At 43.8% G+C, this 72089-nt stretch overlaps 2 protein-coding genes across 4 annotated transcripts; both read right to left on the reverse strand.

Annotated features, from left to right (window-relative positions):
- Positions 1-9572: 9572 nt before the first annotated feature.
- LOC146618064 (uncharacterized) lies at positions 9573-12753 on the reverse strand. The gene is made up of 4 exons (XM_085372990.1): positions 12550-12753; positions 11032-11181; positions 10855-10944; positions 9573-9884 (listed from the first exon to the last, which is right to left on the reverse strand). Exons 1-4 carry the CDS (start codon positions 12655-12657, stop codon positions 9573-9575), a joined length of 660 nt encoding a protein of 219 aa, XP_085229116.1. The 5' UTR covers positions 12658-12753.
- A 21800-nt stretch (positions 12754-34553) lies between these two features.
- On the reverse strand, positions 34554-45599 carry mlpha (melanophilin a). 3 transcript variants are annotated; one of them, XM_085373060.1, is made up of 15 exons: positions 45490-45599; positions 43033-43254; positions 42797-42909; positions 42645-42689; positions 39046-39104; positions 38875-38958; positions 38695-38797; positions 37982-38175; positions 37646-37729; positions 37325-37561; positions 36107-36277; positions 35388-35549; positions 35167-35223; positions 34744-34786; positions 34554-34594 (listed from the first exon to the last, which is right to left on the reverse strand). In XM_085373060.1, exons 1-15 carry the CDS (start codon positions 45597-45599, stop codon positions 34554-34556), a joined length of 1725 nt encoding a protein of 574 aa, XP_085229186.1. The 3 variants fall into 3 exon arrangements, with proteins under 3 accessions (XP_085229186.1, XP_085229185.1, XP_085229187.1); XM_085373059.1 differs by having other exon boundaries at positions 38869-38958; XM_085373061.1 differs by lacking the exon at positions 36107-36277 and having other exon boundaries at positions 37325-37558; positions 38869-38958.
- Positions 45600-72089: the final 26490 nt, after the last annotated feature.

Here is a 72089-nt window from a genome sequence, read left to right on the forward strand (position 1 = left end):
TTCATTCATTCATTCATTCTTTCTTTGCTGATAGTGGAAACCATCGCCGCATTTAGATTTCCGCCCTCAGCAAAATGACGTCATTTCAAAAAGAAAAACAAGAACTTTAGATCGGATTACCTCGCTGAATCCTTTTTAGGCAGGAACTCTCATTTTCTAATTGTCCCCATAAGTGGCTTTCCCCAGAGCCCATTTTAATGTGGAGAAACTCACTTGCAACAATTTTCTCGCGGACGTGTAATGCTTGTAATTTCCGATGTGCAGATCTGCTTAAAGAAAAGAAATTCACAAACAAAAATCAGTGCACTGTTCAAAAAATAAAATCAAAAATAAAGCTTTAAAACAAAATTAAATTTAAAAAAAAACAGAAGCCGGGTCTTAGGACTTGTCACCGAATATTATTTCTCTTATAAGTGAAAAAATACCAACTCTAAAACTTGGTGGCATGGTAAAACTTTCCCCATACTTCAGAAACACAAAACAAAACAAAGCAATAATCTGGTAGTTTCACTCATTTAAACTCTGGCTGCAGGATTCTGTTCACCCCGGCTATCATGTTCCCCAAAATAATACTAATTCAGTCGTCTATGTATCAGTTCTCAACCCACTGAATAAACCAGACAGGATGATGGTAACAGTATTACCTACTTAAAATTGTGTTTGATCCTAATGAATTTCATTACTTCATTACATGTGTGTATGTGTATGTGTGTGTGTGTGTTTGTGTGTTAGTAAGTGTCACGGCTGCACAGCAGTCGTGTGGTGAATTGAGAAAAGGATCCAAGATGCAGGCACTGACTGGGATGCGAGTGAATGTTTATTTGCAGCGGTGATAAGGTGACAAAAACAGGAGGAGCAGAGCGGGGAGTAAACAAACCTAAACTGGGGAAAACTAAAGAACTCAACTTAAACCAAACACGCACGGGAGGAGGAACAAAATACACAATGAAAGATGGCGGAGAGACGCCAACTGAACACCGGGTTACACAGAATGATGCAGACGGACATGGAGTTAAACAGACGACGCGACAGAGAGCACAGGAAAACACAGGGCTTAAATACATGGGGAGTAATCAGGGAATGGGCCACAGGAGGGAGACACAGCTGGGAGCAATTAGGCTAACGAGACAGGGGAGAGGTAAAACTGAACACACTGATGTGACATGAACTTTCAGACTAAAACAGGAAACTAACAGACAGAGAACCAGACAGGACACTGAACTTGACAGGCAGACTCATGAGCAGACACAATAACACCATGGACAGACAGAGGGAACACAGAGAAGTGGGAGCAGGCAGGCAAGGAACAGAAACCTAACAAATGGCAAAATCACAACAGAATACACACTCGAAATGAACAAAAGCATAAGGAAACACAAAACACTGAGTCCTCAGACTCAGGACCATGACAGTAACGTTAATACATTTCCTATTTCTATGTATCCTTTTATGTCCTTGTCTTGTCTTGTGTGCATTTACTTTCCCTGGAACAGTCTCTCACTGTCGTTCTCTAAAACCTAAAAGAGAATTATGGATTTGATCAACTGGTCTCTGAGTGCTATTGACACCCTTTTCCCAACGAGAAGTCTGGGCTCGGGAGAGCCTGAGTGCCCTGGAGGGACTTTCCCTGCCGGTTACACGATGGACGGGTGGCAGAACTGGAGGACCGTGTGCCTGGCGGGACTGTCGATCGAGGACGCTGAAGATATCTACCTATTCGGAACCATGATAACAGGGTTCATGCTGATTGGCGTTGGCTTAGCCCTGGTTTATCAGAGAAATAAGAGAGCGGAACCGGCTGTTCAAACCCCCACAAGGCTGCCCGCTGGATTCGAAGCGACGGGACGAGGCGCGACCTCTCACAACGAACGTAATATGGTCAACACCTTGGAGACGCTTACAGCTGCTGTGAAGGCTCAAAACAACACCATTGAGCGTATGAGGGGAAACATCAGAGAAAGGCCTGCTCAAAATGACACCCTTGAGCGACAGTTGGAAAACATCGCGGAACGGATCACTGCAGTTGTGAGGTCTCAGAATCAAAAGACTGATAACACCATGGAACAGAAGTTTGATACCATCATGGGGAGGCTCGCGGCTCTCCAACGGGAGATCGAGGGACCAGTGTCAGAGGGCTAAATTCGAGCTGCTCACAAAGGAGAAATCAACAATATTCAACATTTGGACACCACGGCGCCAGCTGCTAGGCCCAAGGCTGGAGCCCACCAAAACAACTCCCTGATAACGACTGTGTGATGACTATTCTTCCCGTCCCATGAAGGCCACCTGGGTTGGCTGGCAGACTGTTTACTTAGCCTGATAGAGCGAAGGACACTGTCTCTGCTGAACTATGGACACGCACACACATACACTTACACTGATAGGCACTCACTCATCCCCCCTCCCTTTCCAACGCCTTCGATGCTTGTTTCCGGCGAGGGAACACGGCGGGTCTGTGTGCCGCGCTGGAATGATAGCGCTGTGCAGGGTGGCTGCTGTGTTTCTTCGGATTACTCCTCACCCCCCACCCACCCCTGTGGCTTGTCATGTCTTCACAATGTTGTGCTGTGGACATTTATGTGCTTTTTTGTGCAAAGGAGTTTTTTTGTTTCCTGTTCTCATGCTGTCCTACCATGGAAGCACAGCATGAGTAGGGGTCTCTTTTTTCCTCTTGTACTTTCCCCACTGTAGTGTACATTTCAATGTTTTTTCCTGATTCTACCAATCTCCGACCTGTATCCCCATGTAATGTTTGTGCTATATGTGTAAGGTCGGGGGGGGGGGGTCCCATTTCACTGCAGGGCAACCTGCATGTGACGAATAAAGCTTTGATTGATTGATGTACCTCCCCCCTTTTTCCTGAAACAAAACCCCAAATTTTTGTTCCAGAAACATCTAAATGAAAAACTCTGTCATAGTCAGGCACAGCTAAACCCCAAATGCTTGCAGGTTACCATAGGCAACCACGCTGAGTATTGTTAACCCCATCTACAAATGCCCTCTTTTAATGTGTTACACTTTATTTATAATTTTATGTTATCTCTGGTCCATATTATTTTCATGTGTCGTGTTGTTAAAGTCAAATCAAATCAAATCACTTTTATTGTCACATCACATGTGCAGGTACATTGGTACAGTACATGTGAGTGAAATTCTTGTGTGCGAGCTTCACAAGCAACAGAGTTGTGCAAAATACAAGAATGTAAACAAGCAAAATACAAGAATGGCTACATCTGAAACTAATAAATATATGTACAATATATAATAGTATATGCATTTCTGGATGTGTATACTAAATATTTTTCTGTGTGTGTACACATATTTTACAAGTTAAATAGAGTAAACAATAAATAAAATATATAAAAATATACAGAGTTGAGACATGTGCAAAACAGTGGCGTTACTGTACAGTATGGAGTGCATAATGTTAAAGTTCCAGTAGTGAAGCTGAGGTGTCTATGACGTGTTCAGCAGTCTGATGGCCTGATGGAAAAAGCTGTCTCTCAGTCTGCTGGTTCGGAACCGGATGCTGCAGAACCTCCTTCCTGATGGAAGTAGTCTGAACAGTTTATGCTGGGGTGACTGGAGTCCTTGATGATCCTCCCCGCTTTCCTCAGGCAGCGCTTCCTGTAGATGTCTTGGAGGGAGGGAAGCTCACCTCCAATTATCCGTTCAGAGCACCGCACTACTCACTGGAGAGCTTTGCAGTTGTAGGCGGTGCTGTTGCCATACCAGGTGGTGATGCATCCAGTGAGGATGCTCTCAATGACACAGTGATAGAAGGTCCTGAGGATGCGGGGGCTCATGCCGAATCTTTTCAGTCTCCAGAGAAAGAAGAGGCGCTGCTGCGCCTTCTTCACTGTTTTGTTTGTGTGTACTGACCACGTAAGATCCTCAGCCAGATGTACACCAAGGAACCGGAAGCTGCTCACTCTCTCCACAGCAGCGCCGTTGATGGTGATGGGGGGTGTGTGCTTCTCTGCACCTCCGGAAGTCCACTATCAACTCCTTTGTCTTTGCGACGTTGAGGGTGAGATGGTTGTCTTGACACCAGTGGGTCAGGGCCCTGACCTCCTCCCTGTAAGCCGTCTCATCACCATTGGTGATAAGACCCACCACTGTAGTGTCGTCCGCAAACAGTGGTGGGTCTTATCACCAATGGTGATGTCTACTAGAAAGTGGTGAAAATGGTGAAAGTCTACTAGAAGATATGAGTGCAGCATTATGGACAATCACCATCATCAACTAGTCAGCTGATCGACACCACAGCATCAGTGATCACTAAGATGCTTGGCTACAAGATGAACAGCCAAAAGGAGCAGTACCCTCCATGACATTAGGCCAACATCAAGGCAGCACAGAGGGATGTTAGCCAACTATTGGAGCTGCAGAAAGGTGTGAAGAAGGGATGCAAGCTGTCCATCCCAAACCTCCACTGGAGATGGAGGAATACTGGAAGAGCATACAGGAGAAGGACACAACATCAATACTTAGTGGCTAGTGGATCTAATAGCAACCTCCCTCAACAGGATCTAGTAACTATCACCTTTGCAGACATCCAAGAAACAGCTAACGAAGGTAAGATAGCAAAGGACCCTCAAGCTCCCAGTCCTCTGGTAGAGAACCCAAACCTTATCCCAAATGATGAAGACTGCTTCCAGTGTGAGTGGGAAAATAAATATATAATAAATATGCACACACAATGCTTTCTAGTGTAGTGGTTGGATACTAATGTGCAATGATACATGCTGCTATTGATATGTACATACCCCATACGATGCTAAATACTAAAAGTGAAAGGAGAAATGTTGGCAACTGCTAATCTTCTAATTCATTGGGTGCACCTCCATCATCCTTCTAGCCTACTTTGCTAATGTATGACAGACAACTTTTTCACACGCCACCTTCCCTACTTTAAAAATGTTGATTGAGAAGGTTAGCAAGAGGAAACATCTGTTATGATGATAATAACAGAAGGTGTTTCCATACAAAGTGCGCATTCTAACTGATCAGAGCAGTGAAAGAAGAGCCAGTGGCAACTTGCCTTGCATGCTGTTCTCCCATGAGTTTTTGATGAAACACCAGAGGTTTATTTACAATGTGCATATGCAGACCACATGAAAAAAGCTTCTGGCTTCTGAGCTGGCCCAGCTCAAGTCAGTGTCAATGGGAGACAGTCCCCCCCGCAAGACAGAGACAGCTACAGTGTGAGTATGAAATAAACACAGCTTTTAGCCACAGCAGGTAACTGCGGTGACAAAATAGTAATAATGTAAAGGATGAATGCAAACAGGCGAGGAACTTTTATCATAGCGTTGTCTGAGATGAAAGGAGAGAGATCACTTTATTTTGGCAAATTTTCATTTATGTCCGTTTTTAGATTGGACAAGTCATACACCGTTGGCCATACTTTTCCTGATGGAGTGCCACTGCTACCAAGTAGTACACGTTTAAGGAGAAAAGAATACAGCAATGATGTCATTAATAGCACCAAAAAAAGCGGTCTGAGTAGGTTTTTTATTACTATCTAGTGTTAATTACAACTCTGTTTATAGAGTGGAAGGAGCAGTGAATGAATGACAACAACATTTTGTGTCGACTCAGTTTGCTCTGCTCGTGTCTCGTCTGCCATTCCACCTGACAGTTTGGGCTTGACTTCATTGTTCTGCCTCATGCATGGGGAGCCTGTTTTGTAACAATGGCAGGCTGCATTTCTCTTCATGCTGAATAACAGCAGTGCCACTGATGGAATGTGTTGTAAACAACTGAATTTAATGAAATATCTTATCAGTGGAGCTCACTTGCCACTGGGGACACCCAGTGTCTAATGCAGCAATTAATTCTGCAAATGAGTTATGAGTGAGTTATGCAAGGCAATATTGCTCATTACAGCTGGGCTGATTGCATTATAGCTGGGATCTAATTGAGATGCCAGAGCCACAGAGGAGAAGCTGTTGAGGCTTTATAGAAGACCAACACCAAGAGGCACAGTGAATCATTCAGGCACAAGTTTCAGCAATGATATTGCAGATACACAAAAAGTCAGAACAGATGACAAAGCTGAAAACCTACAATAAGCAAAGAATATCAGTTTTTTACAGTATAATCCTTAAAGGCTTGTATCATCCATTTGTGTCATCCAACAATAAGATGTGTTTGTCGTCACGTTTCATTGTTGTCCAAGTCAAAGCTGGCTGAGCTGTGCAGTCATTGTGACACTTATCTCAGGTGAGTGACATATGAGTTATTGCTGTAGAAAAGCTGCTTATACCAGTCCAAACACAGAAACAGTTGCACACATGTGTCACATTTTACATCATTTGTCTCGGTGAACAAAATTGTTATTTTGACATCATGTGAGTTTCTTGGTTTAACTAATGATTCTGCAAGATTAAAAATTATCTTCGCTTACACTTGAAAGACGTTTAGTTATTTTGGACCTCACTCTGTCTGCTATCCCAAAAAGAATAGAGAAAGATATTTAGAGGGAATTTGGGAACTTTACTGACTTGACTGGAAAACTGAGGATGTCAGTAGATGTTGTTAGCCTGGTTTAGACTTTGTAGCATCATAACAAGCACTCACAACACGATTCTCTGTATTGAGCCAATTATTATTATTCTGTCACCGATAAATACAAAACAGCAGAGAAAAACTAGACAAACATGTATAGCTGAATTCGACAGTACTGAGCAAGCCAATAACAACTGGTGTGGGCTGAGTTGATGTAACCAGTAGTTGCATTTCTAGGGAGGTCAGGTTACACCATGGGGTTTGCGGTTGTGATGTAGCTATGGCTTAGATTTCCCACTGACGCACAAAAGGTCAGTTTTTAGCGTTTTCCTTTACAGATGATGCTTGTTCAATAAAGGACAAAAAATAACCTTCCAGTTGCTTCTGACACTACTTTATAAGTAACTGTTGCACCTCACCTAATGTAATGCATCATATTTGCACAAATTAACATCCTAATTGGAACATCTCAGTCAGGACATCCTTCTAAAATTCATCTATTTGTTGAACTCAGGGGGCACATTATGAGATCTTAAATGGTGTTTTATTTCCACGATGAGTTTTATTGTTTTTTTTCTTTTCTCTTGTTTTCTGTTTATAGATGCATTAAACTGCAGTTTCCAATTTAGATTTAAAGTATCCCTTGTGACTGGATGAAAACGTTCCCACCTTGTGATGAGTTTCTCTTTTTTTATTCACATGTAATAAGAGAACATTTTCTTAAACTATAGCTCTGAGTTTTAAAGCAGCCTTTAAAATGTTAAATCCAGAACAATACTTCCACACAGGCGTTTCACCATGAAACACATTGCTTTGGTAAGCTGGCATTGATGATATTAGATACTGTGAGTAAAAGAAAACATAATTAAAATATAATGTGTTAAATTTGCTTGGATGAGAGGGTCCAGCTGTAGATCAGAGGAATCCGGTTGTTCAGTCTGACGTCACGGATGACGTTACTGGTATTTCCGGGCCTAAGTGCTCCTCAAGAAACAACGATGGCGGAGCCAGTGACTTTGTTCACGATTACCTCCTTCTTTAGCGAAGTACCAATTAGGGTTAAAAAGGGTCTTAATTCCTTCAACTCTAGTAAAGTGGTCAGTGTAACCGTTTTTCCAGGCGGAATTATAAAAGGAAGTGTCCAGGCATCCATAAAAAAGAAGATTTACAACGTTGAGGTGAGCTAGGAGTAAGCTAGCTAGCCGACGATTAAACATGAGATATTCTGTATTCTGATGTATTTCATAAAGCACACACACGTACAGCAATGCTATAACAGTGGACATAAAATCTGGAGATCAAAACTCCAGACATCCAGAGGCCCCCAGAACACAAGAGACCAAGGAAGACCAACAGAGGGGCAGCATCGCCACTGTCCCAGAAAGAGCTGAGGAGAGTCCCAGATGAGGGCTCACTCAGCAGCCGCGGAGCAGAAGCCAGGGGGAGTTGCAGTGACGCGCCCGTGAGCTCCGCCGGCAGCCAGCTGTGCCTGAGTGACCGAGCCCCAGGCCGAGAGGCCGAGGGCACCTGTCAATGGAAAATTGTACTTAGTAGTCAGTATAATCTTTCAGTGATATAAGTTTGCATATGGTAGAATACTGCATGTAATCACTTGTGTGTAGAAGTATATAGTTGGTGGCATATTGAAAGAATGTCTCATAGGAGGTCTATAACATTCTAGGGTGTTCACCCCCACATCCTACACTGAAAAAAATAATCAGTGGGATAAACATAAAAAAATCATTGTAATCGGTTGCACGCAATTAAGTTATGTTTTGTCAACCTTATTTTTTCATGTTATAACTGCACACAAATTTTTTGTAACATGAACATGATTTTTTCATGTTGTTTGTATCCTTTTCATTCATGTCAAATATTTATAGAAACTACTTGTTTATCAGACATTAACTGGTTATGTAAAATGTAAAGAGTTCCTTTATGTTAATTGTATTTGACTACCATGTGTTAGATTGACAAGATAATTTTATGCTATATACACATATATGTATACACACACACACACACACACACACACACACACACACACACACACACTGTATGTACTGTATATTTTGCTTTCAATCAAACCAACAAGCAAAACATTTTTTAACAATGACCTGTATTTTTCAAAACAGTATACAATTGGAAGTCGTAACAGCAGTTCAAGATTATACTTGAGTCATCTGAATGCATCTCTTCCAAAATGTACCAAACACAAACAACTTCTGGATCTTAATTCAACATTCTAGGGCCTATGAAAATGTTAACGCTGAATTTTCTAGGAATACTGGCCCAAAGGTAAAAGGTGAGAATTCCTCGGGTAATTTTTTAAATTTTTTTTTTAAATGTAAGAGCCGTAAGGCACTATGGCAACAGGAATGCAAATATTAAAATATGACGAAGAAAAGCTTGAAAATAACATTTTCACCCACAAACACAAAATCAAGAGCCCTAAAATGTGATTCGTTTTGGCTTCCTTCTATAAGTGAAACATCACAATAACTTATACTAACAAACAAAACAAAACAGTGGTTGGACATCACAACATAACCAAAATTACTGTAACCATGTCCAATGAACTTAAAAATTGTATGCCTTCTAAACAGCTGCTTCAATTACTTCAGGCTTTTTACCTGAGAGCAGTTACCAGCTTCAAAATGACTTTGGTGACGGCAATGATGCAACGATCATTTTACAATTGAATGGGACTGAGTTATGTCAGTGGCAATACACCTTGATTGAAAATTTGTGCAGAAGCAGAAAGTGTGGCACACTCAGCCTCAATGTGATGAGAAATACAAACAAACCAAGAAAACAAGAAAAAAAACACTAGAGTACAAACTATTCCTCAAAAGAGTATGGCTTGAAAAATGAACATTGAATGCTATAGTAATGATGGCCCCAAAGTTAAAAGTGAAAGTTGCTCCTACCAGTAAAAACCTATAAAATTGTGAGAAAAATCAGTTTCGCTATATACTGTAATTTTACCAGTGTTGGCAAAAAAGAATCAATGGAACATATTCAGAGAGGTAGACATATTGTTTCCATGTCATAACTGTTCACTCGTACAGTCTGTTCTTGAGAACCTGTACCTTCTTTGAAAGGCTGTTCCCTTCGAGCTCCATAAGCAGTTTCTGGAATACCTCGAAGGTATACTTCAGTTCTGGTGGGTAGGTCAGGTTCAAAGTGTACATTAATCCAAATAGCATAGCAGCTGCTAGGGCACAGTTGTCCAAATCCTGCAAGACTCTCTGGCCTTCCAGGACTATCCCAATGTCCTCAGGGCTGTCACTGGCATCTCTTGACTTGATGATATAGATTCCCATTGTTGTTTCCTCAATAGATTGTTGGATAACTCCTTCATCTGTGGCCTGGAAAATACACATTCCCAAAATTAAATTCAACAGAACACTGGTCATTGCAAAGAAGCAGAATACTGTCAGAGAATGAAGAAGTGTTCAACTATGAACACCTCTTCATTCTCTGAAGAGGTGTTCAGAGAACACGTGGTCCTAATGCATGTAGAAGAAAAAAAAAGGTAAAACACCTAAACATAATATCTTCTCTAACCCATATAGACAATTCTCTGTATCTCTTTCTTGGTTAAGGTGACATTCAACCCATTTATTAGTAGATAACTACATTTTGCCATGGTTTAAAAAGGACGCTGAATAAAGCAGTATTTTTTACAAAGTGAATGACACAAAACAAGCTTGTTGATTTAGTTTGGTTTTTGCAATAACCGTGAGATACTAACATCTGAACTGTGCTAAACTATGATCCAAAACAAAGACGTTAGCTGGATCCAAGTATTTCATAAATATTTTTTTTATAAACACTTCCAGGCCATACAGTATTTTGTCTAATAAATAAGGTGGCCCCAATATTTATTAAATATGTCCATTAAAAAGTGAAATTGTGGCATGTCAGCATGTATATAAAACAAGGTTTCATAGCTAAATATAGTCTAATCCTTTTCAGATATGTCTATTCATTTTAGAATAAAAAAAAGACATACAAACTGGGGGCCGCCAGTGGTATCCCCCAGTCACCAGCAGATACACCTGTGGCACAATTTTGAAAATCTTAGATCATTTTCAAAATCCGAGAGGTCAATGTCACTGAGATTCAAAATCTTTTTAGTAGCTGCACCAATGGGATGAATTTGACAATCCGACATGACTTTGTTGTTCAGTTGTCCACGCGTCATTGTGGCAATAAAAGCCTTTTTCAGCCAAGGGGTAAGAGATTTTAGATTTTTAAGTTTTGGGAGGGGGGGTTTAGTTCATGAAGCAACCACATTTATTTTCAATAAAAATGACCTTCTATAATAACACTTACCACATGTTCTGTCATTAAATTGCTGGGGTCTTCGTTGAGGTACACGCAGAGCCCCTTGATAATACATTCACGCACAAGATCAACATCATCCTGGCAAAGGGTGACAAGCAGCGTTTTGTTAAAATTATTATTTTCTCTAAACTGTAGACACAAATTAAAATTCTTTCTTACCTGGGCCATGGGTTCCAGAATATTCTGCAGTCTTCTTCCTATGTGTCCTCCTCGCTTTTTAAACACCTTTATAAATTTGTCCGATAGCACATCAATTTGCGAGAGAAATCGGGACTGCAGTGGCATGGTGGTAATCCGCCTAAACTCTGCATTTATCTAAAAAGAGAAGTTGACACATAAAAATACAGTCACGAACTCAAATGTAACAAGGTCACATTTACAAAAACTTATATCTTTTCTCATATTACTAATTTTTAGCTATGCATCCCACTCACTTTTGTGGTGAAATGGACTGATTTTTATATAGTGCTTTTCTACTCTCCCGGAGTACTCAAAGCGCTGTATACAACATGCCGCATTCATCCAATCACATCAATTCACACAAACACTGTTTTCTAAGTTTTTTAGTGCTTCCTAACTACCATTCATACTCCGATGAACGCATCAGAGAGCAATTGGGGTTAGTATCTCTTGTAGCCGAAGGATACTTGGCATGCAGACTTGAGGAGCCAGGGATCAAACCACTAAGCTTCTGATCAGTAGATGGCCTGCTCTACCTCCTGAGCTAAAGCCTACAACAAGAACAATGTCACAGGCCACACAGATTGACAACCCTCCATCAGTAGAGCTTAATTTCGATAGGCTTCCAGAGGAAAAAAGTTACACAACTGCTCGCGTTAGAAGTGGCTTATAACAACTGATTGTATATAAAAAGAGAATGATGTCACCACTTGTTAATTTCTAATTTGAAGTCTTAAGCTGTGCGTTTCCACAGTTGCCCTTCCAGCTTTCTTTTAAATAGCACGTCATTAGCACAGTGTAGATCTGCCTATGGAATCAAGAGACACTGTACCCTCATTAGTTAATCAAAAATCGTTAGCCAATGAGCATACACTAGTCCATTGTCCTTTTCCATATTAATGGGTACAATGAACACCATGTCATAATGGTAAATGGCCTGTATTTATATAGCGCTTTACTAGTCCCTAAGGACCCCAAAGCGCTTTACATATCCAGTCATCCATCCATTCACACACACACACACACACACACACACACACACACACACACACACACACACACACACTGGTGATGGCAAGCTACATTGTAGCCACAGCCACCCTGGGGCGCACTGACAGAGGCGAGGCTGCCGGACACTGGCGCCACCGGGCCCTCTGACCACCACCAGTAGGCAACGGGTGAAGTGTCTTGCCCAAGGACACAACGACCGAGACTGTCCAAGCCGGGCAGTGAAACTAGCAACTTAGACCACAAACACTCAGGAACCATAAACCATGTTTACTGAGGTCAAAGATAAAGTCAGCAGACCTAGAAACCATTTCTATCTTTTATATACAGTGTATGCTTCAGGTGCTATAATCAATAACAAAAAATCTTTACAATTCTAAATGACTTCTGACATTTTCCACAAACCTGGCAGACAACGTAAATGTTGTCAATGTTCTATTACAGGATACCATTAAAACACAATGATCTTCACAAAAGAATTCACAAATTACATACCTCGCTCACTTCAAAGAGTGCTGGCCATCTTGCCTGGAAGTCGCTGATCATGGGTGTGTCACAAACTACTTCATGTCTCCTATATGCAAATGTTTTCTCCATTTTCATTCTCACCACCTCCCGGTTGTTTGTCTTCTTCACATCTAAAAGAAGCTCCACTCTCACAGTCTCAAGGCTATCTTCAGATTCTCCAACCGGATAGGGGGGACAATAGTTTACTTCAGACCGCCGTGGTCTTTTAACGGCAAAAGCAGCACTTGATTTGCCCCCTGATTTCTGTGTCACAGAGTTCATAACCACCTCAGGGCATCCTAACTTTCTTAATTGAGTGCGGTAACTTGCCAGTTTATTCTTTAAGCTAGCTTTCCATCCAGCATATCCTGTGAGGGAGCCCCTCTCAGTGAGACAAGGATGTTTTGAGATGAGGGCCTCACCAACTGTGTTAAAGTTTTTATCAGTGACATAAACTTTGTATCTGACAATTTCTTGAATGAGGCCTTCAAGAATTTGCGACTTCAGTTTAGGATCTGGAGTAAGCAATGTGCCCTTTTCTTTGTATGCTGCATTGCCTCGCTCAAGTTTTAGCTCTGCATCAAAGGAAAACTCAGGAACACAGAAAACCCTTGGCCACAATGCCCTAGAGGTTGATGAGCAGGATGCCTCAGATTCTGGTGATGAGAGTATGTCTGTATCAACACATCCACTGGACCGGGAGGTGGAATCATCCAGACCAAAACTGCATGAAGCATCAGCTTCATCAGCCTCAGCAGACTGTGTAGTTAAGCCTTCAGCCAGGGAAGTCATTCTGATTGTTCCCCTATCTTGTATTTCATCCATTGAAGTAAGGTTCATGAACTCATTCCCAAATAGTGGATCCATGAACTGAAGCCGGAAGTTGCTATTATTGAGGCCACACTGTCTTTGCACTTCTTCAATAAGTTCAATAACGGATCCTGGAAGTCCACAGTGAAAAGTCAGCCTCTGACTGCTGTTGTCTCCCAAAATCACTTTGAGAATTGCCGGGGCCATTGTATATCCTTAATCTGCGAAATAGATGTAAAAGAACACTATACTTTAAAAAAAAATGTGAAATGATCAATCACAAAAACACGTCTGAATAATTAAATCTCAAACTTAAAAACTACATAACAGATAATTAAAAGATTGATAAGCTGCCCACAAGAAAATTAACAATTTAAATTGGAAAAAAGAGAAAAATCAAAAGTAGCCCCCCCAAAAAATAAACATTATGTCTGCATATCCAGTGTTTAACAAACTTATTACACCACAAGCCCCCCCCCCCCAAAAAAAGAAAGAAAAACGAAATATTTTAGAATTAAAAGTTTAGAAGTCCTTTTCCTTTTCAGTGCATTACCAACATTTTAACATTAAGAACAGGAGTGAGGAGTTTAAAACTGAAGTCATCTTTTTATACGCAAATGTGAGCTGGCATACTAGACTTCTCTGAGAAATCAGAAATTAATCAAGCACAATCCACCACTAAAATCTATTTTTCTGTTCAGGATTGATACTTAACTGAAATTTCACAGCAAAAGCTCAAAATCTTACCAAGTATATTTGTCTTTTTTCTAGTCAAAATAATCTCATCACACCTAAAATAATACACATTCAGCTACAGAGTTACATTTCAGTGAGATATAGTAACTTGTTTTTAGACAGTGCATCTTAAAACTGAAGAATTTTCACCTAATACAAGTTATTTTTGCTTGAAATAAATTTTAAAAATCTGCCAAGTGAACAAGTGAAAATTCTCCAGTTTCAAGATGCACTGATGATCTTTTTTGACTAGAAATAAGACAAATATACTTTGACCATTACAGAAACATAAACAGAGGAAGCACATAGAGTGCAAACCTCCGCCAAGCCAGCTCACTCTAGAAGAGATCAGAGAGCCAAAGAAATTTGATATTTAGAATCCCTGTATGACTATATTTTGTAAATATAACCAATGGCAGTAAGAAACATAGTTTTAAATAGCTCTATATAACATTACTGTCACTTTGACCTTTAGAAAAATCTGTTGAGCTTGAAGGAGAGGTCAGAGGTCGAAAGTGACATAATATTTTTTTTTAAAAAGTTAAATGATACAATCTATGTTTACAATAAAAACTACACTTGTAATAATCAGTTTCTAAGTTAAAAGACTTTTTGTGAATTTTCCACCAATAAATCCTTAAGTTGACCTTGAAGACATCACTTCCTTGGCTGTGGTAATAATTTTGGTAATTACCAATACTGTTAATATAGGGCAGATCTACATTAAACCTTACACTGGGTGGTCAAACAAATGTGTTAAGCACTGCACATTATCTGTCTTGTAGCCCTATGTCCAAACAAAAACAAAAAGTGCAGTCAAGTAAGAACAAAACTGCAAACTAATCAAAACTCCTAATTAACCAACCTTTTATGATGATATGTCTTTTTAAGGTCACCATTCGGATTGGGCCAATCATGTAATCAGCCAACGGATAAGTGTCACAGAGTTCACTCAGTGCTAGAAGCTTGATTTCTCTTGAAGGGGACATACTTAATTCAAAGGCTCTGTAGTGTTCATTGTACCACCCACACAACACTTTGACAATGAGAAACAGGTTCTCATTAATAACACACATCTGAATAATTTCGGCAAACTCTGGTAATCCGGATGTTGAACCATGAGTAACTATCATCCCTTCACTGTAGGTTATGCCAATAACTGACACGTTTTTGGCCAGATATACTTCACATGTACCAGGGTGTTTTGACCTAATAGCTTGACAAACGTCCTCTTTCAGTAGATCAACTGGAACTGGGGACGCATGATGTGCATCTAGGTTGCATTTACCATATGACGGTGAGCTGATGTGGAAAGAAATCATCAGCTGATGTTTTGAAGCCAAAGTCAAAGGTACATTTTTATAGCAACTGGTGTGTTTGACAATTTGCTTAAAAAAACGATGTTTGGCTTCAAATCGCATTGTCCATACTGCTGAAAGAGGGCCAAAGTACCTTATCATCTGAGGATAGTGCTCAAGAAAGTGATGCTTTGGTAGAAGTCTGACACAGGAAAACAGCTCTTGGTACCTTTGTCTGTGTTCAACTATTTTGCTTTCAAGATATGAGATGGACTCATCAGTATGTACAAGGGCAACAACTAACTCAACAATATCTTTTAAAACCATTAATACAACCCATGCTGGCTCATTTTCTGGCACACGATGTCCTATTAAAAATGGGAGCAACCTCAGCAAATTCCAGTTTTCATGGGCATTGCCTCCAATTGTTTTCAGACGCAAGAGTCTCTGTGGCACAACATGTGGCTTGTTTGTTTTGTCTGACCATTTATAGGGGAATGACAATATAGCTTTATTTAGCTCATCTATTGTAAAAATCTTCTTGGATATCAGTGATGCTAAGCAATGAGCCACCTCTACTGGCACAATACCCTCAAATAAGTCATGAGCAATGTCAGGGGGAAAACCAGAGACTACATGAAAATGTGACAATCGTTTTGCAAAAACACAATCTTGTTTAACCCCCAAGTACTGTGTGCTGTTCTCAGAGGCTTTTTTAACATGTTCTGCATGAACTGCTTTAGTTCGGAGGCCAAAAAAACCTGAAGCAACACTGTGAGAATTACTATCACAACGTTTTGCTGTGCAAAACTGACAGAAGTAATCACCAGAAAAATTTTCAACAAAGCCAGCAATGCTGTGTGCTCCCAAATTATCAGCCACAATGCTATGCAAAGTACCCTAACAAAGCAATATACACACCATGGTCCTCCAAACTTTTAAGATCTTCCACAAGAGGTTCCAAAACTTTGTCATAACCATATGCTCTAACATCATCACTTTTACAAAGCACAGCAAGATAAATAGATGATAAAGCAGAGTGACAGCCTGGGGGCAGGTTTGCTAGTATCCAATAAACACCAAAAAGCTTGTGCTTCTTTCGAGACGTCCCTAGGGGATTGCAGGTCTCAAAATCATCTACATACAAACAAAGTGATATACGCAACTCATCAGCATTCAAGAAACAGTTGTTTTTGAAATGATAACCATCTTTAACAGACCTGTACTCATAAGATGGGTCAACTTCAGTTTCGTCCTTTCCTCTATGACTTTCAAGTACCTTATCAAGAATTGCTTTTCTATTTAAAAGTTGCTGTAATGATTGTAACAGTGGGACATACTGAAAGGTGCGCTTCTTTTTTTGATCAAGTATGTAGGTAACTGGTTCCACAACACCAAACGTTTCCCTGTAAAATTGTTTACGTTGATATGTGGTGCTAAGAGGGCCTCCTTTTCCTATTGCGTTTTGAAGAGGGTCAGATAAACAAACTGCTGCAAGGATTTCTTCAACTACAGAGTCTTCAACTTGAAGATGGTGACGGCTAAAGATGTCAGTTATGAAGTCTCTAGATACTGGGACTGATGCAGCGCTTTTTAAATGATAAAGTTCTTGTAAAAATTCATCAATAGCTGTACCTGGCACATGTACTAAACACTCCAACTTCAGTAAGGCCGCTGCAAGCTGCTGCTCTATTGCATTTGGCAGGGCTTCATCTTGATCACTGCAATCTACCGATATACAATTTGAATCCTCCTCGACAAATTCCTCACACTTTTCATCAGGAAATGATGACAGAGATGCTACTGTAGATTTCTTCACAGTACCTGGTTTAAAATCTGCAAGGTTATGGGGTGTATGTCTGCGACTCTTGTGAGATTTAAAGGTTCCATAAATACAAGTCTGAAAACTGCAACCAACAAACATGCAAGAAACATTTTCATTTTTCTTTAGATGTGAGTTGATATGAATAAAGTACTCCCTTTCATTTGCCAAGTTCTTGCAGGAACATAAGTGACAACTAAATATAGATAACTCTTTCAATGTCTGACTGTCTTGTGAAGAATGCACTCTACTTTGATGTACAATTAAGGCGTTCCATGTCTTAAATGTGCATGGGCATTTTGAATACGTACATGGATAACGGGAAGTACGTCCAAAGTGTGGATGTTTGAGTTTGTAATGATTAAGTAGCTCCAATCTACCTTTAACTGATACTGAGCACCCTTTACACTGCCACATTCACTGGAGAAGGAGGAGAGGGAGAGAGACAGATTCATTAACATTTGCAATGCAATTTAGTAGAACTTAAATGTACTTAAACCCCTTAAGTACTGCCCTATTTATAGTTCAAACACTCACCACCCCTACAGAGCCTTTAGGGACACTCAGGACAGAGGTAAATTTTGTTTCACAGGCAGAATACGATATCTAGAAAAAATCAAATTTTGCATCAATTATAAAAACATTTAGCATCTATTAAAGATGTAGACAAACTGTTCAACATAGTTCTATGTGTGTTTTAAAAATAAACTAATCATGGTTATTAATTATACATTAAAGTAATTTTCCATCTGATTAAAGCATTACAGATATATGGTAAATTACTACGCACCTTTATCTGGAAAAAAAAATATTCCATGTGGCAACCCAAACCTAATCCAAAAACTTAAAACTAAGTACAATGTTGATAACTGGAATATTACACATCTGTATCCTGCCACCAAAATTCTCTTTCAGTAATACTTAGTTACATAATTTAATTTGATCTTTCTGCAAAATAAAATTTACAAAAAGTAAGATAACATATGCAAATCTTCACTAACAAACAAAATATTATTACAACATTAACTTTTAATACCACTACAGAACAGCACTAGAGAATTGCTCTGAAGTGACAACAATCTGCCTCTCAGCAGGGACAAGCACCAAATATCTGTAAAGAAAAAGTCAATACATTTCAAATAATTATATTGTCACAATGACCCAGAAAATACAAAAAACTTACAATTTCTCTGGCACTAATGACTACTGCAGGCCCTTCATACCTTTCTTTTTTTTTTGTAAAACATTTTTACTAACACCAGTTAACTAAATGCACACAAGTTTGTTGGAAAAGATGTTAACACGCATAATACTGCCCTGCAGCTTAAGCTAGCATTATCGTCATTTAATTTGAGGAATAATTCTTATTTTCCATTATGTTGCTCAACAGCAGTATATACGAAAAACTACCTCGGTAAAAATTCACACATCTGATAGATTTTATCTTCATTTCCTCTCGAAAATTTAGTTTTAAGTTTAATTTACCTCGACAAAGTAGAGCTCTGCGCCAAACGTACGCCTCCCACGAAGAGAAGAAATGGCGGACACCACGGTCAATCTTCCCTCGCAGAACACACCCTATAGGGGCGGGGTTTCAACAGAAAACATAACTATTTTCGATTATTTTAATTGACTTATTTTAAAAGACTGAACAGTCTTTTAAAAACAAGTGAAAAGCGTGAGACTGAATTATGTTTAGATCAAAAATATAAATGATTCATGTAGAATATGTGAAGCGCATATTTGCAAATTTAACAACCTCACAATAGCATGAAGCTTACATTAGCTTGAAGCTAGAGGTTGTCATTTTATTTAATTTTATTTTCTGGGCTTACAAACAGGACACGCAACATTTAGATAACTGTTACACTGAATCTTAAATCTGTATTGAGTGTTCTTGCTGCTGGCTGCAGAAGCAACATCATCCTATCAGCATGTTTATAGCGGCTGTGGCTATGTGCTGGTAATGTCACCGCTGACACACTATCAACAGAGCAGCCATATTAATAATAATAAAAACAGATTTTAGAAGAATAAATTGAACTAAAGCTACAGAAAAGCAAACATCCCATAAATATGACCTTACATGAGCACGAATTTACTTTATTTTGTGGCAGAAGACAGTCGTATCCCTGCCCTATTAGCTTGTTTAACCCTTTAAGACCTAACATAGAACCAAGTCCGCCAGAGCTTATATTATATTTTTACATGCTGTGGAGCCATTTTTGGGAGCATTTCAAGTTGCTATACATCAATACAACCATTATAGCCCAGATTTTAATAATATGTATTCATTAAGTGCATAGTAATTACATAAATTGCAAAAAAGTGCAATAAACTACAAAAAAATTGAAAATCGTTTTTGCTTTTTTAACATATATTTGTAGTTAGAGAAATTTAAGAGGCGTATCCCTCAAAACTGTAAATACAAAAAAGTTGCACAAAATAGTTTCCCACCACAGGAAATTTATTTTGAGTGTCTTCATAGTTTTATTTTTGAAATGCACCAATTTTTATACACTGCAGGAAAAACGAAAATAAATATTATACTGCAAATTTGCAAAAAAGCAGCATATGCATCAAAATAAACTATTTCCAGCAGTGCAATATGAGTCCTAAGCATCCCAGAAACGACACAGAAAGTCATAAAGTCAAAGATAACTTTTAAAAAGACGAGTATAGGCCCTGAGGCCCTGATAGTAAAAAAGACTACATTTCCACGAAAATGACGTCACTTCCGGTTTCGGGCAGGTAATGGCAGAAATGCAAAAGTTCGCGCTGACGTCTATTCCAACGTAGGAAGTGTTATGACCAGCTGATTGGATCGGTAAAGCCTGTTTCTGGAATATTATGTTTTTGTTGCTGCAAGCGCTTTTTATGCAGTTTTTGCAAAGCTTTATGTGGAAGGAAACCGTGACCGAGGACAAGCTGATGGCATAAGTTGTAAGTACAACTCCTCCGGTTTCATATGCAAAACAATTTTTTGCGCTAGCTTACGTGGTTGCAGTGCTACTGGGATTTAAAAATAGTTTGTCAGGGTTCCTGGGTCGTTGACCCAGTGATTTCAGTTTGTTCATGTTCAGTTTAGTTCGCCACATTAATATTCTCACTTCCTGTTTTTCCCCGCGTCAGCTTGTCTTCCATGTCATTAGTCAGATTATGTTCAGCTCTGTACTCACCTGTTTCCAATCATTGTCATCATTCAACCTGTGTATTTAAGTTCCTCGGTTTCACCAGTTCTCTGTCGTGTCATTGATGTTATGTCGTCGTCTCCGTCTGTATGTTCAGCTAGTCAGCCAGCCATCCTTCCAGTCTTTCAGCCAGCCAGTCACTCCATCGTTCCTGCTTTGTTCATTCACCCTCCAATAAATCCTCTTCATTTCTGCACCGTGAGTCCAGCGTTTGGGTCATCTCTTCCACGCCTCCACACACAACCTCTGACAGAATGACACGACCCGTGCCAAGAAGACACGCTTTTGACCCAGCGGACTCGGACCTTTACGAGCGGCAGGACGCAGCGCTCTCCATTTGGGCGGAGAAGCTCAGGTGGAAACAGCGGCTCTTCTCAGAGAGGGAGCACGTCTTTGAGGGGACTCGTCTGGCTCTGGGCGGACCTCGGAGACGCCGCGGTCCTCCACCTGCTGCCTCACCTGCATCGGAGCATTCGCCGCGGAGAGTGGGCGTCGCAGGCCAAGCTTCGGCCGCTCGCTCTCCCGCTGCTCCGCTCCTCGCTCGCCCGCCAGCCGTTTTACTCACCGGACCTTCAACTTCGCCATGGCACAGCGGCTCCGCCTACCACCTCGGCTCAATGGAGGCTCCCGTGCCAGAGGCTCGGCTGTGTACCCCGCCTGCTGCCTCTTCCCGGAGAAAGCGGCGCACACGTCGCCATAAAACGGACTACTTTCAGCCACTCCCGATGGTGAGCTCCAGTGACTGTTTTTCGCACTCACCATCTGACTACTCACTTGAAACGCACCATAGACTCACCTCTGATTCATGGGGAGTCTCCCTCCTAGACGAGGACGTGGACTGGGAAGAGTTTTTCTGCTCTTCTCCAAAGACTGTAAATAGTGGTGGCAGGAAAACCAGAACAATCGCCAATAAACCTGCCAGTAACACACACACCATCACTATTTCCACACCCAGTGTTCAGCCACTTCCCACCAGCACGGGGGCCCAGTCTATGCCCACACCAGTGCCAGCTCCCAGGAGGAGGGCAGCTGCGACCCGGTCTACCTCCACACCTGCTTCTGTTTCTCAGGTGGGGGTGACTGGTGTCCAGCCACCTTCCGTGCCCGTCCCAGCGCCCAGGTTGAGGGCAACCCGAACCCAGCTTGACCTTCCTGGAGGCCTGGAAGAGCTAACCGGTCCACCGGCTACCTCACCACTTCATCCACCTCCTGACCCAGCCTTTCACGCCCTCGCACTATCCCTAGTTAGATTAGCTGAACTGTCCCCTGCTCAGGCCCCAGCTTTATTAGCCCAGGCTGCAGTTTTGTCCCCTTCGGTAACCCAGTCATCAGCTCAGCCACCAACCTCAGCTCCGTCGTCAGCCTCGCCTACCTCTGTTCCTCCTTTAGCATCTCCACTCCCGCCAGTTCCCTCACCTGCTGTTCAGCTTTCAATTCAGTCAGTTCCCTCACCTGCTGTTCAGCTTTCACTCCAGTCAGTTCCCTCACCTGCTGCTCAGCTTCCAGCCCCGTCAGTCCAGTCACCTGTAGCTCAGTCTGCTCCTGTCCTCCAGTCACCTGTAGCTCAGTCTGCTCCTGTCCTCCAGTCTCCTGTAGCTCAGTCTGTTCCTGTCCCCCAGTCGCCCGTCCTCCAGCCTGTCCAGTCTGTCGTTCACTCTTCTGTAGTCCAGTCTGCCGCCCAGTGCCCTGTAGTCCAGTCGCCTCCTGTTTCCCAGTCGCCTGTCCACCATCCCGTTCAGTTCCCGGACCTGCAGCCACAGCACCCAGAGCCAGCTGTGAGCCTTCCTGCTTCTCAGCCAGGGGTTTCTGCTCCCGCTGGCCCGGCCGCTCCTCGGCCAGAGGCCTCCGCGCCTACTGGCCCGGCCGCTCTCCAGCCAGAGGCCTCCGCGCCTACTGGCCCTGCCTGTCTCCGGCCAGAGGCCTCCGCGCCTACTGGCCCTGCCTGTCTCCGGCCAGAGGCCTCCGCGCCTACTGGCCCTGCCTGTCTCCGGCCAGAGGCCTCCGCGCCTGCATCGCCTGGTCAGGCCTCTGCATCAGCTGCGCCCACGCCCGGTCAGGCCTCTGCATCAGCTGCACCCACGCCCGGTCAGGCCTCTGCATCAGCTGCACCCACGCCCGGCCCGGTCTCTGCCTCAGCTGCACCCACGCCCGGCCCGGCCTCTGCCTCAGCTGCACCCACGCCCGGCCCGGCCTCTGCCTCAGCTCCGCCTGGTCCGGCTTCAGCCTCAGAGCCTTCGTCGGCTGCAGCCTCCTCAGAGCCTTCGTCTGCTGCAGCCTCAGCCTGTGCTTCGCCTGGTCCCGCCTTGACTGGTCCCGTCTCGACTGGTCCTGTGCCCACCGGGCCTCGGCCAGTACGCCTGACACTGGAGAGCCGCCGCCGCTGCCTTCCGCGCGGCCGGCCCCCTGAACTGCACCGTCATCGCCTGAGTGGCCGCCGTCGCCTTCCGCACGGCCGGCCCCCGGACCGCCATCGCCTGAGTGGCCGCCGTCGCCTTCCGCACGGCCGGCCCCCGGACCGCCTTCGCCTGAGTGGCCGCCGTCGCCTTCCGCACGGCCGGCCCCCGGACCCTCTTCTCCTGGGTGGCCGCCGTCGCCTTCCGCACGGCCGGCCCCCCGAACTGCGTCCACGTCGCCGCCGTCGCCTTCCGCACGGTCGGCCCCCGGACCAGCGCTGTCATCGCCGCCGTCGCCTTCCGCACGGTCGGCCCCCGGACCAGCGCTGTCATCGTCGCCGTCGCCTTCCGCACGGTCGGCCCCCGGACCAGCGCTGTCATCGTCGCCGTCGCCGTCCGCACGGTCGGCCCCCTGAACTGTCTCTGTGTGGACTCCGTCCCTCCGTCCTGGGCCCCCTCCGCCCGCCCTGTCCTGGTTTTTCGTTCTTTTGGCCGTCGGGTGCCGGCCTTTGCGGGGGGGGTACTGTCAGGGTTCCTGGGTCGTTGACCCAGTGATTTCAGTTTGTTCATGTTCAGTTTAGTTCGCCACATTAATATTCTCACTTCCTGTTTTTCCCCGCGTCAGCTTGTCTTCCATGTCATTAGTCAGATTATGTTCAGCTCTGTACTCACCTGTTTCCAATCATTGTCATCATTCAACCTGTGTATTTAAGTTCCTCGGTTTCACCAGTTCTCTGTCGTGTCATTGATGTTATGTCGTCGTCTCCGTCTGTATGTTCAGCTAGTCAGCCAGCCATCCTTCCAGTCTTTCAGCCAGCCAGTCACTCCATCGTTCCTGCTTTGTTCATTCACCCTCCAATAAATCCTCTTCATTTCTGCACCGTGAGTCCAGCGTTTGGGTCATCTCTTCCACGCCTCCACACACAACCTCTGACATAGTTACGCAAAACAGAGCGTGCCCGCTCCGATCGGCTGTAAAGGGTTAATGGTTAAGCCACTGCAGTTACCACCACTTAGTACAGACACTGATGCAACTTTGTAATACTCAGTAAATTTAGACTGAAAAAATATATAAATCTTATTTCCCATTATATTTGATTATTACTAATTTATTAATCACATTTATCACACATTTATCACATAATTTCGGTTACCATTAGCTAACTGGAGCCTTACGTTGGCCTTTCATGGTTTTTGATAAACAACCCACATACCAGAAAAATAACATTACACCAGTAAAAGTCCACATAACTAAAGGGTCTACACTCTTTCTCACTGGTGTTTTAGCTTTAAATTCTTATTTACCTTCAATAAAAGAACTCCAGACGGTTTCCAGTTTCCAAAGCGAGAGACAAAATGGCGGACGGTGCAGGCAATTTTTCCTCCTGAACATTTCCAGGGGGTGGAGCTTCAGGAGAAAATATCACTGCTTTGTTTCTTTCCAACATGATTTAGTCTAATACACTCAACATCCTTAAAGAATATGTGAAAATGAAAAGACTAAATTATGTTGAGATGAGAAATTGAAATTACTCAAGCTGGATATATGAAATCCTTATATGCAAATTCAACAACCAGCCTATTGCATTTTTTTCAGTGTAGGAGCATGAGAGAGGTCGTACCTTGTCTTATTGTTTTACGGTAGGATTAACGTAGTTATGTCAGTTTTAGTCTAAGTGCCTTTTGTTTAGATGAACTACTGGACTTCTTCACTGTGTTATCTAGGGCGAACCATCTAGGGTGAGGGGGAGACTACCCTCTTCCTGACCAAGGATGTACCTTTTGTGCTTTCATGTTATATGACCCTTTGATCAGCAGGAACACATACACACACATACACACACACGCACCCACTGAAGTATAAATAAAGACTGGGGCAGTTTCTCAGCGCGAGTCTCTCAGTCTGGAGGCTGCCCTTGCTAGCAAGAAGTTCTGTGTGTTTCTCTTCTCTGAGTCTTTACTGAAGAAGTGTTTAGAGTATATTTCTTAACAGCACCCCACCTCCGAAGTGGCCCGAGCGAGCCCCAGGCTCCAGGCCCCGACAAGCAGCCACCAAGGAGTGAGCCAGTTTGTACCTGGACGCCCATCCCCAGACACAAAGAACCACCAACGCACCGATGTCTGAGGGAGTCTGCCACTGGCAGGGGAAGTGGTGGGGGGAGATAGGCCTCCATACCTTAGAGGGCCCGAGATGTCCCCAGAGAGGTGGCGTCTGATACCCAACCTGACATATAGACACAGACATACAGGAACACACAGATACAAACATCCATTCCCACCCTCATGCTCTCATATGCACTTACTCCACACTCAACCAACGTGGAGACAGACATAAAGAGACGCTGTACACACAATCACACTCCCCAAGCGTACTCTAAGAACCGGGTCTAGGTACCTTTGCCCCTGGAGGGGGAACTGCACCCAGACCCAGGTGGTGTTACCCTTTTCCCTGCGGTGGGGGGAGGCAGACCGCCCCGACTCCGCAGCAGCAGGGAGGCCCCACACTCCAGACCCCAGTCGGACGGCCAACTCCTCCTCCTAGCCCCCCCCCCCCGCTCCAGCAGGCTGCAGAGAACAGGGGTGAGAGAAGACTCCAAACTTCCCTCCACCCGCTCATATGTAGTGTTGATGCATGTGTGTTCTAAGGTGCATTTAAAACCCAGGAGGGCATGGAGCTACCTGCCAGAGAGCAGCAGGTAAGCGCATAGCCCCTCCTGCTAGCCCTCAATGTCTACGTGTAAATTAATTAATTAATTAAAATTCTTCATTGTTGTCAGAAAGTCATTGGAAAGAAATACACATCATCGCTTACATTTAAAATACGTCAAATGCCTGTGCAACACTGTGCTTTGTTGAAGACACTGTGGCAATATACTGCAGGCAGTCCCAGTGCTGTCAGCAGCACTTTCCTTATTCCATCAGAGCAGAATACTGAGGCATCTGTGAGTGTCACTCAAGCAGTCTGATCACACAGTGTGTGGCATCTGTCATCAGCAGCCCTGCTCATACACATTGACATACATTGTCTTACTTTTCTCTGTCTATTTAAGACACCAAATGTTTGTTTGTTTGTTTGTTTGTTTGTTTGTTTGTTTGTTTGTTTGTTTGTTTGTTTGTTTGTTTGTATGGGGATCTTTTGGGGGGACACTGATTGACAACAGCTGCACTCAGTGCTTAACACCAGCCTTAACCCAAATTAAACCTCAACACTAAAACCAAAAATGCCTTTAAAGGTTTGTGAAACGACCAGACACTATATCAAACTGGTTTCTATAAAGATAAACACACTTAAACACAATTTGAAAGCATTGCATTTGGAGAAGCACAGCATGCTTTGTGTGAAGCTCTCTTTGTTTGTCTCACTCTGACAAGCCTTAGTGCCTTAAAATAAGCAACCACTCTGTACTTGAAAACTTCTCCATCTCCCACCACTTTATTTATTTATGCATATATTCCTTTGTGAAATATGTTAAAACATGACAGTAAAGTTTTTTCTTAGATAGTCTGTTCAGAACCACATCTGTCTTCAGCAAAGCCTTCTAACTGAAAGACATGGATGACAAACCAAATGCCTACAGACAGTGTCACGCATTATATGACAAGTGTTAGTGAGCACAAATGTAAAGGCATCTCTGTATTGTCTATTCAGGCCTCCACCAGACTTTTGTTATATTCCACTGTGACACTAATCGAGTTAAACAAAGAATAGAGTTGTTGGCATTGTGGAAAAGTGTTTCAAAGAAGCATTTTTGGGAAACAAAAGCTGTTTTAATAATCATTGTTTGAATAGAAAAGTGGAAAAAAAACCTCTCAGTTAGTGTTTTGACCATTACCTGTAGCTCACAACACAGTTGTACAATGCATTATGCAATCCTAATATTAGCATCAAGAACAAAGTGTAACTGAGGGCATTTTAAAGTATGTAACTATGCAGGTAACTGAGCATAAATGCAACAAGTCTAGGGTTGTGACTTCTGAGTCTATCTTGAAGTTTGCACAGTGTCTGAGGTGGTTTCCAAGTTAATTGCGATTTGAAGATTGTGAAAGTATTTGTTTCTCTGTCCGGTGTCCGGGGATGGACTGGTTACCTATTCAGAATGTATCGAGGTCTTTTTAAAGATCTGTGGTTTCTGTTCTAAATCAGGACAAAAACCTTTCTTCTTTTCCATTTTCAAAGGTGTTTCCTTTTTGCAGTGCTGTTGGGTCACAAACTTTAAAGCCAGTATGATAGCCTTGTCCCACCAATGCTGTGAAGGTCCAGCTTGTCAGATCCAATTAAAATCAAATCACTCAAAAAGATCCTCTGGAAAAGAGTAGATTTCTTAGAATAGAAATTATTAAACAGTGTCATATGAACAGCAGAAACCAGTACATTTACCAGTATATTTAAAGCAAACGAAAGCGAAGCAACCGTGTAGAGCCTTAAAGCACAAACAGAAAAGACACACAAAAAGACAGACAGGAAAAAGCAGCAGTCCGGGTCAAATCGACCCAACGCTTATATACGATCAGTGACCCCTCCTCCTGCTGTTGGGTACCCTTTAATCCTTTGTTCTTTCTTTTCATCTTCCACTTATGATACATAACTTTCTGGCCCTACCACATAACTTCCCGAGAACCAGTCTTACATCCATCATTGAACTGGGTCCCTTTGTCAGTTTGCAAAACGGCAGTTAACAATTCAACAATTTGACAATTATTTCGGGCGTGCATGCCAAAAGTAAACTGCTATCTATGCTAAGAAAGGGTTTTTCTCAGCTTCTGGCAGCTGAGGTGGGAAAACAGAACCCCAGGTGCATGCCTGGTGGGGCCAGGTTTGTTTAACGTATAGGCAATGGAAGGGCTGGACACAACGTGGGGCGGTACAGATGATTGCAGATGAACACCGAGGAAGGGTTTAACCCAATATCTGGACTAGTCACCGTTGGCCATAACACAATTAAAGAATAGAATAGAATTAGAATTCAACTTTATTGTCATTGCACATGCACAGGTACAGGGCAACGAAATGCAGTTTGCATCCATCCAGAAGTGCTTTAGTGATATAGATATATTACAATATATATTAGCAATAATATAGATATGTGAGTATATTACAGAAATGGGTCTATTATGGTATGTTATAATGTACACGGTATGAAGTATGTTGTGAATATTCTATAACTATAAGTATGTACAGGCTGTAGTGAGTACAAGCTATGTACAGGCTATGAACAGGATATAAATATGAAAAACTATACAGAATATGAAATAAATAACTTTACAGAATCTGAGATATACAGCTATACAGAAATGGGAACTATGCAAGTTGTAAACAGTTGTAGGATTAAAAATTATCGTATGTACAGAATGATTATTTACACAGAGCTATACAGTAGTGCAGTTAAGATAAGTGAGATATAATTCCTACAGAGGCTATATAAAGTGCTGGTGGTTGTGAGTGGTGGTTCAGTCCATGTTATTATTGTGTGTTTGAGGGTACAGTTGTCCATTGTGGGTGTGTGTATGTTCAGTCCATGAGTTTAACGTGGGTCAGATGTCAGGAGGCAGAGTTCAGGAGTCTGACAGCTGTGGGGAAGAAGCTGTTCCGGTACCTGGTGGTCTTAGTCCGGAGGCTCCTGTAGCGCCTCCCAGAGGGCAGGAGGGTGAAGAGTCCATGTGATAGGTGACTGGGGTCTTTTCAGATACCGCTTCCTGTAGATGTCTTTCATGGCAGGAAGTGGTGCTCCGGCGATGCGCTGGGCAGTTTTCACAACCCTCTGCAACGCCTTCCGGTCCGAGGCAGAGCAGTTCCCGTACCAGACTGTTATACAGTTGGTCAGGATGCTCTCGATGGTGCAACGATAGAAGTTCACCAGGATGTCTGAGGACAGGTGGTTCTTCCTCAGAGTCCTCAAGAAGAAGAGGCGCTGGTGAGCCTTCTTGACCAGCTTGGAGCAGTTGGTCGTCCAGGTGAGATCCTCGGAGATGTGGACTCCCAGGAACTTGAAGCTGCTCACACGCTCCACAGCCGTCCCCTTAATGTGGATGGGTGGATGTGGGTCAGCATTCCTCCTGTAGTCCACGATGAGGTTACTTAAGGTTACTTACTGATCCTAATTACTACATTTTCAAACAGTATTGATCAACATGTGTTCATACAGCAAGTGGCACAAACTTCCATTAATATACTTGAAGATAATATTTGACCTATGGTCTTGTGAGGAAGTGTAAGTGTGTTTTTAATGTGATTCATGAAAACAAAGCAGCACACATTCAACCATCTTCAAACTGTCACATCTCTGATATCAGGAGTCATCATCAAAGTGTCAATCAATGAACAGATGATGGATCAAAAACTGCAGCTGGATTGTGTTTGTTCTCTCCATCAGATTCCTGTCAACTCACAATCGACACAAACACAGTGAACACAAACCTCCAACTGTCTGACAACAACAGGAATGTGACAAGTGTGGAGGAGATTCAGTCATATCCTGATCAGATTTGAAGTTTTTCTTCAGCTGCTGTGTAGAAATGGTCTGACTGGTCGCTGTTACTGGGAGGTCGAGTGGAGAGAAGACGTTTATATATCAGTGAATTACAGAAGAAAGGAGACAGTGAAGACTGTTTGTGTGGAGACAATGATCAGTCCTGGAATTTGGACTGTTGTCATGATGGTCCTTGTTCAGTCAGGCACAGCTGCTCTGCATTTCCAACAAGCCTGAGCTCATTAAAATGAATCCAAATGTCTGGTTTCTCTTTCTTAATGGGATTTTTCCATCATGGGTGAATAAGTGGACATCCAGTAGTGCTCAGTGTATCAAATATTAAAGGCATTCAGAATATCTCATGTTTCCGTCATTCTATAAAAACAGCTGCTTTTAAAAACTGATCCAATCAAAGAAACATGAACTTCCATATTGATCAGATCAATATGTACAGCTCTGATGTCACTTACATGTCCTTGAACTTTTCATGGATGGTGATTTGTGGCCCTCTGCTGGTGAGAATATGAACTGCATGATGTCGGTTGAATGAACACAGATGACATGAAGTGTTTTTAAATCTGGTTTCATCAGCTTCAACAAACTCTGACTTTCAAAATAAAATCAGTTGATGTGACTGTTTTTGAAAGCTCTTATTTTGGAGGGAGCTGACATTTAATAATCAAATGTCAGTGTGGACACAGTATCTGAGCAGCGATAGGAATACATTTACAGAGCTGTAACTCAGACTAAACACATGGTCGGAGACTCGCTGTGCTTCGGGTCTTTATATTTACAGTCGAACCCTCACCACCCGCTCTGCTCATCTCAGTGAGCTAAACCAGTGCTACCATTAAGAAAACAAATATTATTGATCATTTTCAGAATAAGAGTGGAGATTACAGTTGTTTCAGGACAAACTGCCATGGTTTGAGTTGAGTTGAGTTGTCTGAGTTGGACAAATCCTACTTCAGAATTGATTTTAGTTGCAAGAAAATGAGTTATCTTTTCACTAACTCATCTACTGACATGTTCAGATTTTTCAGAAAGAATTCAGGAGAAATATCTTTAATTTAAAAAGATTTAATTTGCTTCAGCAGCTGAAATTACAAGTTACAGCGGTGGACCTCTGTGTTAAATCAAACATCTGTCTTCACACAAAGGATGACCCTCATCGGGCCATAAAGCTTATATAGTGTGACAATAACAAATGATTATTATGTCTGTCAAACTCTGGAACCCATCCTTATGTCTCCATTCAACCTCCTCTTCAAACTGTTCCCGGCAGGTTTTTGCAGTGCACAGTTTAGGGTAAATAGTCTTCCGCACGGCACATTACAATGTCACTAAATTACCATTAAAGTGCTTTATTGCAACGGCTGCAGATCAGTGACAAGTAGCATACAGAAACGGAGCTGGGCAAGTGGCTCCTCCTCCTTTGCGCGCTCTCATAAATGGGGCAACAGTTTTTGGCACGAAACTGGATGTCACGATCCTGGGTCTTTCGACCCAGCGTTTTGAGTTATGCTTTATTTTGTGTCAGCTGTTTCCCCATGTGTTTCCACTTCCCCTAATCACCCCTGTGTGTATTTAGTCTGTGTGTTTCTGCTCATTCATTGTCATGTCGTCTGTTGTTTCTCCTCATGTTTCCGTGTCTACGGGTTTTTTTCTGTGTTCAGGTTTTTACGACATTCTAAGTTTTGTTTTTTCGTTGCGTGTTTAGCATTTAGTTTCTCCCCTGTGTGTATCTGATTTTTGTTTTTCCACCTTTTTTATATTAAACAGCCTGCTTTTTGTTAATATTCAAGTTTTCTTCCATGTTCTTTGTGTCTGCATTTTAGGTCCTTTCATCAATGCATACACTCTGCCTCTGCCAGACTGTGAGACTGGAAATAAAAACACACACAGTTTGTTGTGTGAAGAAATCAAACATGAGCTGAACAAACAGTAAAGTTCGTAAATAAAAAAAGTTCACATGCTGGTTAGTTTTTCACCTGTGTTTACGTCCAAAGCTCTACCAGTCTGTACACATCTGTATGTTTCATGTTTGTAGAAGTCCTTCAGTCACAACATGGTTCATCTTCATCTTTACAAGCTAGCTAGCTAACTTTCTGCTAGCCTCTAACTTAGCTCGTAAATGCTCTTTTTCATGACGTGTGTACATTTAACACTTTTATTGGAGCTGAGTGAATTTGGAGTGTTTCATGGGTTTGCCTGATGTCATTAGCCAGTAACTAGACACTCTAAGTACTTGGACACACTGTGAGCTCGTATAAAAGGAGCTACAAAGTGCCCTCTATGGATTAGATAGTCCACTTCTCCTTTATGTAGAATCCACCCTCCTTTGCAGGAATTATCGCCCCCTGCTGGTCAGAGGATGGACTGCTTCAGTAATCTCAAGGCTGAACACACTGATGGTAAAGAATCCTGTAATTTTCTCATGAATATATGAAATAAGTTAAAAATGCAGAATTGATTTGATGTTTTATGGATCATAAAGGCAAATGCAGATCAATGTTATCAATAATCAAAGAAACTAAATATGTTAAACTCTAAATGTGATCAGTTCTGATGATCAGTACCATTCATCCATAAAATCAATATATGGATCAAATAAGAACAGGGTTTGATTTTAAAATTTATTGATCGTATCAGCAGTGATACAAACACAAGTTTAATAAACAGCTGACCAAAGTCTATAGAAGCTCAGTGGTGCCAGAATTAAACATAAAAGTAAAAAGTGAATTGTCTGTCTGAGCCAATCAAATTGCGTCAGAGGAGATTAAGTTTAGAAATGGTTTTAAAGTTAATAGATTTTATTTTGAAATAAAGTTTTTATATCTGTCTTCTGTCAGTCACCAAAAGTTGATTCTGTTCATCTGGACTTTTTCAGTGGGAGAAATGTTTCATCCAAGTGACTTCTTCAGTCTCAGCTGACTGCAGGTTTCAATCTTATAAACAGGACATTTGCATAATGACTGAAACCAGCCCACTGAAGGAACAATGGGCTGGGAAGTCAGTTCCTTGATCATTAATATGCAAATACTCATGAGCATTGATCAAAGCCCACTGATCAATGGCCATTAGTACCATTCACAGAGAATTGGGGAATGGCTGCAATCACAGCATTGTAAGATGGTGACCCTTAGGCCCCTCCTCAATTCAGAGATGGTCTTTCCCTTTTCACGTAAATGGCCTCCTTGACTCCGCCCTCAAACCAGCGTTCCTCCCTGTCCAGGATCTGTACATCCTCATCATTGAAAGAGTGTCCACTGGCCTGTAGGTGTGACTAGACTGCAGAGTCTTGCCCTGACGAGGTGGCTCTTCAGTGTTGTGCCATCCGCTTCGCCAGAGGGTGTCTGGTTTCCACGATGTATAAGTCCTGGCAATCCTCCTGGCACTTAACAGCGTACACTATGTTACTCTGTTTGAGTTGGGGGACCGATCGTTGGGGTGGACCAATTTTTGGTGCAGCATGTTTTGGGGTTTAAAAGCCACAGAGACCCGGTGTTTAGAAAAAAAGTGTCTCAGTTGTTCTGATACTCCTGACACGTACGGGATCACTACAGGTTTTTGCTTAGGCACTGATTGCCCTTCTCTCCTGGATTGGCTGGAGCTTTCTTTCGGTGCCGTCCCAGCTTTGACAAATGTCCAGCTAGGATAACCACATCTACTCAGCGCCTTCTTGATGTGATGTTCTTCTGCTTCCCTGACTGCTGTGTCTGTGGGGATGGTGTTCGCTCTGTGTTGTAGCGTCCTGATGACACCCAGTTTGTGCTCCAGTGGATGATGAGAGTCAAACCTTAGATAATGGATTGGATTTATATAGCGCTTTTCAAGGCACCCAAAGCGCTTTACAATGCCACTATTCATTCACTCTCACATTCACACACTGGTGGAGGCAGCTACAGTTGTAGCTACAGCTGCCCTGGGGCAGACTGACAGAAGCGAGGCTGCCATATCGCGCCATACTGATCCCTACGCGTAGGTTTCCGGTACACTTTAGCTTTTAGATGTCCCCCATTACTGATGGAAATGTCACAGTCTAAGAAGGCTAACCTGCCACTTTTCATATCCTCCCTGGTGAATTTGATGTGTCGGTCCACCGAGTTAATGTGATACATGAATTGTGGTACGTCCTGAAATTTGATTTTCACCCAGGTGTCATCCACATGCCTGAACCAATGACTTGGTGGTGTTTCAGGGTAGGATAGCAAAGCCCTCTTTTCCACTTCTTCCATGTACAAATTGGCCACAGCGGGTGAAACTGGGGAACCCATGGCACACTGACCCTTGTATGTGAAATATGTGGAAAATATGATCCCTGATGCTGAGAGTGGTCCTGTTGCTAAGGTTGGTGTCATCCTGTAATCTCTTACTACCGCCAACGCTTCCGTGACTGGGATGCAAGTGAAAAGAGATGTAACATCGTACGAGACCATGGTTTCATCTGCCTCCATAATGACATCTCTCACCTTCTCAACAAACTCCAAGGTGTTCTGGATGTGGTGTTCAGAGCTGCCTACCAGCGGGTTGAGGATCGAAGTCAGAAACTTTGGGTTGTTATAGGTGACCGAGTTGATCATACAGACAATCGGTCTTAAAGGTGCATCCTGTTCATGTATCTTCGGTAAACCATACAGACTTGGTGTTGATTACCCTGGGTACAGCCTGTGGTATGAGATCAAGTCCATAGCATTGTCTTGTTCTAACTGCTTCAGACAGACAGTCCACTTCATGGGCCTCGTTTCAGGGGCTCATAAGTATTTTTGTCACTGAGTAGTAACAAAATTTTCTCATGACAGTCTTTCTGGTTTAGCAATACTGTGCACCTGCCCTTGTCTGCCGGAAGGATGATGATTTTGTTGTCATCACTAAGTGATGTGAGTGCCTTCCTCTCCTCCATGCTGATGTCGGATGCTGGGGGCTTTGCGTTGCTGAGACAAGCCGAAACTTTGTCAGTGTTAAAACGAAATATTTTGGATTTATACATTTTTAAACATTTTCATGTTACTTCATTCCCATGTAATTCTCTCCAGCTGCCTCTGAGCTTCAAAAAATATTGTAATGACTGTACATTTGAATACTCATTTAGTTTGGTACGTACTTTTTCACGTTTTCTCATATTTTGTCTAAATCTACCAGCTGTAATCATGGGTTATGTTTCTAACACATAAGCAGCAGCAGTTACAGATAAAAGTTGCTCTTTGAGTTGCTCTATGATGAAGGCTTCATGACGAAGAGGAGCAAGCAGCAGCTGCTGAAGGTCTGTTTCTGCTTCAGAACATGTTGCTGGATTTCCACTGAGTGCCGTTAGCTTCTGAAACAAGAAATGCTCATTAACACGGTTCTTCGCTGTTAACGAACACGCATCACAACTTTGTAATGTCATGGCCTGGAACGTGACTGTAACATGTTTCAGCTTCTTCACTTTAAACGTGCAGAAAGCAACGTGAGTGTGTTTCTTACTCTGAAAATCCTGAGTCGACTTTTTTCTCTGAGTTCCTGAAACCTGCAAAGAAACATGGAAGTTTTTAACTTAGTCCTGAGTGATGTTAGAAAGAAACTGTTTCCATGCAGCTAACATGGCATCCAGTCAACCGTCTACCTCTGAAAACCAAAACCTGCAGTTCCTCTGGTGTCCACTAGAGGCTCCAGCAGTGACTCAGTCCTCATATACTCCCATGTTAAAATTAGGGATGGGTACCGATATCCAGTGCCATTATTTCTCTTCAGTAACTCAGTCCAGTCTATGCTCTGAGTTTCCCTTCAAAAAGGTTACACTAGAAAAGTGATGACCGTCTAACAGCTGAAGCCCGATAACTTTTTTATTTGTTCCTGTGAGTGAGCACACGTTAATGTAACCTTGACATCATTTCCTCACACACTGACCTTCTTCTTGGATCCGGCGGCGCTCAGAGCAGCGATTTTACTCTCAATATCAGAGACCTGCAGATGGAACAAACATGAAGGGAAACTGTTGAGTTTGCTTATTAAAAACAGGAAGACTTGAAAAGCTTCCTGTAAGAAATTTGTGTTTATTCCAGCATCAGCCATTTTGTTCCTAGACACCGCGTAAACATGACCATGTCCATCCAGAGCCATTGACCCACCTCGCTCTCAGCACTCTGGACTCTGGCGGCGGTCAGTGCCACCACGTCCTCAAGCTCAGACAGTTCCGAGTCCGTCGCCCCTCCAAACTGATTCTTGGCACTCTGCTCGAGCCGCCGCAGCTTCGACTCCAGCTCGTAGGACTGACCGGCCGTGATGTACACCTAAACAGGTAACAGGACAGACCCCTGGGTCAGCTGACACGCCTCCAGACCACTGAGAATGATGGTGATGATGATGAAGACAGGCCTGAGCATCAGTGAAACACACTGGTTCTCTGACTGACTCAATCACTGAACAGGTAACAGGAGAAGACCTGGTCTCATCAGAGGATGTAGAGTTCAGTCATGACATTATGACCTGATGATGAAACTAGAACAAATCCCTTATATTGTACACATTCTCCTAACGGGTCATTTTTACTGATAGCTTTAAGGCTATTGAACAATAATGAGCATCGACCTGGTTTTACCAACTGTTCTGGGGCATGTTTCAAATGATCACGTAACCTTTTCCTAAATCTAGAACTGCTGTAACTGGACTCAAACTGGACTGAGACTGGACCCAGTGTGTTTGACCGACACCAGCCCTGTCGCTGATGGACGGACACACAACAGCCGGGAAGGTTAAAGCCAGTCCAGACATTTCCGTCATGCTTCGGACGAGGTAGAGGGTTGGGTTTCAGGGACAATGAGGTGTGCAGTTCATGTTGGAGGCTTACATTTTCCTCAAGTTCCCTGAACGCATCATCGGCCTGCTTTACGTCAGTGCCTACTAAGTGGGACCTGTCGATCGGCTCTGAGAGGCCGTACTCGACCATAGCGTTTTCTGTGGCATTAATGGTTCTCAGGACCTCAGTGGTGAGGTCACAGAGGGCGGCGGCAGTCGATCTCTGAAAGCCATGTAGAGGGACAGATGTTAGCAGCTGGAAAACAACATCCCATCCTGCAGCAGCTACCGGGCTGGATGCCCCACAGCACCACAGCATTTCTTGTGTCTGACTTGTGTCTCTGGGAGGTCATGTTGCGATTAAAAAGGACTCTGCACATAAAAAAAACTTTCTACTTTTAAATGTGGTGCACACCTTTTGTTCCTAAAATGGTGGCATGTGTTTCAGACAGACCTGACTACAGTGTTAAAAACTATGCTGCTGATTCCCCAGCTATGATTCAGAGGCAGACGAAGAGGTTTCCCAACACTCAGTGCTTTTACAGATTTCTCCTTCTGTTTGGTGTCACATGACTGAGCAGAGGTTTAGTTTTTAGGTGAACACCTGTACAGGTGAGGGGTCATGTGGTCCAGGCAGGTAGCTGCTGAGCTTCACAGTAACAGTAACCTAACAGACGGCTGTTAGTCAATGCAGGAGGCAGCAGGTTAGTGAGGACTAGTCCGTGATGCATCAGAAAGAGTTCTCCTCCATCAGGAGGTCACTGGACATCTAGTCTGTAGATGTGGATTTACTAGGACAGGAACCACACCTCATTTCTCATTATTATTTTTTTGTCACAGATGGAATAAGAAAACCAATGAGAAGTTTAGAGAAACGTTCAGTATTTTCAGGAGTGGATGAGGACAAAAACATGAGAATGAACAAGAAACATGGTGTTCAGACCCGTTACAGATGGAGTAAAACAGCGTTTTTGGGGAGAAGCCAAGCCATGCTGTAGAAGCACTGAATGTATCACACGTGGGAACCTGGATGTTTATGAGACATCGGACAAAATAAAGAGTTAAAAAACCTTTTAGACTTTATTTTGTTCTTTGAAAACAATGTTAAAAACGAATTCGCCATTAAATGATTGTGCACTGATCCAAAAGTAAGCTTTTTATAACATCGGATCCACTGGTGGTCTGAGAAACCTCCAGGTTCCCATTCTCTGGATTTATGGGTTGGAATTCAATTAATTCTGTAAACAGTGGACTGAATCAGTCTTCCTACCTTTTGAGCCTCAGTGGGCATCTCATCACTGGATGAGCTCAGTTCTTTGTTCTTCCGGGAGTTCAGAGCGATTGCTGGGCCACCCTTCAGTCCGGCCAAACCTTTACCCACAGAAAAGGACTTCTTCCCAGCTTCGTCGTCCGATGACGGGCCCTTATCGCTCAGGTTCCCCGCCAGCTCACTAAGCTTCCTTCTCAGTTTCTCCTCCTCATTCTGAGCTGATGGATTTGATGCCTGCTGTAAAACAAAGTTACAGAATGTTTGTACCGACTGGTTTCAGGAAATGATCTCACATTATCCCACATCATCATCGCATCTCACCTCGTTTACACCAGGTGTAATCTTTTCCTCCAGGCGGCTCAGCAGACTCTCGATGGCCAACATTCGTTTGCTCAGTTCATTTATCTGCAATGTAAAATCAACATGAACACCAAGGAGATGATTTTGTATGACAAAAAGACTCCGTGTCAGTTAACAATATCTCCTGGTTCTTTATGGCTGAGATTATACGGACTGAAACTTTTTGTACAAAATACCATGAAGAAGAAAAAAAGGCAAAACATAGAATTAAAACAGGTTTTCCAAGAATCAAGAGAAGAAAATCCAATGTTTATGCCACCAAAATTTAACTTAAAGTGACTGGTTGATTGTCCTTACCGGCGGGGCTTGTCCCAGGTTCTCCTGGGAGGAGGTTCTACTGCCCCTTCGGCGGTGGGGTGGTTGTTGGTACATCTGCGGGTACCTCTGGTACTCCTCCTCGTCTGATGTGTCAATGTACTGCTGCCGAGCCACCGACGAGGTAATCTTGGACAGAGAGCGAGTCCGGACCATCCGATTCTCTCCGTTGTCATCTGATAACAAACACAGGTAAACATGGACACACAAAAACATCCAGGTGGATGCAGATCTACAAAGATGGACAGGTAGGTAAAAACATTCAGGTAAATGTACATGTTGGAAATAAAAAGCAGCATGTCGGACATCCAAAGTAGAAATTTTTTCTAAACCTGATAATAAGTAAAATTTGCAATTAGTTATCCAGTCTCACAGGCTTGTTTTGAAGGCATCTGTTTGATGTGATAAATCTGTGAAACAAAAGCTGTGATTCCTCCAATAGACAGCAGGTGGAGCCCCAGTGAAAACAGCTACAGGACAAACAGCATTTCCATTAATTCCCGCATTTCCATAGGGTTACTCCCAGAAGTTTTCTGTGGGAAGGTAAATCATGGTGGACAGATTCTGTGGGCCCCAGTAACCCCCATATAGACCACAGTGGTTTAAACAGTTTATTTTGTTGGACATGTGAAATTGGTTGTGTATTTTGGGACCTGCATCATGTTGCTGGAAGACTGGTATGCTGGTATACTGACCAGGTCTCATGGCATATCGGTCCAGGCTCTTCCTGCGGTTTCCTCTGTGGCTGTAATGGTCGTAGTCCACGTCATTCCTATAGTACCGATCATCCTGCTGCTGCTGTGAATCCAAAGTTACACACATGGTTTTAGATCTCTTTTGTATGTTTGCTTTTCATAACTTTGACTTACCTGTACAGACGGACGCCGTGAGTGAGGCAGATAATCCTCATTGTCAAAGTCCATAGGATGAACAGACAGCAGACGTTTGTTCTTCCTCATCTGAAAACACATCACGTTACGCCTGAATGTGGATTATTTCATAAAACAGATGTAGAATCACATCTTTATCACTTTTATGTTTATTACCACTTTGTAGCGCTGACCCTCGAATTCTCCTTGATCATCCTCATTGCCATTATACGCGTCTGAAAATGCAACATGTTTTGTCATTATTCTGTCCAGTTTTAGTTTTAGATGATGCTCCTTTTGAACCATTTGATTCCACAGCTAATTTTGAACAGTGCTTTATAAAAAAGCAAATCATTATTAATGTGTACACATTTGTATGTATACCACATGGTTAACTATGGAGTTCCACAAGGTTCTTTACTAGGACCAAATCTATTCACAGTATACAGTGGGATGCAAAAGTTTGGGCAACCTTGTTAATAGTCATTATTTTCCTGTATAAATCGTTGGTTGTTACAATAAAAATGTCAGTTAAACATATCATACAGGAGACACACACAGTGATATTTGAGAAGTGAAATGAAGTTTATTGGATTTACAGAAAGTGTGCAATAATTGTTTAAACAAAACCAGGCAGGTGCATAAGTTTGGGCACCACAAAAAAAGAAATGAAATCAATATTTAGTAGATCCACCTTTTGCAGAAATTACAGCCTCTAAACGCTTCCTGCAGGTTCCAATAACATAAGATAAGATAACCTTTATTAGTCCCACGCGTGGGAAATTTGTTTTGTTACAGCAGTGGACAGTGCAAAGTTGCATAGAAAAATTAGAAGAAAAAAACACTGGAATAATATATTCATAAGATACTGTACACAATAGAATAGAAGAAAATAAATTAAAATAAAATACTATATACAATCGAATAAAATAGAATACAAATGCTATATACAATATGAGTATAATACAACGATGCCAGAAAGAGTATTGTACTTAGTGTTATTGCTATTGCACATGTGTGGATGTGTTTAATCAGTTGAAGTCTTTGTTGTGGAGTCTGACAGCAGTGGGGAGGAAAGACCTGTGAAATCTCTCCGTTCCACATCGTGGGTGCTGCAGCCAGTGAAGGAGCTGCTCAGTGCTGTCAGAGTCTCATGCATGGGGTGGAAGATGTTGTCCAACAATCAGAGTCTGGATTGTGGTTGAAGGTATTTTGGACCATTCCTCTTTTCTCTAGTTCATTCAGGTTTGATGGCTTCCGAGCATGGACAGCTCTCTATAACTCACACCACAGATTTTCAATAATATTCAGGTCTGGACTGAGATGGCCGTTCCAGAACGTTGTACTTGTTCCTCTGCATGAATGCCTTAGTGGATTTTGAGCAGTGTTTCGTTGTCTCGTTGAAAGATCCAGCCCCGGCGCAGCTTCAGCTTTGTCACTGATTCCTGGACATTGGTCTTCAGAATCTGCTGATAGTGAGTGGAATCCATGTGTCCCTCAACTTTGACAAGATTCCCAGTCCCTGCACTGGCCACACAGCCCCACAGCATGATGGAACCACCACCATATGTTACTGTAGGCAGCAGGTGTTTTTCTGGGAATGCTGTGCTCTTTTTCCTCCATGCATAACGGCCTTTGTTATGCCCAAATAACTCTGTTTTAGTTTCATCAGTCCACAGCACCTTATTCCAGAATGAAGCTGGCTTGTCCAAATGTGCTTTAGCAAACTTCAAGCGGCTCTGTTTGTGCTTTGGGCGGAGAAAAGGCTTCCTCTGCATCACTCTCACATACAGCATCTCCTTGTGTAAAGTGTGCCGAATGGTTGAACGATGCACAGTGACTCCATCTGCTGCAAGATGATGTTGCAGGTCTTTGGTGCAGGTCTGTGGGTCGACTCTGACTGTTCTCACCGTTGCTTCTGTCTATCCGAGATTTTTTTTGGTCTGCCACTTTGAGCCTTAATTTGAACTGAGCCTGTGGTCTTCCATTGTCTCAATATGTTCCTAACTGTGGAGACAGACAGCTTAAATCTCTGAGGCAGCTTTCTGTATCCTTCCCCTAAACCATGATGGTGAACAATCTTTGTCTTCCGGTCATTTGTGAGTTGTTTTGAGACCCCCATGTTGCTACTCTTCAGAGAAAATTGAAAGATGAGGGAAACTTATAATTGACCCCCTTAAATACTCTTTCTCATTATTGGATTCACCTGTGTATGTAGGTCAGGGGTCACTGAGCTTACCGAGCCAATTTCAGTTACAATAATTAGTTCTACAGGTTTTGGAATCAATAAAATGACAACAGTGCCCAAATTTATGCACCTGCCTGATTTTGTTTAAACGATTATTGCACACTTTCTGTAAATCCAATAAACTTAATCTCACTTCTCAAATATCACTGTGTGTGTCTCCTATATGATATGTTTAACAGACATTTTTTTTATTGTAACAACCAACGATTTATACAGGAAAATAATGACTATTAACAAGTTTGCCTAAACTTTTGCATCCCACTGTACGTGTGAATAGACATGTATTTTCACTGCTATGCAGATCACACACAACATTATCTATAAGCCAGATAACACACACCAATTACTGTAGTTTTGGACCCAGATTACCCCGTGAGGCTCCTGACTACTGTAGCTGTAATACATCAAGCGGTGTGGCTTCGTAGCTTACCAAAGTCATACTAAAATGGCCTGTATTTGTATAGCGCTTTACTAGTCCCTAAGGACCCCAAAGCGCTTTACACAAGCAGTCATCCACCCGGCGAGGCTGCCGGACACTGGCGCCACCGGGCCCTCTGACTACCACCAGTAGGCAACAGGTGTAGTGTCCCCAAGGACACAACGACCGAGACTGTCCGAGCCGGGGCTCCAACTGGCAACCTTCCGATTACAAGGCGAACTCCCAACTCTTGAGCCATGATCGCCACTAAAACACTTTTGACAGATTTTTGAGTGCTGTGTACCACATAAAATGGGTTTGAGGTCAGTAAGCACAACCAGAATTCATATATAAGGTGCACCGGATTATAAGGCACACTGTTGATTGTTGAGAAAATAAACGATTTTAAGTGCCCCTTATAGTGCGGAAAATACGGTTGTTAAACTGCAGGAATGTCTTAAAGACCTGGATGACCTCTAATTTTCTGGTAGTCGTTGTACTTTCTGGTACTCTACTCTCTACTCTAAGCCTTTGAGCGTATGTTCTTTTGATTGGCTAAGTCCCGGTGACGTTTGGTGAGTCTTAGCTTTGGACCAGCAGCTGTTACCTTTACATGATTAATTTGAACCTTTGCCCATAATTAGAATAGAATAGAATAGAATAATCCTTTAATTGTCCCACAAGGGGAAATTTGGTTGTAACAGCAGCCAAAAAGACAAATATACAAACAAACAGTACACAGGACACGGAAAAGAAACATACACAATTTTTCTTACATATTTACATTACATACTAACCCCTAACCCTAATTACCAGGAACATTTAATAATAATAATAATAATACATTTTATTTAAATAGCGCCTTTCAAAGCACCCAAGGACACTGTACAACAGATAAAAACTGGAAATATACACAATGGTAAAAATAGAAGATAAAAGTTAAAACATACAGAAATTTAAGAATAGGCAATTTTAAACAGATGAGTTTTGAGGGTGGACTTAAAAAGAGAGAATGAACTAATATTTGACAGTAACATATAAATAGCATGGTAAATGGGAAGAAAATTTCCAATTAAAATCTATTAATAGTAAAACATTTAAGAAACTCACAACTGTGGACATCCGGCATACTCTGCGTGTCATCATCACGCCCACCTGAAGCACCAACACAAGTTGTCTGTTAGCGTGTAACTTCAATAAAACCCTAAAAAGCTCACAGTTGACTCATTATCTCTGAATTCTTTAACATAAGGCAAACTCACCTTCTCCGTTCAGCCTCTTGTACAATGACCTCATCACTTTGGCACTACCAAAGCGTTTGAAACGGTTTCTCACGTTGTCATGGTACCAGCCCAGAGTCCCGATCTTGAGCACCCTGAACAACACAAGTGCAGAATATAGAGAATATAATAAACATCTACCATAAAAGAAACTACCATGACCACCAAATAACTCTGAGCTTACGCTGACGCAGTGCTCTCCGCTGCCGGAGGCTCACCTGTTCATGCGGCAGTTGTCGCACACCCAGCCGTGCTCCTTCTTGTTGTAGCGGCTGCAGGACTTGCAGGTGTACATGCGACAGTCCAGACACTGGCGTTTGCTGTTCACCAGGAACTTGAAGGGCTGCAGGCAGCGGATACAAAGCGAGTCGGACAAGTTGCTCTGAGAGCCCAGCAGTTCTCGTTTTGAGTCCTCCTTCTCAATCTTATTCTTCAGCTCACTGCAAAAGACATGAAAAGATAGTCCCCGAGTTTATCATGGAGTAGAGACCTTGAGGTTTGGAAACTTAACAAATATAACAAATGAACATAGATTTCATAAAATTAGAACACTCTGACCAATCCAAGGAATGCACAAACAACTAAAACCATAACAGAGAACTTCTTGAGGAATTTTGAGGATCTGAAGGAAGACCTGATGATGAAGATCTGGAAGATCAAACACTAGAAACAAAGGCATTGACATTTCGTTTCTCAAGAACAGTGTGGTGATGGATTTGCTTTCCAGGACAAAGAGTAGGTAAATCTGTGTTTGAGATGTTTGGCTATGTTTGGTTTGTGCCTATCTTTATTCAATCAGGCTCGTGATCAGAGTAAAGCACCAAAGGATCAAACCTCAGCAGCATGCTCCACAAAAACGGGAAAGGTCGGCTGATGCCAAATATCCAAAGGTCCAGATCACAAGGTGCAAACAACAACTCAAATTCCACTCCAGGTGATCTTATAGAAACCTTGAACCTCGCTGACAGGTAGAATAAAAAACAAAGGAAGACGAACCAGAACCAAGGAGCTGATTCCCTCTGGAGATGGAGCTACCATGGACTGTTGGATGAAGGTATTAATTATTAAACTGATAAAAAAAACAACGTGAGACTTCGGTTCTTTACATTTTCACAGAGAAGAGAGGGAACAGCAGTCATAAAGAAGATAAATGACCAATCTGTGACTCACCCACAGCCCCTCAATAATTGGCTCTGAATGAATCGTGTGTTCTCCCTGCTTCTTGTGATCCATCCCTTTAGTAATGTCCACATGGAGGCCCACCAGCCTCAGACTGAGAACCATGGAGGGGCTGAGCCACAAAAACCTTCAGAGTATGTGACGACCACAACTGCAAGTCAGATCTGTTTATCTGGCAATGGGTCACAGGGACAGGAATGGAGAGAGACCTCCCTCTCTGCAACCACCAACCACTAGCTTATCTGGAGTAACACAGAGGCCTTCCCAGGCCAGCCCAAGGATCTAATCTCTCCTGCTGTCCCGGATCTACATCAGGCCTGCTCCTCCTGGTAGGAGCTGGCAGTGTGCTCCTTTTGAACTCTAGTCCAAATCCCTCCCAAGAGTCTGAACTCCTCACCTGTCCAGTTTATCAGTCCACAGTATAAAAAAAGTCTTCTTACAGATTTCATTTTGGCTTCTTTCATAGTTTTAAATGTTGAATTCTGATCAGTTTTTATTGATTTCTCGGTTTGTTTTGTATGCTTGTTAAAGGATGAAGATGACAACATGTTCCTGATGATTTCTCTCCAGTCATGAGTCCCTGTGAGGCTGCTCCCTCCCCCCGGGGGCTGATGGGAGTTGGAGTGTTTGGAGGAGACACAGAGTGTCTTTGTGAGGCAACTCCGTGTGACCGGGGCGTGATCGAGTGCAACAACAACAACGTCTTTCACGCTGGAATTCCTGCAAACTTCACATGAACGAAAACAGTTCAAACTCCAGGACTCACACAAAGTTTAGCTTCAGAGTCACAGAGAGAAAGTCTGGGAAAGTCTGGGGTTTATCTAAGATACAGGTAGTGGACTCCAGGCCTCGAGGGCCGGTGTCCTGCAGGTTTTAGATGTGTCCTTGATCCAACACAGCTGATTTAAATAGCTAAATGACCTCCTCAACATGTCTTGGGGTTCTCCAGAAGCCTGTTAATGAACTAATCATTTGATTTAGGTGTGTTGACCCAGGGTGAGATCTAAAACCTGCAGGACACTGGCCCTCGAGGCCTGGAGTCCCCTGATCCAAGACTTAAAAATAGCAACTCTGAGAGGAAAGCATGCCAAAAACAGCTCAAAATTCACTGAGGGAATGTCTGAAGATCATTTCAGTTTGTTTGTTTTTACTGTGTTTACTTTTGTTTCACTAACCTGACAACATATCTGATGCTTAATCAGTTTTTAAAAGGACTTAATTCACTCTCTGATTCTTTGTACATTGATTGATTTTTGATTTGCCCGTTTTTTGCCCAATTTTTAATAACACTGAATACAAACAATATTCAAACTTCCATTAAAATGTGTAGAAGCTTCAAAGCATTTTTTTATTTATTTTGTTGTATTTCTGCAGCAAGAATTTTCTGTGTGCTATTATTAATGCTGATATTTCAGCTTCAGTTTGAAAAACACCCTGAAACTTTAGTAATGTTTCTGATATTTGTACATGAAAACTCTGAGTGTGGGAACGAGTACCTGAGTCTCTCTTCTTCTTTCTTGCGGAGGTTGAAATCTCGTTGAATCACTTCCCAAACATGTTTGGCCTCTTCATCCGTTAGACGGGAAAGATCCAGCTTATGCTCCATGACACTAAAGGAATCACTCAATCAATCAAAAAAACAATCAATCAAACAGTCATATGAGGTGGCAGTGGTTCTTCAGGGTTTCGTTGTTGGTCCTCTGCTTTTAGTAACAAGGTTTTCTTTTTTTTAAGTTGTATAACTTGTTAAAATGTAAGGATATTCTAGAAATACTTGAAGTAATGAATAAAATATTTTAGAAAAATATAGTGCATATATAATACTTTGATAATAAAAGCATGAAAAAGACAAAAGTTTTCAGATTAAAAAAACTTTTCACTTAACAAATCTTTAGAACCAGATTTTGTGATAACACATTTTAGACAAACAAAATGAAGGTTTTATAATTCAATATAATGAGAAATTTGAAAAAGATATCTTAATAAATAAATAGTAAATTCCTATTAAAGCAAGAAGCTGGAAATATTTTAAAGCAACATATTTTTTCAGGAAAACCCCCAATATATTTATGAAAAAGCTATAATATATCAGAAGTAAAATATTTTGCCTGGCCAGCCACAGTAAGTCTTTAATATTTAAACATAAATTTAGAAATACTTTGAGGCAAAAGAACATCAACATCATCAAACTGATATGAAAAAATATAATTATTAGAAAAACAATGATAATAAATCCACAAACACCTCCGAGTCTGTCGATCCACCCGCAGCTCACAAAGGTATCATGGGCAGATCACATGACATATATTGTTTAATTAAATATATGTATAACTATGTATTGAGCATTTTTTAAAGTAGGCAGATCATTTGGACCTGATCATTTTAGAAGCTATAAAGCTTCTGGCACCCCTGCTGTAAAATAATAAACAAAATAAAGTAAAAATCAAAAATTAGAATAACTACTTTAAAGTTTTCTCTTGAATGTGTATTGTTATTTTTTCCATAAGTATTTGGTTTGTTTTTTAATTAAAAAATTTTTTAAAAACCCATAAAAGAAAATGTATTTTTTGTTGACACAACTCACAATTTCAAAAAGATTAAGCTTGATTTTTGCTCCAATTATAAATGATCAGATTTGAGGATGTCCAGCTGCTGAAGTGTCTTTTACTTTGAAACATATGAGATGAACATGGTTCAGTGTCAGCTGCTGGTCTGTCACCACACCCACAGACTAAACTCTCACTAAATTTAAACCTCAATCTGCAAAAATATTTACAATAAAAGACTTTCCAAATAAAAGTCAGCCAGGCTAAAAAAATAATTTACTGTTTATGTGCCTTCAGAATAAAAGCCTGTCCGCAGTATGAAGTTAAATAAAGACAACTCAGTGAGCGCTGTGTGATATGTTGTGTGCGACAGAGGCTTCATTCAAAGCTCAGATTAGATTTAAAAACTAATTTGTTTAAATTTAAAGTTTATAAATGAGATTAAAATTCAGTGAAAAACAGTAAAAACTCACCCGATGTGTGTCTGCAGCTCAATGATGAGATGAGCGAAACTGAACTGAGAACCTCAGCTGATCATATGACGACACCTCTTGACACAGACACACACACACACACACGCACACACACACACACACACACACACACACGCACACACACACACTGTAACACATCTGCAGGCTAAACTTTGAAAAACGAAATCAGACATCCACAGTGCAGACGACAAACATCAGGGACACAAACTGAAATTAAAAGTGTGACAAGTGTGAAGCATTCAGAGTCAAAGCTCAGTTTGTCCAACAGCAGGTCATGAGACCTGAGATCATTTGACATCATCAAACGCTCAGTGAAGACTTTTATTCTGACATCGAAGATATGACTGAACACACATTAGATATTAAGACTTAATACTAGATATAATAAATACAAAAACAACTTATTCTGAATGAACTTGAGCGTATTTATCTTTAATAATAATAAATGTGACTGTAAGCCACTTACAACCATAAATACACATGATATGGAGAGAATCTGATAATGTTGTTGATAATAATTTAATGTCTTATAACATGATGTCATAAAATCACAAGGTGTTCTCTCTTGGCTCTCGGCGAAGGTGGTCGCACTTTTCTCCTCTCCTCCTCTCCCTTAGTTTCCCTGCTTAGCTCTTATGCCCTCATCTAGTCTCGTGTTTTTTGTGTTACTTTCCCCTGAACACTCGCCCACAGTCTGTTCTCTAAAACCTAAAAGAGAATTATGGATTCAATCAACTGGTCCCTGAATGCTATTGACACCCTTTTCTCAACGAGAAGTCTGGGCTCGGGAGAGCCTGAGTTTCCTGGAGGTACTTTCCCTGCCAGATACACGATGGACGGGTGGCAGCAATGGAGAATCGTGTGTCTGGCGGGACTGTCGATGGAAGACGCTGAAGATATCTACCTATTCTGAACCATGGTAACAGGGTTCTGGCTTATCGGAGCTGGCTTGGCCCTGGCTTATCGAAGAATTAAGAAAGCGGAACCAGCTGTTCAAACCCCCACAAGGCTGACACTGGGATTGAAACCAGTGAGAGACCAGTGTCGGACTGTTAAAAACAGCTTGAAATTCTCATGAGTTGTTCGCACTAAAGAAGAAAAAAGCACCATCATAATGCGGCTATCCCTTCAGTGCCAGCTGTGGGCTCAAGTCTGGAGCTGAACAACAACACCCTGATAACGACTGTGCTTAGACTGTTCTTCCCATCCCATGCAAGGCCACCTGGGTTGGCTGGAGGACTGTTTACTTAGGCTGGCAGGGCGAAGGACACTGTCTCAGCTGAACTCTGGACACACATACACTGATAGGCACTCACTCATCCCCCCTCCCTTTCCAAACGCCTTCGATGTTTGTTCCCTCCTGGAGAACATGGCGGGTCTGGGCCCACGCGGGAATGGTTGCGCTGGGCAGGATGGCTGCTGTGTTTGCCTCGGATTACTCCTCATACCCTACCCAACCCTGTTGCTGGTCACGTGCTCTATAATGTTGTGCTGTGGACATTTATGTGCTTTTTGTGAAGAGGAGTTTTTTTGCGTCCTGTTCTCATGCTGTCCTCCCAGGAGCTCAGCATGGGTAGAGGTCTCTTTTTCAAATCAAATTCAAATCAAATTCAAATTCAAATTCAAATTTTATTTGTCACGTACACAGTCATACACAGTACGATATGTAGTGAAATGCTTGGACAACTGCTCGTGACCTAAAGAAAACAAAAAAGGAAAAGGCTATGAATAAGATAGGAAATAAATATGAAAAATTAAAAAGGGTAAATTTAACTAGGAAGGAATAAAATATAAATTAAGGTTAAAAATGAAATAACTGTACAACACAAATTAGAATGAAGGGTAAATTTAACTGGGAAAGAATAAGATAAAATATATAAATTAAAGTTGAAAATAAAATAACTGTACAACAAAATACACAATATCGAACTATATAAGAATGTATGAAGAAATATAAATATAAATAAATATATACACAATAACAGCAGCTGTACAAGTATTAACTGGAAATGAAGAATATAGTGACCAGTGTTGTGCAATCCACATTATGTCTTGTGCAGTGCAAATATGCTTAAAGTGATTTAAGTGATGAAGTGAAAACAAAGTCCAGAAAGTCCAGTGTGTGTGTAAGAACCATATGTGTGGGTCAGGACTGTGTGGTGGTGTGATTGAGAGACCATATCGCCTGCGGGAAGAAGCTCCTCCTCAGTCTCTCTGTGTTGGTCTTCAGGGAGCGGAATCGCTTTCCTGACCTCAGCAGAGAGAACAGTCTGTTGTTGGGATGGCTGAGGTCCTTCACGATCTTCCTGGCCTTGGTCCAGCACCGCCTGCTGTAGATTGAGTGCAGGTCAGGGAGCTGTTGTACTTTCCCATTGTAGTGTACATTTCTGTACTGCAACCGATCTCCAACCTGTATCCCCATGTGATGTCTGTGTTGTGTGTGTAAGGTCGGGGGGGGGGGGGGTCCCATTTCACTGCAGGCCAACCTGCATGTGCTGAATAAAGCCTTGATTGATTGATTGATTGATTGATTGATTGATTGATTGATTGATTGAAACTTTTTTCCCCAGTAAAAAGTTTATTGTCAGACTTTATGCGTCATTGCTTTAGCATCACAGACTGGGAAGTCTTCCGGACTGCCGCGAACAACAACACAAACAATTATGCTGAGTATTCTTAAATGCATCAATGACGTCGTACTGCAGGCTGTTGTACAAACTTACCCTAACCAGAAGCCGTGGGTTAACAGAGAGGTCCGCGCAGATCTACAGATGATGCAATAGCAGTTGCACTTCACACCACCTGCGACAGACTGGCGACCTGTCCAGGGGGTACCCCGCCTCTCGCCCTATGGCAGCTGGGATAGGCTCCAGCGCCCCCCGCAACCCTGAAAAGCATAAACGGAAGTGAATGGATGGATGGATGGATGGATGAACCCACAACACGATTCATAAAGATTTAAAATCAGTGACCTAAACACATTTAAACATTAAAAACAGTCTTATTATCGTACTGGAAACACTTAAAACATAGATGTTTTAATTTATTTTAAGATTAAAAGTACTTTAAATATAACTATTTAATTTAAATGATCCTGCTGTAGTATAAATAATCGGCTGAAACACGAAGCTGCAGTTCCTGTGACGTCCAGCAGGGGCAGCAGTGAGTTAGCCGCCCATGTTGCAGTAAACAAGCTTACAGCCTGATACACAAACAGGTTGGTCATTTGACCATTTAACCAAATGGGTAAATTTAGCCCGGTAATAGTAGGTGGGTGCTAGGCAACATCAAAATATGTGACCTCGATAAGAACCTTCAGGTGCTTAACATGTATGGGTGTTGCATGTTTGGTTGCCGAATTCCTGATGTGTAGGGGCAGTTCATGTATGCTGGTGATGTAGTATATGCACGATGTTCTGGAAGAGGCAAGTATAATGAGTAGAATGACAGGACTTCGAAGAAGTCACGCAAGGCTGCTTAGTTGTAATAAACTTATAATAACAGTTCTTTTACATTGATTAACAGAATTACTCATTGACTTTATTAAAACATAGAATTTATTGTCTTGACTTTTATTTGCAGTTCAAATGCAAATATTAATAACAAAGAAAGGAATGAAATAAACGTGCCTGTTCTGCCTTTTATAACTTAAACTGAATATTACGGTTGTAAACTGTCCTAGAGCTCCTTCTAGTGGCTGCTTTGTAATATGGGTTTGACTACTTTGGGAAAGAAAAAATGGTGGAAAGTGATGCCGTAATGTTATCGTTCTAAGCTGATACGGACCTTAAAATATTGTTGCCTTGGACAGGATATGTCTGTAAGTATGAGTGACTGTGACAAAGTGGCTAGGACAGAATTCATTTGCCATTCATCACTTGCATATATTGTTATTTTGTGTTCTGTTATCTTACAGTCTATCATAATGCTTTAATGTAAACACAGCACATGTAACCTTGGCTCTACATACTATCCCAGGTCTGTTTGTGGTAGCATTGGTTATATTCATTTCATCTGTGTAAATGTACTTAAAGCTAAATGTCACTTCATCATTAATTGATTTGGATCTTTCATTTGTTTATGTAGTTTGGTTATACTTACCATTGTGTGTTCCTTTGAGCAGGTCCTATTGTCATGGTGCTGGGTCGTTGACCCAGCGTTTTGTGTTTTATGATTATTTTCCTCTGTTCTAGTTATTCTGATTTTGGTATTCTGTGTCCTCCCCCCTTGTGTCCGGTTCGTGTTCTAGATTTCCTGTTTTATTCTGAAGGTCTCTGTCTGTTGTCATTGTGTTCAGCTTGTGTCCTCCAGTCATCATGTGTATTAGGATCAGCTGTTCTTCCCTCCTGTGTGTGATTACCCGATTACCTTGTGTGTGTATATTTAGTGGGTGTCGGTCTGTGTTCGTTGTCGGCTCGTCTGCCTTCGTCTGCCTTCGTCTGCATTTCTGTGTTCCATGGTGTTTCGTTCCTGTCTCTGCGTCTCTCTGCCGCGCACCCCTTTTGTATGCTCTCAGTTTTGTTATTTAGTTCTCCCAGTTTTATTTTTCTTCAGTTTTGTCATGCCTCACTGCTTGCTTGCCACTATCCCACCTTGTAAATAAACATCACACTCTTCATCAGTCAGCTGCCTGCATTTTGGGTCCTTTTCATTCCACAACACGACTGCTGCCCCAGCCATGACAGTACGAGCCGACCAAACATGGACCCAGCAGCATCCGCACCTTCCCAGGAGTTTCGGGAGGAATTAACTGACTCTGTTTCAAATCAAATTCAAATTCAAATTCAAATTTTATTTGTCACGTACACAGTCATACACAGTACGATATGTAGTGAAATGCTTGGACAACTGCTCGTGACCTAAAGAAAACAAAAAAGGAAAAGGCTATGAATAAGATAGGAAATAAATATGAAAAATTAAAAAGGGTAAATTTAACTAAGAAGGAATAAAATATAAATTAAGGTTAAAAATGAAATAACTGTACAACACAAATTAGAATGAAGGGTAAATTTAACTGGGAAGGAATAAGATAAAATATATAAATTAAAGTTGAAAATAAAATAACTGTACAACAAAATACACAATATAGAACTATATAAGAATGTATGAAGAAATCTAAATATAAATAAATATATACACAATCACAGCAGCTGTACAAGTATTAACCGGAAATGAAGAATATAGTGACCAGTGTTGTGCAAAAACAATGTCCAGAAAGTCCAGTGTGTGTGTAAGAACCATATGTGTGGGTCAGTACTGTGTGGTGGTGTGATTGAGAGACCGTATCGCCTGCGGGAAGAAGCTCCTCCTCAGTCTCTCTGTGTTGGTCTTCAGGGAGCGGAATTGCTTTCCTGACCTCAGCAGAGAGAACAGTCTGTTGTTGGGATGGCTGAGGTCCTTGACGATCTTCCTGGCCTTGGTCCGGCACCGCCTGCTGTAGATTGAGTGCAGGTCAGGGAGCTCGGAGCGGATGGTGCGCTCAGCTGACCGCACAACCCTCTGTAGAGCTCGTCTGTCCTGCATGGTGCTGTTCCCGAACCAGGTTAAGATGTTTCCCGCCAGGATGCTCTCTATGGTGCACGAGTAAAAGTTCCTGAGCACCTTGGAGGGCAGTTGGAAGTCTCTCAAGCGTCTGAGGTGGTAGAGACGCTGTCGGGCCTTTTTCACCACGGTGTTGATGTGACAGGACCATGACAGGTCCTGCGTAATGTGAACTCCGAGGTATTTGAAGCTGTCCACTCTCTCCACTGGGCACTCGTTGATGACGGGGGTCTGGTAGTTCCTCTCCTGCTTAGTGCTGAAGTCCACTATCAGCTCCTTTGTCTTACTGACGTTTAGAAGGAGGTTGTTCCTCTGGCACCAGTTCTCCAGATTCCTAATCTCCTTCAGGTAGGCCGTCTCGTTGTTATCAGAGATCAGGCCCACCACGACGGTGTTGTCAGCAAACTTGATTATGGTGGTGGAGCTGGTAGTGGCCACACAGTCATATGTGTACAAAGAGTACAGCAGGGGGCTCAGAACACACCCCTGGGGGGCTCCAGTGCTGAGAGTGGTGGAGGCTGAGACATGTCCGCCCATCCTTACTGCCTGTGGTCTGCCAGTTAGGAAGTTGGAGATCCACTGACACATAGATGAGCTGAGTCCCAGATGCTCCAGCTTGGTGGTGAGTGTGGAGGGAATTATGGTGTTAAATGCAGAGCTGTAGTCTATGAAGAGCATTTTAACATAATTCCCCCTTCTAGTGTCCAAGTGAGTGAGTGATGTGTGGAGGAGATGAGAGATGGCATCGTCTGTGGAACGATTTGGACGGTAAGCGAACTGTAGTGGGTCCAGTGTGTCTGGTAGTGAAGAAATGATGAAGTCTCTGACCAGGCGTTCAAAGCACTTCATCACTACTGAGGTGAGGGCTACAGGGCGATAGTCATTGAGAGAAGCAGGGTGGGGTTTCTTCGGGACAGGAACAATGATGGACTCTTTGAAGCATGTGGGGATCACCGACTGAGATAAAGAGATGTTGAATATCTCAGTGAACACAGGAGCTAGCTGGTATGCGCAGTCTCTTAGGATACGACCTGGGATGCCGTCTGGTCCTGCTGCTTTCCTGGTGTTCACTCTCTTGAAGGCTCTCCTTACTTCATGCTCGGAGATGACGAGCACGTTTCCGGTGCTGGCAGTATCTTCCTGTCTGCAGCCGTTAGCGCCGCCAACACTAGCATTGTTGGAGACCTTAGCTGCAGCCTCGAAGCGAGCATAGAAAGTGTTCAGCTCGTCTGCCAGAGTCACGGCCGCGTTCGTCATACCGGTTGTTGGTGCTTTATAGTCCGTTATTGTCCTTAGTCCCCGCCACAGGCTCCTAGAGTCACTCTGTTGGAGTTGTGACTCTAGTTTCCTCCCGTAGCGCTGCTTCGCCTCTTTCACCGCCCTCCGCACGTTATATGACGCGGGTTTGTACGGGTCCATGTCCCCCGTCATGAGTCCCGTGTTGTAGGCAGCGGTGCGGGATCTCAGAGCGTTGCGGATGGTTTTATCCACCCACGGCTTCTGGTTGGGAAACGTTGTGATAGTCTTTGTCTCCACGGTATCATCCGCTAGTTTCCCGATGAATCCCACAACCGCTTCCGTAAACACGTTGACGTCATCGTCGGAGCTGTTTCTGAACATGCCCCAGTCTGCGTCATCGAGTGCGTCCTGTAACGCGGCCACCGATTGGTTGGTTAACCTGTGGCTCGAACGTGAGGGAGAGGAATTTCACCACGCTGTAGAAGCCAGGCTACAGCAATTACTCTCTGCTCACCCCTGGCTACTGGACTCTCTTCACCCGCTCGCACAGGACTTCATTCTGAACGAACTCCATCTTCACCCTCCAGCTGCTACCGCTTCCCGACCCAGCCCAGCGGTGAATGTTTTGCATTGCCCGCCGGGGAATTTGCGGCCCGGCCTGCCGGGGAATCTGTGGCTGGCCCGCCAGATGTGGAATTACCCGGCCGGTCGGAGCTATCCCCGAGAAGGAAGCGACATTCACGCCGCCGACGTCCATCGCCACAGCCGGGTCCCGAGACTTCTGAGTTGCCGGGTGTGGTGAGTGGAAAAGACACTCTTTCTGTTTCGCCAGACCTTGTGACTGCTTATACCGGGGCTGTGTTTTTTGAGTTAGCTGCCCAGCTAGAAGCTCAGTTAGCTGCCCAGCCAGAAGCCCAGCCGTCACCTCCATCACATTCAGCCTCACTACCCATAGCCCAGTTACAGTCACAGCCAGACTTATTACAAACTATGTTACAGTCCATTGCCCAGTCAATAGCTCAGTTGGTAGAGGAATCATCAGCCTTATCGTCAGCTCAGTCTCCAACTTCACCACCATTATTTTCCCAACCTTTTCTTCAGTCGCCCTCAGCTCAGCTACCTATTCAGCCATCATCTTCACCTACTCCTCCGGTACAGCAAGCTATGTCTATTCAACCCATACAGAACTGTTCTACAACCTCTAATCCTAAGCAGAGAGACAAACCACACATTATTGTTATCAGTCCTCAAAAGCTGGCCATTTCAGAGACTGTGACACACTTCAGGCCCCCCCCCCCCAGAGGCTGAGTTTCAGCCCTCAGCCCACTCTGGACCCCTGGAGGCTAAGAACCCAGCTGAGGACTGCACCCGGCTGTCGCTGCCTGAGCAGGGTCAGTGCTCCGCGCAGCTGCAGTCAGCCATGTGTGTGCCAGGGGCCCCTGTGCCTGCTGGTTCAGTGACTGTTTCCGCTGGGGGTTCTAGAGAGCCCGGCCAGCCCGTCCTCGTCTCTGCTGGAGGGTCCGAGGGACCGCTCCAGCCTCCTGTCTCTGCTGGAAGGTCCGAGGGACCACTCCGGCCACCTGTCTCTGCTGGAGGGTCCGAAGGACCGCTCCGGCCTCCTGTCTCCGCTGGAGGGTCCGAGGGACCGCTCCGGCCTCCTGTCTCTGCTGGAGGGCCCGAGGGACCGCTCCGGCCTCCTGTCTCCGCTGGAGGGTCCGAAGGACCGCTCCGGGCTCCTGTCTCTGCTGGAGGGCCCGAGGAGCCCATCCAGCAACCTGCTTCTTCACCTGCTTCACCACCTCCGGCTCCTATGCCGCTGCCTGCAGCAGCAGCTTCACCCACATCACCTGCAGCAGCAGCTTCACCCACATCGCCTGCAGCAGCAGCTTCACCCATGCCTGCAGCAGCAGCTTCACCCACGCCTGCAGCAGCAGCTTCACCCACGCCTGCAGCAGCAGCTTCACCTTCATCATCATTGTCGCCTGGTCCAGATTCAGCTTCGTCTTCAGCGTCGCCTGCAGCAGCCTTCGAGCCTTCATCCTCGCCTGCAGCAGCTTCCGAGCCGTCATCCTCGCCTGCAGCAGCTTCCGAGCCTTCATCCTCGCCTGCAGCAGCTTCCGAGCCATCATCCTCGCCTGCAGCAGCCTCCTCATCCGCTTCATCAGCGTCGCCTGCAGCAGTCTCCTCATCAGCTTCACCCACGCCGTCGCCTGGTCCAGCTTCAGCTTCACCCACGCCATCACCTGGTCCAGCTTCAGCTCCGGCTTCATCCTCGCCTGGTCCAGCCTCCGAGTCAGCCTCGTCCTCGTCTGGTCCTGACTCCGAGTCAGCTTCGTCCTCGTCTGGTCCTGACTCCGAGTCAGCCTCGTCCTCGTCTGGTCCTGACTCCGAGTCAGCTTCGTCCTCGTCTGGTCCTGACTCCGAGTCAGCCTCGTCCTCATCTGGTCCTGCCTCCGAGTCAGCTTCGCCGTCGCCTGGTCCAGCTTCAGCTTCACCCACGCCGTCACCTGGTCCAGCTTCAGCTCCGGCTTCATCCTCGCCTGGTCCAGCCTCCGAGTCAGCCTCGTCCTCGTCTGGTCCTGACTCCGAGTCAGCTTCGTCCTCGTCTGGTCCTGACTCCGAGTCAGCCTCGTCCTCGTCTGGTCCTGACTCCGAGTCAGCCTCGTCCTCGTCTGGTCCTGCCTCCGAGTCAGCTTCGTCCTCGTCTGGTCCTGACTCCGAGTCAGCCTCGTCCTCATCTGGTCCTGCCTCCGAGTCAGCTTCGCCGTCGCCTGGTCCAGCTTCGGCCACGTCTGGTCCAGCTTCAGCCACGTCTGGGCCAGCCTCCGCTTCCACTTCAGCCTCTGCCTTGCCTGGTGCAGCGGGGGCCACGCAGCCTTTGGGTCCCAACCTGCCGCCTCGACGTCGGCGGTCATCTGCCAGGCTGCTTGTTGGGCGTCATCGCCACTATGGACGACCTCCCAAACGCCGCCGCTACCTTCCACACGGTCGGCTGCCTGAACTGTTTCCCCGTCGCCGCTGTTGCCGTCCGCATGGGTGGCCGCCTGAAATGTTTCCCCCGTCGCCGCCGCTACCTTCCACACGGTCGGCTGCCTGAACTGTTTCCCCGTCGCCGCTGTTGCCGTCCGCATGGGTGGTTGCCTGAAATGTTTCCACGTCGACGCCACTGCCTTCCACATGGTCGGCCCCCGGAGATGAACTGTTCTAGACTCCTGAGTTGTCAGCCTCTGGGCCGGCCTCCTGAACTATGTTTTGGGACCCTGTTCAGGGATTTCAGTGTGTGTGTGTTGTGTTTTGGACAATTCATTTGGATCACTGGAGCTTGTTTTTTGTTTGGTTTTGGTCCCTCCGTCCTGGACCCCCCGCCGCCCGCCCTGGGTTGGTCGTCTCTTTTTGTTTTGGGCTGTCTGGAGCCAGCCTTTGGAGGGGGGGTACTGTCATGGTGCTGGGTCATTGACCCAGCGTTTTGTGTTTTATGATTATTTTCCTCTGTTCTAGTTATTCTGATTTTGGTATTCTGTGTCCTCCCCCCTTGTGTCCGGTTCGTGTTCTAGATTTCCTGTTTTATTCTGAAGGTCTCTGTCTGTTGTCATTGTGTTCAGCTTGTGTCCTCCAGTCATCATGTGTATTAGGATCAGCTGTTCATGAAGTGATTAATGCTCTTCCTCGCATGAGGATGTGTAGGGCCAGTAGAATCGGAGGACCTGTCCTTAACAGGGTCCAAAGCTAAATTAAAATCCCCTCCATTTTCTCCCTCCAATGTAGAGAGTAATAGAAACAGGTCCTCAAAGAATTTGAGGTTGTCCTCATTAGGACCGTACACGAAGACTAAATTGAAGTTAGACTTTAAGAAAGTGCCTTGTACTATTATATCTACCTGTTACATCTCTGATAATATTAGTCATCTCAAAAGGGATGTTCTTATTTATAAGAATCAAAGTCCCTCGTGAATGTGAGCTATAAGGTCCTGCCACCTTCTAGTCATTACCTGTATGTTAGTCGAAAGGGGAAAGATTATATTTGTCTGCATCCTCCTCAGTCTAGTCAATACCTGTTTCACCTTACTCACGTTATTTAAACCCCTACCGTTCCAGGATGTTATCTTAATATTCATAGATTGGGACATAATTATAGATAGTAAGTTGACTGCAGTAGATTAAAGCTAAAAATAGCCATTCTTGGGAGGGTGAATTAGTAATAATAATAAATTTAAAAAAAGAGGAGAGAAAAAATATAAATATCAAAAAGAAAAAAAGAAAGAAAGAAAAACAAATGAAAAGAAATAAAAAAAAAACATTATCCTTACCCCTGTATAACCCACAACTAGAACATTAACCCTTAAACAGTTAAACCTTTAACCTCTAGCAACATTTAAAGAAAGTTCCCCTCTCCTTCTCTTAACACTCCAACCTATGTCAATAGCAGCTACTCACTAACTTATTAGAAAAACACTGGAATAGGATAAGAATATGGTCGCTCCTTAAACTCTTCTGTAAACATCAGACATCAGCAAAACTGAGGTGTTGTAAAGTGTGGAGAGTTTCCTGTTGTTTTGTTTTCACCCTGCTGTGAGTCTGTTAAGTCTTTATTTAGATGCATATGGCTGCAATCACAGCATTGTAAGGTGGTGAAAGATGTACCCTTAGGCCCCCTCCGCGATTCCCTTTTCACGTAAATGGCCTCTTTGACTCCGCCCTCAAACCAGCGTTCCTGGTTGTTTGGTTTCCCCGGTGTATATATCCAGGTGTGGCAGGTGCATCCGCCTCCTCTGCACGGCACCGCAGGCCACGCCCCGCCACACCTGGTAATCCTCCTGGCACATAACAGCGTACACTATGTCACTCTATTTGTGTCGGGGGACCCAATCGTTGGGGTGGACCAATTGTTGGCACAGCGTGTTTTTGGGTTTAAAAGCCACAGAGACGCAGTGTTTAGAAAAAATGTGTCTCAACTGTTCTGATTCTCCTGACACGTACTGGATCACTACAGGTTTTCTGAAAACTGTTACTCATGGCCATTGATCAGTGGTCTTTGATCAATGGTCATGAGAATTTGCATAATTATGATTAAGGAACTGACCTCACAGCCCTTTGTTCCATCAGTGGGCTGGTTTCAGTCATTATGCAAATGTACTATTTATACGATTGGGGAAACCTGTAGTCAGCTGAGACTGAAGAATTCACTTGGATGATGACGAAACATTTCTCCCACAAAACGCTACGTCCAGATGAACAGAATCAACTTTTGGAGATTTACTTACCTGGATGATTGAGCATGCATCAAGATCTCCCTTTTTGTGTGTTCAGTGATGTCGTTTCTTCTTAAATGTTATTTATTTTTGTATCTTAGTCATGTCTCATGGACATTTGGACTTCTGCCCATAGGTTCGCAGATAGAAGTGGTCCAGGTACCCATCTGAAATCTAAAGGGATCCAAACCTGAGCACCAAAACTGTTCACATCTCCCTCTTCACATACTGACTTCATGGCATCCCTAAACAGCTGAACACGTATCTGTCCAGACTGGCACCTGGAAAGTATTTTATTTGATCCAGGTTTGCACAGTTGAAACATCTGTTTCATATCTCAGCTGCTGTGCCGGATTTTTGTATTTTTACTTTATTTATATAGTGTAAAATCATAACAACGGTCAGCCCACGGTGCTTTATATTGTAAGGTAAAGACCCTACAACAATACAGAGAAACTCCAACTATCAGACAAGACAACGATGGGACGCAAAAACTCAATTTTGACAGGAAGAAACCTCCTTCAGAGCATGGTGTGGTAAACAGGTAAACTCTGAAGTGTTTCAGTGCAACTCACACCGGGTCGTTTTTTAATCTATCTGAAGTTGGTTAGTTCACTCCAATCACAGCTGCAGAGCTTTCTTCTTCTTCTCCTTCTGTGGATTCCTAGTTTCTGCTGTGACATATATAAAAGACAAAGGTGCAGAGTGACAGCTAGCTGAGGGTTATAAACCAGCCCGTGACCCTGTTTCTGATGATTCCTGATGGGGCCAGTCTATTTCCTGCTGACAGTTTGTTGCTCTGGCCTCAGTCAGCTGTTTCTGTCCTCTGTCAGTGTCTAATTAAAGACTCACCGTGATCAGCACACCTATCACAGCCATATTCACGTCATATGAACGTTGGCATCCTCGAAAGCCAACGTTCACATTTTGGACAGAGAGGACAGTGAAAGAAGACATTTACGTCCACTGTGAGCGACCATCTTTGAACAGAGGCGGTGGTTTACGACACCAACTCTCTGCCATCTATAATCCAGTTTTGAGTTCCCTTCCCAGACGCCTTAACGCCCACTCACATCCTGGGCCATCTGACCTCAGGAAATCACATGATAGGGTGGGGCCAGGTTTCACAATGAGCTCACCTGAAACCCTGGCTGATTGGGACCCACACCCGCTTTCACACCTTGGCTCATGTGATCAGGTAGAGGATCATCAGGGGGTCCTTTGTCCCTCGTTGGGGGGAAACTCCCACTGGGTTTAAATCTGGGACTCTCCACCAGTTGACCCTTAGAACTGAAGAAGCTTCTCGGATGAGAGGTGAAAGGTCTTCAAGCAACTCAAAGAAGTCCAGACGCTTTTCTTTCCAAGCTCCTTAGACTACGATGACCTGGATGACTGAGAACCTTCACAGACATATAAAAGTGAGAAAACACAAACACACAGAGAAGGACTGACCTTTGACCCCAAACCTGTGTGTGTCTGTGTGTGTTTGTGTAAAAATCCTTAGATTTTTTTTATGTAAAGTTTACATCTACTAAGACGCCAAGCTGTTTAAACAAACTTGTCAACATTTCTGACCCCACAGAGCAGACGGTTTCAGTGTAGAGGGTATCGGGCTGATCGCTGCTGGACTCTGTCCACTTTGGTCAAACTCGTTGTTTTTAAATGTCCTATACAAATAAACCTGACCTGAGAGTTTCAGCATGTTTGAGCCTCCGTACAACCATCACACCAAACACGTGTGACATCTGCGTGTCAGTGCAGCGTGTGGGGCAGGTGTGGGCTCAGCACAGGTGTGCTTTAAACCCTCCCCCAGCTGTGGTGACCTCACAGCTGTGTCAGCTGCTGGGTGCAGGGAAACATCGCCCTCTGCTGGACGTCCTGCTCACCATCTGAAACAGGAAGTCCAGCAAATGTCGTTGATTTTTAAGACTTTGATGTTTCCACGGGGACCGGGAGAACTATTGATCAGATTATTGATTTCTCCAGAATAAAGCTTCACTTCCTGTTTAATAAGTCTGAACAGCACAGAGTGGCTAAAGAGGAACTTTGCAGGTGTGGACTCTCAAACGTCATCAGTGGTCTGATCATTGATCCGTGTATTGATCAGAGGCTGGTTTCTTCCTGTCGTCAGAGAAACATCAGCCTGCAGCTGGATGGAGACGTGTGTTTAATGTGCAGCTTGACCTGTTTGGAGCTCACACATCGCCCACCCTTCATCATCATCATCCTCAGACTACCCTCAGACATGTGATGACCTCACAGAGGGTGAGGTCATCATTCTCAGTCAGCTAAGTGTCCAAGCCGAGCTCCTGTGGGTTAGACACTTGAGCTGCTCGCTGATCAGGTGGTCAGGTGAGCACGCTGACATCATGTCCACTGTGTTATCCTGCTCAGACACCAAGGGAGCCTTTGGGAGCAGAGGTCACATGATGGACTGGTTGCCAGGATACCAAATCAATATGGGTCCTCAGGAAGTACAAACTGAAATCCAACCTGGTGCTGACCTCCTACCACTCGTCCAATGAGAGCCTGCTAACAAACTGCATCACAGTATGGTACGGCAGCTGCACTAAGGCAGACAGAGGGAGACTTCAGAGTGTCATCAAGGCAGCACAGAATATCATCAGCTGCCCTCTCCCCTCCCTGATGGACATTTATTCCTCCCACTGCCTCAGCAGAGCAACAAACATCATCAAGGACAGCTCCCACCCTGGTTTCAACATGTTCAGCTTGCTTCCCTCAGGGAAGCGTTACAGGTGCATTAGCACAAAGACCCCCAGACTCAAGAACAGTTTCTTCCACCCATAACCACCCTGAGCTCACACATGCACTGACATCATAGTTCTACCCCCCATTCCAAGAATTCCCTCTATAACCCACCACTGTGCAATAACCCAAACTGTACATACTATTTATTTACGTATTTGTTTTCTTTTTTATGCAATTGTACATTTGCACATTTTGTATATTTTTTCTGTAAATACTGGCCATATGTATATAGTGCTGCAGAAGCTGTGCACATCAGGGTCTCTCCAAAGATCCTCAGGATTTTCTATACAGGCGCTGTGGAGAGCATCCTCACACAGAACATGACATCGTGGTTTGGGAACAGCTGTGTGAAGGACCAAAAAGCTCTCCAGAGAGTGATCCGTACAGCAGAACGCTGCTGCAGGATTGCTCTCCCCCCGCTTCAGGACACCTATACCAGGAGATGCCGGACTAGAGCAGCGCAGATACTGAAGGACCCGTCCCATCCTGGCAACAAACTGTTCCAACTTCTGCAATCTGGTAGAAGGTTCCGCATCTTCCGGGCAAGGACAGAGAGACTCAAGAGGAGCTTCTATCCCCAAGCCATCCGTGCCCTAAACACACACACCCGCCCTCTCACATCATCTATAATTGACTGAGACAGGACTCTCTTCCAGACACTAAACCAAGGCACAATGTGCATTTCAATTCCTTTAACTTTAAATATGTTTATATTGTCTATCCTGTAAAATAGTCAGATATCTATTCATATTAATGTACAGAATTCACCTGCTTGCTGCTACTACTGCACATTCACCCAGTGTATATACTATATATATATATATATATATATATATATATATATACTAACGGAGTTGCAGAAAGGTGCGACGAATAAGGTGCCTAAGAAATACAGCAAGCTGTCCATACCTGAGGCCTTGGAAACTGCCAAGCAAAGACTCACAGCCTTGGCCAGCCGCTTGAGGAGGTACACCAGAGAGATAGAAGGCAGGAGAATAAACCAGCTGTTCTCCACAGAACCAGCAAAGGTGTACTCTCAGTGGCAAGGGAACAATAAGAGAACAGCACCACCAAGGCTGGAGACGGAGCAATACTGGAAGAGCATATGGGAGAAGGATGCAACCCATAACGGCAATGCTCAGTGGCTAGAGGATCTGAGGGCAGACCACAGCGACCTCCCTGAACAGGGTCCAGTAACCATCACAGTGGCAGATATCCAAGAAAGGGTCTCCAGTATGAAGAGTTGGACAGCACCAGGGCCCGACATGGTTCACGCCTACTGGCTGAAGAAGCTAACTGCACTCCACGAGCGTCTGGCAGCACAAATGAACCAGCTGCTAGTTAACGAGAGACACCCGGAATGGCTAACTGAAGGCCGGACGGTCCTGATCCCCAAGGACCCCAAGAAGGGACCGGTCCCCTCCAACTACCGACCAATAACCTGCCTCAGTACTACATGGAAGCTCCTGTCAGGCATCATATCGGCTAAGATGAACAGGCACATGGGTCAATACATGAGCGGGACACAGAAAGGAATTGGCAAGAATACCAGAGGCGCAAAACACCAGCTACTGGTAGACAGAACAATCAGCCGAGACTGCAAGACCAGACTGACCAACCTGTGCACTGCCTGGATTGATTACAAGAAGGCCTATGACTCAATGCCCCACAGCTGGATACTGGAATGCCTAGAATTGTACAAGATCAATGGGACCCTAAGAGCCTTCATCAGGAACTCAATGGGGATGTGGCGTACAACACTAGAGGCCAACTCCAAGCCCATAGCACAAGTCACCATCAAGTGCGGGATCTACCAAGGAGATGCTCTGTCCCCACTGCTGTTCTGCATAGGCCTGAACCCCCTCAGTGAGATCATTAACAAGACTGGCTACGGATACCGACTACGGAACGGAGCAGTTGTCAGCCACCTCCTGTACATGGATGACATCAAGCTGTATGCCAAGAGTGAACGAGACATCGATTCACTGATCCACACTACCAGGCTATACAGCAATGACATTGGAATGTCGTTCGGACTGGAGAAGTGTAGTCGGATGGTAACAAAGAGAGGGAAGGTAGTCAGAACTGAGGGGATTGAACTACCAGAAGGCAACATTGCAGACATAGAGGACAGTTACAAGTACTTTGGGATCCCGCAGGCGAATGGGAACCATGAAGAGGCCGCTAGAAAAGCTGCAACCACCAAGTACCTGCAGAGGGTCAGGCAAGTCCTGAGGAGTCAGCTGAATGGTAAGAACAAGATCCGGGCCATCAACACGTACGCCCTGCCCGTGATCAGGTACCCTGCTGGGGTAATAGGCTGGCCAAAGGAGGAGATAGAAGCCACTGACATAAAGACAAGAAAGCTCCTTACCATGCATGGAGGGTTTCACCCCAAGTCCAGCACCCTGAGGCTGTACGCTAAGCGGAAGGAAGGGGGCCGGGGACTGGTGAGTGTCAGCACCACAGTCCAGGATGAGACAACGAACATCCAAGAATACATTGGGAAGATGGCCCCAACTGACCGAGTGCTCAGTGAATACCTCAGGCAGCAGAAACCCAAGAAAGAGGAGGGAGACGAGGAACCATCATGGAAGGACAGAGCCCTGCACGGTATGTACCACCGGCAGATAGAGGAGGTGGCTGATATCCAGAAATCCTACCAGTGGCTGGACAAAGCTGGACTGAAAGACAGCACAGAGGCACTAATAATGGCAGCACAAGAACAAGCTCTGAGCACAAGATCCATAGAGGCTGGGGTCTATCACACCAGGCAAGACCCCAGGTGCAGGCTGTGTAAAGATGCCCCAGAGACAATCCAGCACATAACAGCAGGGTGCAAGATGCTAGCAGGCAAGGCATACATGGAACGCCATAACCAAGTGGCCGGCATAGTGTACAGGAACATCTGTGCGGAGTATAACCTGGAAGTCCCGAGGTCAAAATGGGAGATGCCCCCAAGGGTGGTGGAGAATGACCGAGCTAAGATCCTGTGGGACTTCCAGATACAGACGGACAAAATGGTGGTGGCTAACCAACCGGACATAGTGGTGGTAGACAAACAGAAGAAGACGGCCGTAGTGATCGATGTAGCGGTTCCGAATGACAGCAATATCAGGAAGAAGGAACACGAGAAGCTGGAGAAATACCAAGGGCTCAGAGAAGAGCTCGAGAGGATGTGGAGGGTGAAGGTAACGGTGGTCCCCGTGGTAATCGGAGCACTAGGTGCGGTGACTCCCAAGATAGGCGAGTGGCTCCAGCAGATCCCGGGAACAACATCGGAGATCTCTGTCCAGAAGAGCGCAGTCCTGGGAACAGCTAAGATACTGCGCAGGACCCTCAAGCTCCCAGGCCTCTGGTAGAGGACCCGAGCTTGAAGGATAAACCGCCCGCAGGGGCGTGCTGGGTGTTTGTTTTATAATGTTCTTCCTCTACACCCCCCCCCCCCATTTTTGCACATGTCGAGGAGCGTGTCAGGCTACATTTCACTGTGTGTTATACTTGTATAACTATGCATGTGACAAATAAAGAACCTTGAACCTTGAACCCTTGAACATCACCCCCCCCCCCCCTCAGAGGTCAAAGGTCACACAGCTGTGGAGGCCATGCTCTCAGCCTCTTCTCAACCACAGCAGTCCCAATCGTAAGCTCGCCCACAGCCAGAAGAAACATCTGTAAATATCTGTATTGCTGTGAGCCAATCAGCTCAACTCAGACCTGCCGTCCACAACACAGATTCAAAGCGTCACTGAGCGCACTCAGACAGACTGCACCTGCTGCACCAGGAGTTCCTGTCCTGTCCTTTGGTCACCGCGTGCCAGAGGACCCCACTCATCCTGACAAAGAGCCTGAAACATCTGGAGACATCTGAAACATCTGGAGACATCTGAAACATCTGGTTCACTGAGTGTAACGCTGAGCGTGGCCAGCAGAGGGAGCTGTTTACTCAGACTGCCTGTGTTTAACACATACACACACAGGGAGGATCCACAGAAGCTCTGTTCAGGCTGACCTTTGACCTCCATGCTGCCAGCAGCTGAAGGGATTTTATGATGAAGAAACTCACTAAAGTGATGTTTCTGTGTTTACAAAATTAAAGACCGAGCTTATCTGATGGGGCCTGCATTCCTCCACAATAAAAGCCTGTGTTTACATACCTGAGGAAGCAGCTGCAGCTCAGACTCATCAGGGAATACCTCCTCCTCCTACTCCTCCTCCTGCTCCTCCTCCTCCTCTGTTAAACTCCAGCATGAGAATAAATATTCTTGTTTTCATCACAAACATGTTTTAAGTCTTTCAAATTTTTATTGTTATATATCTTATATAAAATAAAATATTTTCATTCTGAAATTTGTCTTAGAAATTTTGTTTCTTCTTGAAATATTTTTGATTTCTTGTATTTTCTGTTATTTAAAAAATGACCTGCAGAGTTTATAATTCATATTTTTATTCGTGTGTCTGCTGTGGTTTATCTCTGTTACGAAAATAAGAAAATTATGTTTTAAATCTGTGATCAAAAATAATGTGTGTGTGTGTGTGTGTGTGTGTGTGTGTGTGTGGAATGTGCTGATCTGCTGAAGGTAAACACACAAGGTCAAAGGTCAACGGTAGTCACTTCTTCTGTCTTTTTCTTCTGTGGTGGCAAAATGCAGCAGGTCAAAGGTTAGAGCGTCACACACACACACACAGTCATATTTGAGCTTCTTTCTTGAAGCTGCTGCTTTTAATACTCATGTTGTTATGATCACCGGTAATCAGTGATCAATAAAGCAAACCCCACTGAGCATGCTCAGTTGGAGCCTCTGTGCCTGCTCTGATTGGTTCCTTTAACATGAGGAGTTCCTGATGACCGTCCCTGCTCACAGAAGTCCATTCAAAAAAAGATTGATTTAAGACCAGAAGACAACAAACACAGTCCAGCTACTATTAACACAAACACACACACACTGTGAGGTTGCTTACTGACGTCACAGATTCCACAGGCTGACCTAAAAATCCTCAGACTGAGAGACAAATGATCTGCATCAGAGTGAGTGCAGACAGGAGGAGGTCTGGGGGACTCCGAGGGGCTGTGAGGGGGTCTGAGGAGGTATGAAGAGGCCTGGGGGGGCTCTGAGGGGGTCTAGGAGGTCCTAAAGGATCCTCCAGCCCTGAGCTGCCTCTGTAAGTCTGATGGTGACTCAGTGTGTGAGCATGAAGCAGAGTGAGGGTTTGAGGAGTCTGGTTTTTCAGATGTTCCAGGGGTCTTTTAAGGGTTTTGAAACTCCTTGGCTCATCCTGGATCAGACTATAGAGGTCCTTAAAGGCATGAAGAGGTCTGAAAGCTCACCTGTTGAGCATGCTACAATTTCCTAATGTTGTAAACCTCAACATCTGGCAATAAACCCATTCTGATTCTGATTCTGATGCTCAGAGCCGTCGCCATGATGACTCGGGTCCCTCTCAGGCTTGTTGAAACTCCTCCTGCTTCTCCTCCCCTTCTTTCAGTGGTTGCCATGGCGTCCGGCACGGTATCCGCAGAGAGGCCCGGCAGCGTTTTAAGCTTTCTGTGATTATTTAAAGAGTTCGCCTCCTCTCACCCGCTGAGCACACTCAGTCTCTGTGACCTCAGCACTCCCTTTGTTTGGAGGTGAGACCTGCTCTCATTACTTCACTCAAATCCTCAGATAATCTGCAGATCAGCCGCTCACAGAAGTCCATTCACAAAACGCTCGATTTAAGCCAGAGCCCGCTGCGCATGAACAGCTCCTCCTCACCTCACGAGGATGTTTCCTGAGAGGTAAAAATGATACGGATTTCAAAAAATGGTTTCCTGACGCACGCTGAGAGGTCCTGGAAGGACGTTTTAAAGTGTTTTAGGTCCACAGTTGGGTCAGAAGCTCCTCCCACTTTTTCTCAAACAGGTGTGGATGTACCTGCCCTCAGAATCAGGCTTTGACCTCACGCAGGTTGTGAGCCTCTGATTGGCCCACGCGTCTTCATGGTTACAGTTACATAATTTCCTGTTGCTTTAGTGTCTTTCAGGGGTTTTTTTTAACTTTCTTCTGGTCTTTGATGTTTTTAAAAGAAAATCCTTTTTAAAGAAGAGATTCTGGCAAACTGTCAGGCGTCTCAGGAGGGGAAAGCGGTGCTCTACCTGCACTGTGTATAGTGCTGGCGAGGACCTCCGTAATCCCACTGACACGTCTTCCGAGGAGGAAGCAGAGTCTGGGGATGAGGGGGATGACCCGCCAATTTCTGAGGGCGAGGTCACTGAGGCAGTTAGACAACTCCTTGGTGGCAGAGCCCCTGGTGTGGATGAGGTCCACCCCGAGTTCCTGAAGGCTCTGGACGTTGTAAGGGCTGTCCTGGTTGACACGCCTCTACAATGTTGAGATCAGGGGCAGTACCTGTGGACTGGCAGACCGGGGTGGTGGTCCCCATCTTTAAGAAGGGGGACCGGAGGGTGTGTTCCAACTACAGGGGGATCACACTCCTCAGCCTCCCTGGGAAAGTCTATGACAGGGTGCTGGAAAGGAGAGTTCATAATAATAATAATAATAATAACTTTATTTATAAAGCGCTTTCAAACAAAGTGCTGTAGAACTAAAGAGATAAATAAAATAAAAGCGATACATAGCAATACAGGTAAAAGACACAATACAAGTTAAAAACAATAAAAATGTAAAAACTAAAAGCCATAGAATTAAGACATGTAGGATAGGGTGAACAAATGTGTCTTCAACTTAGTTTTAAAAACCTCCACAGAGCATGCCGAATATCTTGAGGGAGGTTGTTCCACAGAAACGGGGCACGAAAAGTAAAAGCTCTCCAACTGTCTTTTTTCTGGCTCTAGGAACCTTTAGAAGGCCAGAGTCCTGAGATCGGAGAGCACGAGATGGAACATAAAGATGTGAAAGGTCGGAGAGGTATGAAGGTGCCAGTCCGTTTAATTAGAATTAGAATTAGAATTAGAATTCAACTTTATTGTCATTGCACATGCACAGGTACAGGGCAACGAAATGCAGTTTGCATCCATCCAGAAGTGCTTTAGTGATATAGATATATTAGCAATAGTATAGATATGTGAGTATATTACAGAAATGGGTCTATTATGGTATGTTATAATGTACACGGTATGAAGTATGTTGTGAATATTCTATAACTATAGGTATGTACAGGCTGTAGTGAGTACAAGCTATGAACAGGATATGAACAGGATATAAATATGAAAAACTATACAGAATATGAAATAAATAACTTTACAGAATCTGGGATATACAGCTATACAGAAATGGGAACTGTGCAAGTTGTAAACAGTTGTAGGATTAAAAATTATCGTATGTACAGAATGATTATTTACACAGAGCTATACAGTAGTGCAGTTAAGATAAGTGAGATATAATTCCTACAGAGGCTATATAAAGTGCTGGTGGTTGTGAGTGGTGGTTCAGGCCATGTTATTATTGTGTGTTTGAGCGTACAGTTGTCCATTGTGGGTGTGTGTATGTTCAGTCCATGAGTTTAATGTGGGTCAGATGTCAGGAGGCAGAGTTCAGGAGTCTGACAGCTGTGGGGAAGAAGCTGTTCCGGTACCTGGTGGTCTTAGTCCGGAGGCTCCTGTAGCGCCTCCCAGAGGGCAGGAGGGTGAAGAGTCCATGTGATGGGTGACTGGGGTCTCTGATGATTTTCCCAGCCCTTTTCAGACACCGCTTCCTGTAGATGTCTTTTATGGCAGGAAGTGGTGCTCCGGCGATGCGCTGGGCAGTTTTCACGACCCTCTGCAACGCCTTCCGGTCCGAGGTAGAGCAGTTCCCGTACCAGACTGTTATACAGTTGGTCAGGATGCTCTCGATGGTGCAACGATAGAAGTTCACCAGGATGTCTGAGGACAGGTGGTTCTTCCTCAGAGTCCTCAAGAAGAAGAGGCGCTGGTGAGCCTTCTTGACCAGCTTGGAGCAGTTGGTCGTCCAGGTGAGATCCTCGGAGATGTGGACTCCCAGGAACTTGAAGCTGCTCACACGCTCCACAGCCTTCCCCTTAATGTGGATGGGTGGATGTAGGTCAGCATTCCTCCTGTAGTCCACGATGAGCTCCTTGGTCTTCTCGGTGTTAAGCAGCAGGTTGTTTCTGTCGCACCACTCAGCCTTGAGTGGTGCGACAGAAACTTAAAGCCTTGTAGGTGAGCAGCAGGACCTTAAAATCTGCTCGACCCTGACAAGGTAGCCAATGCAGAGATCTCAGAACAGGGTAATGTGCTCAAATTTCCCAGTTCTTGCTAAAATGCGAGCAGCTGCATTTTGCACCATCTGTAGACCTCTGAAACTTTTCTTTGGTAGCCCATACTATTGTTTGAGTACTTACGATTGTTTTTTTTGTACTTTTTATATTTTACATTTATATTTATTATTGAAACTTGCACCAAGGGAGTGGCACTCCAATTTCGTTGTACTCTGTACAATGACAATAAAGGCTATTCTATTCAGAAAGAAAAGCATTGCAATAATCAATACAGGAAGACACAAAAGCATGGACAAGAACCTCTGCAGTGTCGCTTGACAAAACTTGTCTGATTCTGGCGATGTTCCTCAAATGATAAAAGGCGGTCTTTGTTATCTCTTTTACATGAGATTCAAAGGAGAGCACCATGTCTAACCACACACCCAAGTTTTTTACCTTGTTCCTGCAATTTATGACACTGTCATCAATTCTCAAGATGAAATTTTGGGACAAGTGCTGAAATTTGTGTGGCTCAATGACCATCAACTCTGTCTTATCATTATTTAGGAGCAAGAAATTATCCGATAACCAGCCCCTAATTGCAGATAGACAAGATTATAGTTTAGAGACTTCAGCACAATTTCCAATGGTTAAAGGAACATAAAGCTGCAGGTCATCAGCGTAACAATGAAAGGTTACATTAAAAGAACGTAAAAGAACACCGAGAGGCAGCAGGTACATAGAAAACTGCAATGGTCCAAGTACGGAGCCCTGAGGGACCCCATGCCTCACTGCACAGGTCTCAGAGAGATCATTTTTCAAACTAACAGTCTGAGACCTCCCAGACAGGTGAGATCTCAGCCACGATAAAACATTTCCTGTAACTCCAATAAAATGTTCAAGCCTATCCAATAAAATGCAGTGATCCACAGTGCCAAACGCAGCACTTAGATCCAGCAGTAATAAAACTGAAGTGCGATCATTGTCTGCATTAACCAGCAGATCATTTACCACTTTGACTAAAGCTGTTTCTGTGGAGTGATTTGGTCTAAAAGCAGACTGACATGGTTCAAACAGATTGCTTGTTGGCAAATGCTCAGTGAGCTGCTTAAAAACCACTTTTTCAAAGATTTTAGATAAAAAAAGACAGATGTGAGATGGGTCTATAGATTGCAACCATATCAACATCCAGTCCAGGCTTTTTCAAGATCGGCACTACCACAGCTGATTTAAAACATTCAGGAAAGACTCCGGTCGTCACTGAAGTATTTAAAAGAAACAGAATGTAAGGTCCTAATACTGACCACAGTTCCTTTATAGCCCAGGCTGGTAGAGGATCCAAAGAACAGGTTGTACATCGAGCTGCTTTTACAACCTTAGTTAATCCAGACAGAGAAATAACCTCGAAGTCAGAGAACAGTTTATCAGCACCAACAGGCAAAGCAGCTGAGTAGTCTAATGAACAGCTTGAGGAGGGAGTGATCTGATTTCTAAGTGTTTCAGCCCTGTCTCTGAAGAACTTAAGAAAGTCATGAGCTATCAAATTAGAACAGCAGAGAGTTGACTTACTCTCTCTAAGTTGCGACACTGTGTTGAAAAGGAGTTTTGAGTTTTGCTTATGACTCATGATGAGATTTCAGAAATAATTTGCTTTCGCTGCTGACATCACTGATGGAAGTGAAGACAATGAGTCCTTCCAAGCCTGGAGAAATACTTCTAGTCTGGAAGATCTCCAGTGACCCTTTGCTTTTCTACAATTTCTTCTCAAGTTCAAGAGCTCCTCATTTAACCAAGACATAGGGTTCCTTTTTTGACATTTCAACTTCCTACGGGAGCAACAGAGTCCAGTAGTTCAAGAAGTGTATTATTAAGGTTCACAGTCAAGGTGTCTACACATAACTCCTGGGTAAAAATAGGGTCCAACACATCAGGTAGATGTAATTTAACTCCAAGCAATGCTTCGAGGCTAATATAACTATGATCCCCTCTCAGAAGCTGGAGATTTAGGGATTAAAATATAAAATAAAATTGCTGGGTGGTTTAGAATAGGTAAAACACAA

This window comes from Diplotaxodon limnothrissa, linkage group LG15, assembly GCF_057381915.1.
Source record: "Diplotaxodon limnothrissa isolate DT_005_m linkage group LG15, D_limnothrissa_male_GT1.1, whole genome shotgun sequence".
NCBI classification, from domain to species: Eukaryota; Metazoa; Chordata; class Actinopteri; order Cichliformes; family Cichlidae; genus Diplotaxodon; species Diplotaxodon limnothrissa.

Excerpts from the sequence above, each read along its gene's own strand:
- LOC146618064 (XM_085372990.1), bottom strand. The coding sequence starts at position 12,657 with ATGAAAATGGAGAAAACATTTGCATATAGGAGACATGAAGTAGTTTGT. Across the intron at positions 11,182-12,549 it reads CACTCTTTGAAGTGAGCGAG|ATAAATGCAGAGTTTAGGCG; the intron begins GTATGTAATTTG and ends TTCTCTTTTTAG. Across the intron at positions 9,885-10,854 it reads ATTTAATGACAGAACATGTG|GCCACAGATGAAGGAGTTAT; the intron begins GTAAGTGTTATT and ends TGTATTTTCCAG.
- mlpha (XM_085373059.1), bottom strand. The coding sequence starts at position 45,599 with ATGGAGCATAAGCTGGATCTTTCCCGTCTAACGGATGAAGAGGCCAAA. Across the intron at positions 43,255-45,489 it reads AAAGAAGAAGAGAGACTCAG|TGAGCTGAAGAATAAGATTG; the intron begins GTACTCGTTCCC and ends TGTCTTTTGCAG. Across the intron at positions 35,224-35,387 it reads TCCAGAGTGCTGAGAGCGAG|GTCTCTGATATTGAGAGTAA; the intron begins GTGGGTCAATGG and ends TTCCATCTGCAG.